Below are 54164 nucleotides of genomic sequence, written 5' to 3'. Positions count from 1 at the left end.
GGGGTCAGCCTGACGGGAAACAGCCAGGCTCTGCCCGGGCATGCCATCAACCCCTTCCCCCTCAGCCAAACTGGGAGCCTTGTGGCCTTGGCAGAGTCCTTTCCCTTCTCTGAGGCTCAGCCTTCTCATTTATAATATGTGGGGTTTTGGGGGGGGGGGTTTAGGCAATTGGGGTTAAGTGACTTGCCCAAGGCCATGCAGCTAGTAAGTATCAAGTGTTTGGTCTGAGGCTGGATTTGAACTCAGGTCCTCCTGACTTCAGGACCGGTGCTCTATCCACTGTGCCACCTAGCTGTCCCAAACAACTTGTTATCTTTCCCTGAAACACACTCCATTATATTTTATTTTATTGGGTTTTTTTTTCCGGTGTTTTTGGTGAGGCAATTGGGGTTAAGTGACTTGCCCAGAGCCACACAGCTAGTGAGTGTCATGTGTCTGACTCATGTATAATATGGGAACCATATTACTCATCTAGTTTCCCTCACCAAAGAGTTGTCCAAAAGACTGCTCGGTAAACCTACAGCCCTCCGGAACTACAAGCCACCACCATTTTTATCAGATGACCCCGCCCCATCTCACCGCTCTGCCTCTTTCCCCCAGTGTTCTCTCATTTCCTGCCCCCATTATTAAGAGGTAAGGGCATTATGTTCCGTGATGCCCAGCTCTTTGTGACCCCATGTGGGGTTTTCCTGGCAGAGATACTGGAGGGGTTGGCCATTTCCTTCTCCAGATCATTTACAGATGAGGAAACTGAAACAGACAGGGTGAAGTGACCTGCCCAGGGTCACACAGCTAGTAAGTATCTGAGGTCAGATTTGAACTCAGGAAGATGAGTTTCCTGACTCTGTGCTCCATGCTCTATGCACAATGGCACCACCTAGTGGTCCAAGGATGTCAAAACATCTAGGTTCAAGTCTGGGTCTACCCCTCAGTGGCATTGGGTTAGGGTTAGGTATTGGGCCAATGACTTTATGTCCCTGAGACTCAGTTTTCCTCTTCTGTGAAATGGAGGTAGGGATGCTGGTACCACTCACCTCAGTGGCTTGTGAGAGACAAGCTACAAAGAGCCCTGTAAAGACAGCACATTGTGAAGCGGGCCGCCAGGGCTCCCCATGAGCACAGCATCTACTGATTTTGTCTCCTCATATGTGCTTATGTTCTTTTATCTGTGCCTAAAGAACACAGACCTTTTGTGGGCAGGGACCGTCTCGGGGGGGTTTCTGTTTGTGTCCCCATTTGGCCTGGTATAGAATAGATATAAATGCCTGGGCTACTCACTCCCCTCCCCAGCCTCAGTTTCCCCTTCTGGAATTCAGGAGGAGTTTTGGACCATGGTATAATAACTCCCATTCCCATAGCTCCCTGCTCAGAGCCCCTCCCAGCCTTGACATCTCCTGTTCTAAGGTCCTTCCCAGCCCTGACATCCCCTGTTCCAAGGCCCCTCCCCCCAACTCTGACCTCCCCTGTCTAAGCCCCTTCCCAGGCCTTACATTCCCTGTTCTAAGGCTGGGTTAGGAAGGTCTTTAAATGTCAGAGGATTTTGTACTTAATCCTGGAGGTAATAGGGAGCCACTGGAGTTTCTTGAGGAGGAGGGCGACCTAAGAAAATCACATGGGCGGCTGAATGACCTGGAGTGGAGACAGACTTGAGGCAGCAGACCACCCCCCAGCAGAGGGTCTGCACTTGTAATGCAGAACATTATTTTGCCATTTAGGTAGTAGGGCCCTTTAAGCCATGGAAAGCAGAAATTACTGCTTAATCTTGCCCCAGACCTCTTTCCTCCTAAATAACAGTAGTGAAATGTTCTCTTGCATAGCTCAGCACAGCCCGTACCTCCAATGCAAATGGACAAGAAAGCTTGCGATATAATGGCTTTAGATAATTACATTTATACCAGAGACCAGGCCACCCGGTCTGGTTTGTGTGATCTCTGATCCGTAATAATGGGGTACTCGGGTGCTTGTGCTTGTACTTGTACCCCAATTTCTCCCGAGTCTCAGAAACACCGTCTCTGACAACCACTCCCCAGCCCAAGGACCCTGTGCCTAGCAGTCATCCATGCATGGGCCTCAGCAGGACCCTTATCTCTCTCCCTGGTACAGCTACACAGAGCTGGGCTGCTCAGGCCCCAGCCCTCAGATCATGTCTCTGGAAGCCTCCCAATTCCTCAGTAAGTTCCTGTGTTGTGAGAAAGCTTTCCCTTGTTGCAGAGCATTCTCTCATCAAGACAGAGGGAGAGGGGTGCCTCGCCCAGCCCAAGGAGTTTTGTCCTTGGCCAGCCCAAGGACTCTTCCTCCTGCCAGACTCCAAAGGTCCATCCCCCTCCCTCTCCGGTGTACTCCCTGTACTTTCCCATCCATAGCCCCCAAAGACACCTGCACCTTTGGATTACCTCATCAGTGTTCCTCGCATTTCTTTCCCATGCTCTTTTCTATATAAACCCTAGCTCAACCCCTGATGGCTGCTGCTTGATTTGGGTGTGCATGCCCCTTGCAGCCGTGCACTAAAAAATCCACATCTTAAATTACATCTGGGTCTCACTTGCTGATTTCTCGGTACAACACGCTTAGTGGTGGCAGGTCAGAGGAGAGAAGGGCACCGAGAAGAGGGATGGTGCAGAGGCCATATCCAGGAGAAATGTGGCAAAGGTGAAATCTACAAGAGACTTGGGAAATCGACAAGCCTTGGCAACCACTTGGATGGGGGAGGGGAAGAGGAGGGAGAGATAATGAGGAGTCCCGGGGCAGTGTTAGAGCTGGGGGCTGAAGGGAAGGAGGGGTGGGTGCAGGGGCCTGGGGCCTGGGGCCCAGGGAAAGGCCAGAGCAGCCAGCCTGAGAGTTCTCAGCTCCTGGGCCAGCCCTGGGCAGTGATGGGTCTGGACTGAGCTGGCAAGAGGCATTGGGGGCAATGAGGGGACTTGAGTCCAGGGGTTTGGGGACCTGGCTGAAGGGGCTGCTCTGACCAATTCAGAGCCCAGCCAGGCACAGCCTGGTGAATGGGCCTGGGCAGCCTGCTTCAGCAAGGCCTCAGCCCATCTCCTCTGGGCCTGAGGGGGCTTTACGGGCTGGGGGGCTGGGAGTGGCTGCCTGAGCTGTCCATCCTGGGGACCGGGCCCTGGCTTCACCCACAAATCCTCCTTCCCATCTGGGCCCTGCTGCTAAATGCCCTCCTCCCTCTGGGCTGCAAATGAGCTGCAGAAAATGGGGCCCACCTCAGCCAAGGCAGAGAGCGTGCCAGCTGGGCCTCCGCCCTCGGTCCCCCTCAGTCCCCGCAGGCCAAGCAGAGGGCCCTGCTCCAGCAGCTGGACAGCCTGGACCAAGAGCGGGAGGAGCTCCGGACCAGTTTGGAGGAGGCTGAGGTACAGCAAGCTAACCTCGAAAGCCAGCTGCAGGCCGCAGGTGGAGACAAGGAGCACATGGAGGTCCAGCTGAAGGCTCAGCAGGTGGGCAGGGGTAGAGCCACGGCCTGCCCCCTGCTGTGGAGGAGCCTGGATGCCATGGTGCTGGGTGCATTTCAGCAGTGAGGGGTGGATGCAGGAAGGCTGGGCTTGGAGGTTGGAGGCCCAGCAGGTAACCCTGGGCAAGGGACTGCCCACCTCTGGGCAGTTTATCCTTCTGCAGAAATGGGGCCAGTTCGATTCCAGCCCAAAACGAGGTAAGCTTCCAAAACCCTACAGTCTCCAATTGCCAACATAAGAGGCCCCATCACACAAAGCCAGTGACCAAGACCTAGGCTCCCAACACACGAAGCTTGGGTCAGTGCCCTCTGTTCCCCAGCAGGAGAGCTCAGTCTCTTTAAAGGCCAGGGAATAAAGAAACCATGAGTAAAAAGAAACGTACCACAGATTCATATTATGAGAAGAGTGAAGATCAAGACAGAAATTCTGAAGAGAACAACATTGTCAACAAACCCCCATCTGCAACATCAAAAGAAAATATGAACTGGTCTGAAGCCCAAAAATCCTTCTGAGCTCAAGAAGGATTTTAAAAGTCAAATGAGAGAGGTAGAAGAGTCCTTCAAAAATACAATTGGTCAATTGGAAAAAAATACACTGAAGAAAACAAGTCCCTAAAAAACACAATTGGCCAATTGGAGAAGGAAATACAAAAACTAACAGAAGAAAACAATCTGTTAAAAACTAGAATTGGACAAATGGAAACTAATGTCTATGAGAGAGCAAGAATCAGTCAAACAGAAACAAAAAAATGAAAAAATAGATGAAAATGTAAAATACCTCATCGTGTAAAACAACTGACCTGGAAAATCGATTCAGGAGAGACAATTTAAAAATTATTGGACTACCTGAAAATCATGATGAAAAAAAGAGCCTGGACAGTATCTTTCAAGAAATCATACAGGAAAACTGCCCGAAGTCCTAGAACCAGAAGGTAAAATAACCATAGAAAGAATACCTGCTCACCACCTGAAAGAGATCCCAAATTGACAACACCAAGGAATATAATAGCAAAATTCCAAAATTACCAGATGAAAGAGAAGGTGCTGCAAGCAGCCAGAAAGAAACAATTTAAATATCATGGAACCACAGTCAGGATTACACAGGACCTTGCAGCTTCTACATTAAAAGACCAGGGTGTGAACATGATATTCCATAAGGCAAAGGAGCTTGGATTGCAGCCAAGGATCAACTACCCTGCAAAAATGAGCATGATTTTTCAAGGGAGGAGATGGATATTCAGAAATAGGGACTTCCAAACCTTTCATAAAAAGACCAGAGCTCAACAAAAAATTTGATCTTCAAGTACAAGATTCAAGAAAAACATAAAAAGGTAAATGGTACAGAAAGATACAAAATGTTGTTAATAAGGGTGGACTGTTTACATCCCTACAAGGGAAGATGACGCTTGCAACTCTTGAGAACTGTATTGTTATTACACCATGTTAAAGGAGTATACATAAAGGGGGTGGGTATTAGTTGACTTTGATGCAACGATTAAAAAAAATCTAATCAAGTAGTCTGATCTTAAAAACTGTACTGAGAAAGGATGAGGCAGACAAGGGTAAATTACATTACAGGAAAAGACAGAAAATCCTGTTACAGCAGAGGGAAAGAAGGGAGGGGGGATAGAAGGGAGGGAAGAAGCAGTAAGGGAAAGGGGAAGAAAAGGGAAAGGGATAATAGAAGGGAGGAGAGACTGAAGGAGGTGGTGGTCAAAAGCAAAACACTAGTGAGGGGGAGAAAGAAGAAAGAAAAGCATAAATGGGGGGGAAGGATGGAGAAAAAGACACAGACAGAAATCATAACTGTGAATGTGAATGGGATGAACTCTCCCATAAAACGGAAGCAGGTAGCAGAACGGATTAAAAACCATAATCCTACAACATGTTGTTTACAGGAAACACATTTGAAAAAGAGTGACACATACAGGGTAAAGGTAAAAGGCTGAAGCAGAATATATTATGCTTCAGCTGAAGTAAAAAAAGCAGGGGTAGCAATGAATGTAATGGAATACTATTGCGCTATAAGAAATGATGAACAGGCTGACTTCAGAAAAACCTGGAAAGACTTGTATGGTCTGATGCTGAGTGAAGTGAGCAGAACCAAGAGAACTTTGTACACAATAACAGCCACATTGTGCGATGACTAATATTGATACACTTAACCCTTCTCAGCAATAGAAGGATCTAAGACATCTCCAGAGGCCTAGTGATGGAAAATGCTATCTTTGAATCGCTATCTTTTTTTTTCTCTTCTGTTGAGTTTTCTTTCCTCTTTCTGATGGTTCCTCTTATTGGTTTTAATTTTTACTTGCAACTTCACTAATGTGAAAATATGTTTAACAGGAATGTAAATGTAAAGCCTATATCAGATTGGGAGCTGTCTTGGGGAGGGTGGTAGGGAGGAAGGGGGAGAAAAATTTTAAACTCAAAAGCATATGGAAGTGATTATTGATAAATCAATACAAATTAATAAAATAATTTTTTTTTAAAATGGGGCCAGTTCCAGGGCAGCTCCCCTAAACGGCTGCTGTGAGGAGAGTCCTTTAAGCACATACACATGAGTAACTGCTCCTTCCCAGGGGACCCAGGGTGGGGCAGGGCAAGAATGAAGGCACAGGGCTTGCAGGTCAAGGACAAGGGAGCTGAAACCCAAGATGTGCTCCCCTTGGCAGGCCCCAGGCAGACTGCTGGGGTCAGCCTTATGTTGGCAGGGCTGAGAGAGGAGGATGGGATAGCCCTGGGGCAGAAAAATGGGGAATGTGGCCCAGGGGTCCTTGGTCTAAGGGACAGTGGCCTCCCCGGGACTTCACTGGCCAATGCCCATCAGCACCTGGGCGGCTCCCTGAAGCCCCAGCTCCATCCCCCTCCTGTCTTTGCAGGACCCGCCTTCCCTGTCAGGGAGCCCTAGACTCTCCCATCTGTCCCCAGTTGTGGGCAAGCTGTTTCTGCCATTAGACTGGAAACTCCTTGAGGGCAGGGACCATCTGTTGCCTTTCTTTCTTGTGTGGTTTGTCCTTCATTCTTGAAGAGGGCTGTGACATCAGGGAGGTGATGCCATGACATGCAAGTGAACTGGATTTAAGTGAGGGAGGGTGTGCAAGGTCACCAGCCTCACTCTCCTCCAGAGCCATCTGGGTCCAGTGGCCAGATCCAGATCAGGACGACTGGAGATGACCCAGGATGCAGTGGGAGACCCTGGCCCTTTTAAGCTAAGGTCTTTTCAGGTTCTCATTTTGAGTGAGGCAACACCCATTCAACGAATAGACCTCTTTAAGAAGTGAGTCAAGGGATGGCCCCTTTAATCCAAAAAGGAAAAAAAATCAGACTGGGAGGGGAAGACCCTCAGGGTTTCTGGCCAAAATTCACTGGAGCCATCAGGGCCCAACAAGTAAGTGAGTGCCCAGGGTCTGGCACACAGTAGGTGCTTAAGTGATTGTGGCTTGCCATACAAGAGGATTGTCAGGATTAGTAACTCTGAAAAACATGATTGCTCTGATTAAGGAGCGGTTACCGCCTTCTGATGGAGCAGGGGTGGACTCCTAGCGCCATGATTTTGGGCAAGGACAATGCAGGCCCTTGTTCTGTTTAATTACCCTTGTGGTATAAAGTGTTTCTCTCCCTCCCCACAGTGGGGGAGGAGCAGGGTTGGAGGAGGGAGAGAAAAATCCATTTTTGCTCATAAAAAAATGAAATTTAATTTTTTTAAAAATGAAAGAAACTTACAGCCTTTAGAGAGTTGCCTTGGGGCATAGAAGTGACAGTGGTCGAGGCCACCCCTCTCTCAGAGTGAAATAAGGGATGTTAAAATACGGTGTGAGGGGTCTGGAACCCTCAAGATGGCACCTGGTACTCCGTAAAGAAGGCCAGAGCTGGTAACAACCCCCCCCCCCAGCAGAGAAGCAGGTGCCTGGACCCAGATGTCTAGAATAATGATAACAGTTGATGCTTATAGAGAGCTTTACCATTATCACCTCATTTGATCCTCACAAAACCCCTAGGAGGCTCAGGTGCTATTTTTAACTCCATTTTACAGCAGAAGAAACAGAGTCAGACAGTGTTGAGGTGACTCACAGCTAATAAGTATCCGAGGCTGGATTTGAACTCAGATCTTCCTGACACCAGATCTCACACTCTATATGCTGTGGCACCCCCTATAACTACAAGGTCAGATGGCTCACACATATTCCTATTATTGACTGAGTAGTAGTTGACATCATGGCCTGCAGGCTGACCTGTCCTTGGTCACACAGCTAGTTCATTGAAGAATTTGAACCCAGGACCCTCCTTGCCCAAACCCAGTCCTTTTTGCCTCTAACCTAAAAGACATACAACATGCTGCCCTTCCCAGCTTTGGCAAGAGCCTTCTGGAGACAATACCTTAACCCACATCCCAGTAGAGATTTTGACGAGGGAACACTAGCCATCAGCCTGCTTTTCTTCCGTTCTCGGCACAGCGAGGTGAGCCAGGGTGGTAAGCCTAGAAGAGCCGGAGGCCAATCCTGCCTGACATTTCTTGGCCATGTAGCCTTCAGAGCCTCAGACGCTTCTGGTCTGTGTCATCTTGGACAGCTTACTCCTCCCTCCCTTCTCTGGACTTCAGTTTCCTCATCTCTAAAATGGAGGAGATGGCCTCTGGGGTCCCTCCCAGGTCTGGAGCTACGCCCCTAGGCAGTCTCTCTCCCAGATCCCAGGCATGGAAAAGACAAGGAGCTGGGCATACCATTCTAGGCCTTTACTGAGAAGTTCTCCATCAGCATTCTGGGGGGCAGAGGACAAAAAGCTCCCTATGGCAGACACCCAGCAGGCTCAGGGCTGAGACCTTTGCTGAACTCTGGTGTGGACGCAGAAGGCTGTGGCCAGGATGGCAAACAGCATTACCTCCAAAAGCAGAGAGCCCACGATCAGCAGCAGGAGGTCTAGGGACCCTTCTGGAAGGAGGGTGAGGGGAGAAGAAGAAGAAATGAGTCACAGGTGGACCCCCGAGGGTCAGAAATAGGACTGTGGACCTTTATGCTTCTTTGTGTAATCATAACCCGAGGCAGGGCAGGAATTATCCCCATTTCACAGATGCGGAAAGTGAAGCCCAGGGAAGGTCACCCACTGGCCCAAGGTCAGAGAGCAGGTATTTGACAGAGCTTTCTAGAGACAGCCATAGCCAGGGATTTTAGGGTTTTTTAAATTTTATTAATTTATTTTGATGTATCAACAATCACTTCCATATGCTTTTGAGTTGAAAATTTTTCTCCCCCTCCCTCCCCAAGACAGCGTGCAATCTCATATAGGCTACACATATACATTCCTATAAACATGTTTTCCATTAGTCATGTTGTAAGGAAGAATTAGAACCAATAGGAGGAACCACAACAAAGAGGAAACAAAACAAAACAGAAGGAAAAAAAGAGCCAATAGCATGCTTCGATCTGCCTTCAGCCTCCATAGTTCTTTCTCTGGATGTGGACAGCATTTTCCATCATGAGGCTTTTGGAGAGGTCTTAGATCCTTGTATTGCAGAGAAGAGACAAACCATTATTCTCAAGACTCCTGGTCACAGACTGGGTAACAGCCAGGGCCTCAGACCGAAGTCAGGCCCCTGGCCTTGGATGAACTGATCCAGAGGGAAATAAGAGAGTAATATACAGGGACCACAGCAACGCAAGTGAAAGGATTCCAAAAAGGAAAGCAATTTGGAGTAAATGGAAATAATAACAATAAAATAAAAGTGTTTTAAAGTAATAAATAAATAATAAAGATGGCCAACAGTATAAAAACATATTTCTTCTCAGAAGACAGGCGGAGAACAACTAGAACAGAATGGTGCATACAACAGATTTTTATGCCTTTTTTTGTTTCCTTCTCCCTACCCCCACCTTAGCATATAGTAGGCACTTAATTAATGCTTGTTTAGAGGTAGCTGGTTTGGACAGTAGATAGATTCTGGAGTTAGGAAGACAGTTCAAATCCAACCTCAGATGCTTACTTAGCTATATGAACCTGGGTAAGTCACTTAACCTCTGCCTCAGTTTCCTCAGTTGTAAAATGAGAATAATAATGATATAAAAATAAAAAGGCAAAAATAAAACTTGTTTTTAAGGGGAAAAAAAAACTATTCAGGTCACTTGCACACCAAGGAAAGGAAAGTCCAGGAGAGAATCCAGTTCCAGGCCAAGAAGAGTCCTCACTTACATCCAAATCTAGTCCAGTGAATGGGAAAGCCTGCAGACACAGCCGCAGAGTCTCCGGGGCTGCTCGAGGCAGGAATCGGGAGCTAGCTTCCCTGCCATCCACAAAACACCTAGATGGAAGAAACCAGAAGAAAAAAGGTGGCCCATCAGTGATGGATCCGTCGAGTCCATTAGGGAGAAGGCAGCAAGCCTAGGAGACGCAGGGAGAATAGGGAGCATCCCATTTTAAAGATGGGGGAAAGAAAAACAGAATGGGTAAGCGACTCCCATAATGTCATACAAGACCTGAACCCAAGTCTTCTGAACCAAGGCTAAAGGCACCATTAGAATTCATGCTGCCTCAGACACACAGACTGTTTCCTGGTAGGAGAAAAGTCCTAAGCTCCCTCCACAAAGGATGGTTACTCAAGAGCAAGGGACCTCCCTTCCCCACCCTGCCTACCCAGGCTGCCATATGAGACCCTCTAGCCACAAGAATATATGGACAGTCTAGAAGTAAGCTTCCTACTACCACCCCAACACCAGCCTCTCTAGCACAGGTCTGTCGAGGAAGAAATAGATCTGACAGGGAGCCAGATGGCACTGGTATAAAGTCTGGCTCTGCTACCAACTGACTGTGCGACCTTGGCCAAATTACTTCCCTTCCGTGTCTCAGTTTCCCCTGCTGTAAAATAAGGGGGTTAGGATAAGTGATCTTTAAAGCCCCTTCTGTCTCTGACATTCTAGGATAATCAGTCTTTAGGATGCAGATGCCCATAGGGATTTAGAACCTCTAGCCAACCTTTCCACCTGGACAATCGGACCTGGATATGTCCGGCTGGATTTTTCAGGGCATCTGTACCTTTGATCCCATACTATATATAGCCTGCTCAAGCATGTCTCCCTACATGTCAACAGCCTCCCTGGGGCCACTCTCTTGGTCAACCAGCAAGAGGAGAAATAATGAACCCCAAAGCAAAACGAGGGGGAGCATTATAGGCAACGGCCCCTCCTCCACATTTCTACTTCCTCTGCTCCAGGAAAGTAGGCTTGGTACTGCGGTAAGAGACTTTTTCTGTATTGGCTTTGTGACTGACATCAACTTACTGTAGAGATTACAGGATCAAAAGCTATGGCCCTGGTACCATCCATCAGTTCTTGCTCCGTCTGCAAAATTCCATCCTGAGAGCACCTTTGACCCTGGTATTTGCCATTCACATTATTATTTTACCTGATGTAGATTTCCCCTTCTATCGACAAATCCTTGAACTTTTTTTAATCAGTACTTTGCTCCCAGCCCCTAACACAGCCCACCCTGACGCCCACCCCTAGTTCTCAATAATGTTGTAACACAGGTGGGACCGACTCAAGGCTGGTCCAGGGTAAGCCACACAGGTGTCCACATAAAGCTGCAAGGGCTGCTGGGAGTCACTGGTGACTGAGAATTTGAGGTGGAGCCCAGGGTGACAGCGATAGAGTTAGCAGTGACCTTGACAGTGGGTGTACCCAAGCCTCCTGGAAGAGAGAGAGACAGAGAGAGAGAGAGAGACAGAGAGAGACACACACACACACAGTGAGAGAGAGAGAGAGAGAGAGAGAGAGAGAGAGAGAGACAGAGACAGAGAGAGACAGAGAGAGAGACACACACACAGAGAGAGACACACAGAGAGAGACACAGAGACAGAGAGACAGAGAGGCAGAGAGACAGAGAGGCAGAAAAGAAAGAGATCTATTATTTAAACTACCTCAAATGTATTCAGAAGCAGGCTGACAGAAGGCAGGAGAAGTAGCCCTGACCCTGCCCCTAATTTGCTGGGTGACCTTGGACACAGGGAACTCTGCTGGGCTTCTGATTCCCCCATCTGCATCATGATGACCCTAAACTAGCTGGCCTTTGATGCCCCTTTCCCTTCCGGACTTCTGTTCCCAAGGCCCTTCCTAGCTCTGACTTTGGCTGCTACATGACCTAGCAGACTTAGTGAAATCAGGAGGGGCTTAAGTAAAAATCTTTCCATAGACAGTACCAAGCTGTGTGACCCTGGGAAAATCATTCCAGGTCTCTCGGGATCAGTTTCCTCAACTGTAAAATGGGGACAATAATAGCACTTACCTCCCAGGCTTAAAGGGCTATAGATGTGAGCTATTAATATTATTATTATTATAGCACCTCCCCCTACCAACATACTCTGTTCTAAGGTCTCTTCTCTGTTTTAAGGTAAGAGATATTCACACATGCATGGGGGAGGCAGTAAGAACTCAGCTACCTGCCTACCCTCCCTAGGCAACTTTGAAAGGGATAGAAAAGGAAACCTAGCTCTTCATGCCCCCTCCAGATCTGGACCAGGGTAGCCCTTCCCTTCCACTCCCAGTTAGGACTCACCAGGCCAGAACCTCACTGAAGTCCAGGTGCCCCACGCCAGACCAGGGTCCAGTCACAGAAGAGACCTGGGAAGGGGTTGGGACTTCTAGCCTTGTAAGAGAAGCAGAGAGTTAAAGCTAGGAAAAGGGAAGGAAGCAGAGGATGTTAAAGCCACTGGACTTTATCCCTCCCTACAAACTAAGGGCAATTATAGAGGTCATGGGTGGGACATTAGGGTTCTCTTAGGTCAATACAATTGTGTTAGAAATGGCCTGGGCTTGACAAAAGAGCCCCGGATTCAAATCCTAGGTCTGCTATTTGTGTAATCTTGGGCAAGTCCCTTCCTCTGTCTCTGAATCTATTTCCTGCTCTATGTACTTTAAGGTACTCCTTTCAGACCTAGACAAATCTAACTGAAATAAGATAACAGGGAGAAGGTTGGACTAGGAGCTCTAAATCCCCAAATTCTTAAATCTGCAACTTCAGAAGGAAACCCAGAGGGGGTCAGTGCTAGGAGGTAACAGGAAAATGGAAGAGGTATCTCAAACTCAGACTCTGCCCCTCATCCCCAGGCTCCTAGCCAGCTACCTCCCAGAGGGGGCTCAAAGGGTACATCTATCGAATCTACTCTTGCTCAATCTACCCTTCCCCAACCACCCCTGGATGTCATGACAACTTACCCAGTGTAGGTACAATTCACTCAATGACTGAAAGCCTTAAGGTAGGGCTTTGCCAAGAGCCGGGGTGGGGGGGCTGTAGACCAGGTCAGCAGAGAACTCTACCATTCTCCCAGCAGTCTGGAAGAGATAGGCAGGTCTCTTCCTCTCCAAATCCCTCAGTCCTGGAGCCTACCCAGGACCCTCCTGGAAAATTCCTTGATTGTAGGGCGTCCATCAGGGCAGAGGCAAACACGGACAAATGTAGCTAAGATAATACAACTTGACATGATCTTATACATACACACAGGCTCAAACACCCACACCTAAGACCTCTTAAGAACAAGCAGCTTTGGGCAGCTAGGTGGCACAGTGGATAGCGCACCAGCCCTAAAGTCAGGAGGACCCGAGTTCAAATCTGGCCTCAGACCAAACACTTGACACTTACTAGCTGTATGACCCTGGGCAAGTCACTTAACCCCAATTGCCTTAAAAGAAAAAAAGGGAAAAAAAAAAAGAACAAGCAGCTTTATCCCAGATTGGGAAACCAAGTTGTGTGCCCCCAATTCAGGGCCTTTGACTTCATAGAACCCCAAGATCTGAGTTGGGACCTCAGCCCATCTAGTGCAATCCAGATTTAGATAGGAACCCCTTCTTATAAGATCTTCAGCAAGTGGTCATCCTACTCCTAGTTTAACAGCCTCCAGTGATAAAGAATTCACTGCCTGCAGAGGATGCTTCATTAAGAGGTTTTTCTGGACATCAAGCCTCCATCTGCTTTTGTACAACTTCCTAGGCTCTCCCACCCCAGAAGGTTCTGCCTTCTGGGAACAAAACAAGGCTAATCCCTCCTCCCCATGACTGCCCTTCAAACACTCGAAAACAGCCTCATCTAAACATCCCTAGTTCTTCTGGTCAGTGGCCTCCAATGGAGGCTTTTCATTTCTGTGGACCCTCCCAGTCACCCAGGCTCTTGACCTCATTCGGACTCACCCCTGGGATCCAATCAGTCGGCCAATTGTGTGTTTCTATCTCTACGACCCCTTGCTCTTCACTCAGGGGGCACCATCCTATCCAGACCCCTCATCACCTCTCACTTTTGGGTGACTATTGGGGCAGCCCCCTAATCAGTCTCCCTCCCCAATCCATCTTCCCCAAAAACGAGTATCCCCAAATCACAGGTCTGATCACCCTATTCCTTCTCAAAATATATAGATATATGTGTATAAATAAAACTGTGTGTGTGTGTGTGTGTGTGTGTGTGTTTCCAGTGGTTCCCTATTATCTCTGGAATAAAATACCCATTTTTCAGCCAGGCATTAAAGTCTTTCACCATCTGGCTCTCACTTGTCCCCTTTTTATATTACACCCCTAACAGCAGGCCCTTAATAAATACTCGCGGCCTTTCTTCTTACCCAACCTGCTCTAAAGTCTGGCCAAGCTGGCCTCTGCCATTTCTTTTACGCAACATTCCAGTTCCGTCCTTCATGCGTGGTACATACTCTTTCCTTACCACCATACCTTGGAATCCCTGGTTTCATTCATTCAAGGTTCAGCTTAATTGCCGCCTCCTCCATAAAGCTTTCACTCATGTTCCTAGTGAGTATTCTCTCTCCCTTATCTATGTACATGCTATTTTTCTTCCTACTAGCTGCTTACCCTGGACAAGTCACTTCACCCTGTTTGCCTCAGTTTCCTCCTCTGCAAAATGAGCTGGGGAAGGAAATGGCAAACCCCTCCAATACCTTTGCCAAGAAAACCTCAAATGGGGTCATGGAGAGTTGGACACGATTGAAAATGATTTAACAGAGGTTGAACTCGGGTCTTCCTGAAGCCACATCCAAGGAAAACAAAGTTATTTCCAGGTAGCAGGACATTCTGAGTGTCCACCATGGCCCATATTGATTTCAGCTTTCTCTGAAATTGTTGCCCTCATCTGAATTGGGTTTAAGTGAGGGAGGCTGTGCAAAGTCACCAGCCTCACTTTCACCTCCTGAGCCACCTACATCCAGTAACCAGATATGGATCAGGACAAGTGGAGAAGGCCCAGGATTCAGCGGGGGACCTTAGCCTTTTCAGGTCGATAACAGTTGTTATTTACATTCATTCTGAGCCAATCAGGGGTGCTCTGCCCAAAGGGAATGTACATTTTTAATCTGAAACCCTTTTTTCTCCTTTTCTCTTAAAGACCAGCCTTAAACCCAGATTACTCACGCTCTCCTTGATAGGTTCCTTGGTCATTGTTTGGGCCCCAAATGTAAATAACAATTGTTTCTGTTTTGGCCAGAAACCCTGAGGGTCTTCCCCTCCCAGATCTATTTTTTTTAATTAATTAATTTTTTAAGAGGCCATTCTTTGCTTCATTTCTCACCTAGCCTTAATCGCTGAATAGGATTTGCCTCAAACTGAGACTTGTTAAGAACCTTAGCTTGAAAGGGCCAAGGTCCCCACTGCATCCTGGGCCATCTCCAGTTATTCTGATCCACAGCTGGCCACTGGACCCAGATCCAATGAGGCTGGTGTCTTTGCACAGCCCTCCCTCACTTAAATCCAATTCACTTGCAGGTCATAGCATCAGCTCCCTGATGTCATGGTCCTCTTTGAGCATGAAAGACAAAAAAAAAAAAAAAAGAAAGAAACACAACCCAGCAGCCCTCATCTATTTGGGTACCAAACCATAAGATTTTGAGGAGTCCATGGACTCAGTGGACAAGGTTCTGGGTCAGGGGAGGTCACCCGAGAGCACCCACAAGACTCATTTTGGGGGAGATGGCAGGTTGGCCGCCTCAACTCCCCCTAAACACCCTACCACCCAACAGATCATCTCTGCCGTGCAGCCCGGGCTTACCAGCTGGGAGAAGCCACAAGCCTTCAGCGGGCTAGCAAAGACGACACAATCAGGCCAATACCTGTGCCTGGGCAGCTGCGCCCCTTCCCGCAGCTGCCCAGGCACAGGTATCAGCCATCCAGCGAGGCTGACTTCTTCAAGGCCAGGAGAACGTCTGTGCTGTTGTACTCCTGGAGGAGGGTATCGTCGGCCAGGAAGCTGGAGCTGACTTGGGGAAAACAAAGACCAGGCCTTTGGAACCTCTGCTGCCCTGATGGTCCCCCGGAGCCCAAGCAGTAGGCTGGGAAGCCAACTGCCCTTGGATGGGTGGGGTGAGGAGGCAAGGCGGCAGCTTTCACAGGACCCAGCCCAAGGTGGGCAGTTCTGCCCACAAGGCCATAGACACCACCCGCCTCACCCCAGGCTCTCCACTGGCCTAGTGAGTGTTCCATTATGGATGGAGCCTGGAGGGTTCAGTAGAGCCTTGCCCACATGCTCTTAAAAGGCAATTTCTCCCCCTACCTCACCCCCCCAGGAAGGAGGGGGCATGAAAGCAGGGGCTCTTAACCCTTTTTTAGTCCCTTTGGGCAGTCTGGGGAACCACATTTTTAAATAATTGAAGAAGGCCCTCCATTTCAGTTAGAGGTCAATGAAAAGAAAGCTGGTCATTTCCTCTCACCCACGTTCACAAACTCCCTGGAATCCATGGAGTCCAGGTTAAGAACCCCCATCTGCTCTCCAGTGATTGGGTTGGACAACCCTGTGTGTGTGTTTCTGTGTGTCCGTGTGTGTATCTCTGTGCGTCCATGTGTCCGTCTCTGTGTCCATGTTCGTACGCATGTCCGTGTCCCATCTTTCCAAGGATCCCACCCCCCAACCAGCAGGAAGGCCTCTGTCTTTGGACTCCAAGTTCTCCAAGGTACGGGGACCCTCCTCAGGCAGGCCAAAACCCCAGGTCCACATTATTGAATGACTGGGGAATACTGCAGAGACTCTTGGCCGATCCTTTTAACAGACCCCAAACCCTTGGTCCTGCATGGACTTCCCAACTCCAACATTCTTCCTTCGATGTTCTAAGGGTTTTCCCAAATGGGGGTCTCGGTTGCATTCTCTAAGAATCTACCCTTCCACCTTAGGGATTCCTGTATGGTCTAAGAGCCCCGAGTCTTGACAGGCTACGTTCTGACAGACTGCATCCAGAGCCTCATTCCCCACCTACAGAACCCTCCTGGACTCTAAGAGCCCTGATAGCTCACAAAGTCTCGACCTCAGCACTGTCTGCCGAGCTTTCCTCCAGCTGGGAGGGAGACGGAAGGGGCACATAAGCAGGAGACTGAGAGAGCTTCCTCCTTCCCTCCCTCATGCTCAGGGCCTGGGCCAGCCCCTCCCCCCAAACCCAGATGAAGGCCCCTCCATGCCCACGGGCTGCTGTGGGCTTCCCCACTCACCCAGAGGGTGAGAAGTGGGCAGAGATAAATGCAAGCCATTGGAGGGAGGACCAAGGAGATTTCACTCACCCTCCAAGGCAGGGCACCAGCAAAAGGCCATCAGTAGCTGCCCCCAGGCCTTGCTCTCAGCCCCAGGGAGGAACATGGCCACATTACAGTGCCCCAGTGGGGCCAGACTTTATAGCCTGCTGAATCATTCCCCCACCCTGGGCAAGGGCTGCTTCCAATCTCCCTACACCTGCTACTACCCCAGCCAGAGGTGGGGCTGGAGGCAAAGGTGGAAGGGGCTGGGATTCAAGGGACCTGGGGTCCTTCCAGTTCCATTTCATCTAATAATTCACTGTGTGACCTTGGGTGAGTCATTTCCCTTTGTCTAGGACTCAGTTTTCTCATCCGAAAAACAGAGACAATAACCCCTGCTGTCTCCCTATCAGGGGGCAGTCATAAGGGTCAGAAGACACAGAATCGGAAAGGGTTTGTCAGGCAGCAAGCATATCAAAAATCTAAGTGATTAATATAGAATGCCAGAGCTGGGAGAGCCTTAGAACAGGGCTGTCAGGGCTGAGACCACGATGATGTTCAGTCATGCCTAACTCTCCCTGACCCCACTTGGGGCTTTCTTGGCAGAGACACTGGAGGGGGTTTGCCATTTCCTTCTCCAGCTCATTTGACAGATAAGGAAACTGAAGCAGACAGAGTTAAGTGACTTGCTCAGGGTCACATAGCTAGCAAGTGTCTGAGGCCAGATTTGAACTCAGGGAGATGAGTCTTCCTGACTCCAAGCCCAGGGCTCTATCCACTGAGCCACCCAGTTCCTCTTCCTTTCCTTTCTTTGAATAAACTGAAAATCCCTCTGAGGTCTGCCAGCTTATATGCCCTCCCTATAACACGTGACAGGCTGCCCTGGCTCCCAGCCAGCTTCGGGTCACTGTCCCCTTTCCAGAAGTTTCTGGGCTCCTCAAATCCTGTAGTCAGGATTGTCCCCATCACCCTGCCCATCCCAAACCCATCTTAGGCAGAAGCTCCCCCAGTCAGAGAGCACCCCACAACATCTGGGGGTCCCACCGGAGCCAGGGCACTTCCCCGGCTGGCTTTGGCTGAGCCTGGAGGGCTCCAGTCCCCGGCTTCTGACCCAAATCCCTCCGGCCCCAGGTGAAGCCAACAGAACCTTTCTCAGAACAATGGCTTGAAATTACAATAAAATTTAAAAGAATAATCTGCATAATAAAACTTGAAATACACAAGATTACCAAAAAAGCAATTATCCTGGCAAAGTCAAAATAGTAAAAAACAAAAGGTCCCGGATGGCAGGGTAAGGGTCCCTGTCTAGTCAGAGTCTAAGATCAGTCTCCAGGACCTTTCGCGTCCTGACCTTTCCTTCTCGGACATTCCCTGTGCTAACGGCTCTCCAGCTGACCTGCTATACTCACACAGATAACGGTGAACTTTCAGGCAGCCAGAGGTGAGGGATCTCTGGGTGGGGCCCTCGGGCATCTGCCCTGCCCAGTGCTCCATAGGGTAGATTCGAAGGGTGAGGGAACAAGAAAGCTGGCCTGCCCACCCACTCCCATGAACAGAAGAGGCGAATTCTGCCGGACGTGGATGGTGTTTATTGAGCACCTTGAGAAGGCGGCCACCCCGAGTCCTGCATGGCCACTCCCCGGGCCCTCCTCTGGGCAGCCTCCCCCAGGACAGAGCCGCGGGAGGGAGGGGTCTTCCCAGCTCTCCACGATTAGGTCACAGTATCCTGGGCTTCCCTCCCTCCCGGCTTCCAGAGAGACCACCACCCGATCTGACCGGCATTGCACGCTCCCCAAATTCTCCCTGAGCAACTCTGGGCAAATCTTCCCTCCCTGAGCCTGTTTCCTCATCCATGAAATGGGGCTAATAACACTGGCCGCTAAGTCCCCTCAGAGTTGTTTCGGGGGAAAGCACTTCATAAATGCTAAAGAAATGGGGCAGGGTGTGGTGGGGGGAGGGTGATGCTTCTTACACAGTGTTAGTTGGGGGGGGGGGAGAAACCACAACCCAGCAGTCCCAGGAACTGGCTTGACCACTGACTTCACAGTAAAACCTAGGGAATGTGCTTCCCTCCACTCTGGCCATCAGTCTCCTCCTCTACTGAATGAGGGGTTGGACCAAATGATCTGAGCTCCAACGATTTCAGGTCCCCAGGCCCCCACTTTGGAGGTTCCCAGGAGGATGGGACATCAGTTGGCATGCGGGCAAAGCTGGGCCCAAGGCAGGGCTGGAGGCATCAAGAAGAGCTGGGCTTCTCATGAGAAGGGTAGAGTTTGCGGAGGCTGGAGTCCATCAGGAAATCCACTGACCTGTGGAGAGACACAGAGGCAGGGCTTGGGACGGCCAGTGCTGTGCGGCCAGCCTCCTTACAGGTCGCTTTGGGTGGGGAAAAAAAATCCAACCTCCCCATTTTACAGAGGAGGAAACTGAGGCCCAGGCTCACCCAGAGTCCCACAGCCACTGGGTATCTGAAGCAGAATTTGGAACCGAACTCAAGTTTCATGATTCTATCCACTGCACTACCCAGCTGGGCTGCTAGGTGGCGCCCTAAGGCATAGAGCTCCCAACTTGGAGTCAGGAAGACCCGAGTTCAATCCGGCCTCAGACACTTGGTAGCTGTGTGACCCTTCTTGCCTCAGTTTCCTCATCTGCAAAACAAGCTGGAGAAGGAAATGGCAAACCACTCCAGTATCTCTGCCGAGAAAACCCCAAATGGGGTCATGGAGAGTCAGACGCCCCTAGGTGCCTCATTCCAAGAGGCAGCACCTTCCACTTGGAAAGCATTAGGAAATTCGTCCTGACGTCGAGCCTAAATCGGCTTCTTTGCCACACGCACCCACGGTTCCTAGTTCTGCTCTCTGGGGCCATGCAGAGCCGTGCCCATCCTTCTTCCAAGTGACCATCCCTCGTGTCTCTTCTAAGCCTTCTCCTGGCTAACTCGGCCTATTCATTCACCCAAACCTCCTACACCATGAAACGCAAGGCCCTCCTCCCCCTGGCTGCCCTCCTCTGGCCCCTCTCCAGACTTTATCTTAAACCACAATGCTCGGAGATAAACCCAAGGAGGTCTGCCCAACGCACACAGCAGTGAGTAGCGCCTTCCTCCTCCAGGAAGCCTGGGAACCAAAAAGCTACCACTCTGCTGAGTTACTGAGCTGGAAATGTCCGTAAGAGAAGCCAGTGGTCATCAGAACTGGCGTGTAGCAAACACACACACATACACACACACACACACTCACACACACATACATACACACACTCATGCATATACATACATACACACCACACATATACACACATATATCCACATACACCCACACACATATACATACACACACATATCCACACACATGCACATATACACACTCATACACACACATATAAACACACTCATACATATACATACATATACACATACACACACACTTACATACACATACTCACATACATACACACATTCATGCATAGACATACACACTCACACACATACACACATATATCCACATACACGCACACTCACACACATATACATAGACACACATATATCCACACACATGCACACATACACACTCATACACACACTCACACATATATACACACACTCATACATACACACACACACACACACACACACTGGTTCCTTCCCTAGTGCCTTCAGCCACGCTCAGGTCCCCCTCATCCTTAGCCACACCAGACGTCCAAGCCCTGCCGCCATCATTCTGTATCTCAGCTCCCTTTCTCACACAAATTCGCTGCCTCCCCCTCCTCTCCTCCCCGTCACTCCTCAACTCTTGCAGTCTGACTTGCAAACCGCATGACTGCACAGAAATTGTCCTCTCCACAGCCATCTCTTCCCTGGCAGGTCTGATGGTTTTTTCTTCATCATTATCCTTCTCAGACTCTGGGCTGCCTCTGACCACCCACGCCTCCTTGGAGTCTGGGGCACTTGGCTTTCTCCCCGCTCTTCTCCGGCCTCTCTGCCTGCTCCTCCTCAGTCTCCTCTGCCGGCTCATCGTCCCTACAGGGACCACCAGCCGCAAACGGTTCCCAAAGCTCCATCCTACGCTAAGCCTGCTGGTCCTTTCCTTTGAGCTGCGCTGGTCACCTCAGCAGCTCCTGTGGGTTTCGCAGACGACTCAGATATACCCAGGTTTCCATCCAGCCTCAGTGTCTCCCCTGGGCCTCTGTCCTGCCCCACCAGCTGCCCATTGGACGTTTCTAAGTGGACATCCCACAGATAGCTGAAACTCACTAGGTCTCAAACCGAACACCCCCCATCCTCCCTTCTTCCAAACATCCCTCCCGATTCCCAGGTCTGTAGCCGTAGAGCATCCTGGACCCTTCCTTCTTCCTCAACCCACTTACCCAACCCTTCTGCTCATGTCCTCCTCCATCCCACTCCCACATCCATCCCTTCTCTGTACCCATCCCCTCCCCACATGGCTGCATCAGCCATGCATCTCCCTGCCTCCTGTCCCTCTACCCCAGTCTATCCCCCACGCTGCTCCCAGATTTTCCTCAAGCACAGATCTGACCATGGGATGCCCCTACCTGACCACCTTCAGTGGCTCCCTATAAACCTCCTCCTCCTGGCTGGGACTGTAACGCTCAGCGCCTGGCCACCGTGCCTCACCTGCCTCCTCCCTGGACCCTCCCTGTGCCACACTGGCCCTGCTCTCATGGGTGACACCCCTCCACTCAGAGGTGGACCGGCCGGCCAGGCTCCACTCCTCTCCTGGCTGGGATTCCGACGCTCGGCACTGAGCACAGGCCAAGCAGATCTCTAAAGATGGTGGGAAGAAGCCCAGTGATTCCCAGCAGTGCCACCCCTGGGTGAGGGCCCTATGAGCACCTGTCGATGGGGTGAATGATGACAGGTATGGCCATCAGCCCCAGGGCTGTGGTCGTCCACTTGCAGGCAGCCAGAGGCCAGCTGGTGGCTCTGCTGAGGACATAGAGAGAAGTGGCGCACAGACGGTTGATGGTGAAGCCCGGGATGGCCACAGAAGCCAGCGCCTGCCAGACAAATGTATCGACCACGGCCACCGCTATCTTGGTGGTCCTGCCCGACTCTGGGCTCAGGGCCTGTGGGGAGAACCAAACAGGAAAGCTGCCGGAGCATGTGAGGGGGCCCCCTCTGGGCAGGGGCTGTAGGGCTAAAAGGGGCGAGGGTCCACCAGCATCACTAAGAGGGACACTCCCAGGGCAGTGAGGAAGGAATAACGCAGTCCCCAGGAGCAGGGAGTACGTGGTTGGCGGGAGAAGTGTCCACAAAAACTGTACCACGTGTGAGGATGGGGTGGGGTGAAAATGGGTGGTACCACGTGGAGCAAACTGTCCCTGTACTCACAGCTCCGGTCTTCTTGCCCTTGTCCACAGCATCGGCCACCACATAGGAGCTGGCCACCCCGTAACTCAGCCACACCATGGAAGTGGGCACAATCGATCTGAAGGCCTCTCCCACTTCATTGGCATAACCTGGAAGGGACAGAGGCTTTGTTCATGAGCTGACTTGGGGCTTTCTTGGCAAAGATCCTGGAGTGGTTTACTATTTCCTTCTCCAGCTCATTTTACAGATGAGGAAACTGAGGCAAACAGAGCAAAGGGACTTGCCCAAGGTCACGCACCTAGTAAATGTCTGAGGCTGGATTTGAACTCAGGTCTTCCTGACTCCACTCTATCCAATCCTCTTTGAGAAGGGGCAGAAATAGGCAAAAGGTTGGAGGGAGCAGGAAGAAAGAACAGAATGAGGTCAAAAGTCATGGAGGAAGAAGCCTGGCTTGGCAAAAAGTGGTGAAAAGACTGGGGGAGACCTGTGTCTCCCTCCCCTCCATCTGCAGCTTGGGGACCTAGAGAAGGGGGGCTCCCAGAACCCCCCACGCTCTGGGCAAACCCCTTCGGTGGTCTGGAGAAGTCTCTGGGCCACTTCTCAGAACGTCTTTAAATGCATAAAATAAAATGCAGGGGCAGAGAGGTGGCACAGTGGATAGAGCACCGGCCCTGAAATCAGGAGGACCTGAGTTCAAATCAGGCCTCAGACCTGATACCAGCTGTGTGACCCTGGGCAAGTCACTGAACCCCAATTGCCTTAAAATAAAAATAATAAAATAAAACATACAGGATTCCAAAGGAAGCCACTCATTCTGAAACACAGTTGTTAAAAATTAAAAACCCAAAGCCATATGCCCCAGGTTCAGAGCCCCTGCTCCAGGCTCTGCCTCGAATGCGATGGGGGGGGGGAGGGGGCTGGGGAGAGCAGGCCCAGGTGACTCCTCCCCTGTGTCCTTCCAAAAGGGGAGATGGGTGTCAGGGAAAGGAGCCCCCAAGTCTGAGCTCTGCCACTAACTGGGGGGGGCACCTCCTCCTGGGGTGACCCGGCTGGTGGCTTTGTTTCTTTTGCGAGGGGGGGGCGTCCCTGGTCACCAGCCAAACCTGTTCCTGACCCTTACTTTGAGCCCTGGCCTGATTCACCATACCCCTCCTAACGGGAGTCCCCTCCCCCACCCCAGTCCTCCACTCACTCTCGGCTCCAGCCCCGGCCCCCTCGAGTTGTCTGCCCAACTGTACCAAGCTGGGGCGGGGGTAAGGGGGCTGGGGGGACTTCCATTTAGGAAAGGCAGGGTCCCCACTGCCTCCCGGCTTGGACTCAGAAGGTTAAGTGCCCCCCCCTACCCCCACCCCGGCTGCCGCAATTTGGCGACTGGAGAGGCATAATAAACAATGCACAGAAAAGTGAGAACAGGAAAGGATTAGGCCATGGAATGTCAGCGCTGGGAGAGACCCTGGGACACAGAACCCCAGAACCGGAGAGACCCTGGGGCACAGAACCTCAGAACGGGAGACCCTGGGGCACAGAACCCCAGAACCAGAGAGACCCTGGGGCACAGAACCCCAGAACCAGAGAGACCCTGGGGCACAGAACCCCAGAACCGGAGAGACTCTGGGGCACAGAACCTCAGAACGGAAGACCCTGGGGCACAGAACCTCAGAACAGGAGACCCTGGGGCACAGAACCCCAGAACCGGAGAGATCCTGGGACACAGAACCTCAGAATGGGAGACCCTGGGGCACAGAACCCCAGAACCGGAGAAACCCTGGGGCACAGCACCCCAGAACCAGAGAGATCCTGGGACACAGAACCTCAGAACGGGAGACCCTGGGGCGCAGAACCTCAGAATGGGAGAGACCCTGGGGCACAGAACCTGAGAACTGGAGAGACCTTAGGTCACACAAGGGACCTTAGAACAGGGAATGTCAGAGCGCAGACGGACCTCGGGATGTCCAACCGCCAATGTCAGCGGTGGAGGAATGTCAGACCTAGAGGTCACCGGCCGCAGAGAGGGGGGCAGTGACTAGTCCAAGGTCACCAGCAGCCCGGGCCGGTGCCCTGCCTCCCAGTCCGCATTCCCGGCGCCGCAGGGCTCCCCGGGCTAAGCTCGATCGCCCGGTGGGCTGGCGGGCGGGGCGCCCCTCCGGCCCCTCCCACGACCCCCGCCCGGCCCGGGCCGGCCCCCAGCGGCGCGCTCACCCAGGTAGCGCACCCACGTGTCGCGGTAGAGGTCGGGCTGGGCATCTCGACAAGAGTCCGGCATGGTGCGCACCGGGATGGGGCGGCCGCCGCGCAGGCCACTGCACCGGACGTTCTCTCCGGCCACGCCGGCCGGGGAGCGTCTGCAAATTACGCGCCGGCCACACGCGCGCGCAAGCACAGATGCACACACGTGGGGGACCCAGGCCCAGACCCGGACACGCGGAAGGAGGTTGGGAAGCCGAGGCCCCGCCTCCGGGGCGGTCGGAACGCAGAGCCCGCCACCACTCCCCATGCTCCCCCTGGTCTTCCGAGCTCGATCCCTTCCATGTGTTTTTGCTCCATGCTGGAGGAGGGACTTGCCCAAGGTCACACAGCTAGGAAATTGCGAGGTCAGAATTTGGCTTTTACGATGAAAAGGTGCCCCAGAGGTCATCTGGTCGAGTCCAACCTCCTCATTTTACAGAGGGGGAAACTGAGGCCTAGGGAAGTTAAGTGGAACTTGGGAGTCAGGAAGACCATCTTCAAATCAGGTCTCATACCGTGTGGCCCTCGTACCTCTCCGAGCCTCAGTTTCCCCATTTGTAAAATGGGGGTGGTAGACTGGAGGACCCCTAAGGTCCTTCCGGCTCTAAACCTATGGTCCTGCGATGCATGCAGGCTGTCACAGAGGCCGCATTTGAACCCAAGCCCCGTGAGGCCACGGCCAGCACCTTCTGCGGACAAGGAGGCCGAGCCCGTCACGCTGTGTCCCCAGAGCCCAGCAGAGCTTCTTGGCGGCTAATCTGGGCACCCTGCCTCAGTCTACCTCCTGCACCCTGGGGACCTTCCAGCCTCAGGTGCGGGGCCTCAAGAGATGCAGGGAGGCTGGGGGGACATCGGAAGACTGAAGGGCGTAGAGATGGGGGGCTGGGCAGCTCCCAGGGCGCTGAGGAGGGGACCCCCAGCCTGGGGGCGCCTGCATGGCACCGGCCCCCCCCTGAAGAGTTAGCGTCTGCAGGAGGCCTCTCCTGACCCCCCCCATTACAGGTTCATGATTGCCGCTGCACGCACCCACCCCCCAGCTCCTCCAGCGCGCCCGATCTTTATTTTTTAGCCTGTGTCCACAGTGCCTGGCGTTTACACAGAAAGCCCGGGGAGGGGAATCAGGATCCTGGTGGGTCTGGAGAAATGAGACGCTTGAACTAGGCCCCTCCCACGAGGCTGGGGGCGGGGGAGGGGGTCCTGCGGGACCCAGAAGGGCACTGGGGAATCCCGGGGAACTTTGTGGGTCCGAGGGACTCAGGCGGTCTGAATTGCGGGGCCTGGGCGGGACTTGGGGACGACAGGCAGAGGGGTTCCCGAACCCCCAAAATGGAATTCGGAGACAGTCCCTAGAGCCACCTAGCTACCTTCAGCTAGGTTCCCCCTCTCCCCACCCCTCAGCCCCGAGTCCCGCAGAGCCTGCCGCAGCTGCACGTCCCTAGGTCCTCCCAGACCACGTGGGGCCACCTCTACGCACAGCCAGGCTCTAGTGGTCCGGGGGCGGGACTTCCGCCCTCACTTGGAAGCCCACACTTGTTGCTCTCAGTAAATATGGTGAGATCACACGCCCACCAGCCCATCCAATGACAAGAGCTCCAGCGCGCAACCGCACCCACTCATTTCCCGTAGAACCGCGGAAGGCTCTGTCCTTCGGTCGGTGATCTCAGCGTTTGGAATTCTCTGGCGCCCCCCAGAGGGAGGTGGTAAAGACAACACGGCAGAGAAAAAAGGCTGGAGAGCCAGAATCACATAGATTTCTTTATTTGTTGGTTAATTTTCCTAACAGAGCATCTGTAAACCGAGACACCCTCCAACCCAGAGCCCCCCAACTCTGAGGGCAGCCAGCTCTGAGAGTATCTAGCTCACCCAATACCTCAGCAAGAATCTCCTCTACAGCATCCCTGACCAAGTGGGTATCCTGCCTCCACTTGAATAGTTCCAGTGACAGGGAGCTCATTACCTGTCACAAGCCACCCCATTCCTCAAAGAATCACAGACTCTCCAGAGCTGGGAAGGTTCCAAGGGGTCTAAGTATCCTCCCTAAGGAATCCCTAACAAATAGCCACTGAGCCTCCCTTTGAGCATTTCCAGGGACGGGGAGCTCACTACCTATCCAGGCTACCCGTTGCACTTCTGAATAGCTCACATGGTTAGAAAAGTTGGGGGTTTTCTGCCTCCTTCCTACTCACTACTCCTGGTGCTGCCCAGCAGGGCCGGGCCCTCAGAGGGTTTGAAGGGGAACACGGGCAGGCAGCCCTGGATCCCCTCTCTCATGGAAGACACACGGGAGGCCCTGGTCCCTACTCCGCAGCCCCCTGACTCCCTTGGTAGTGCTGGGTGACACACCTCTGGTGCCTTGAATCCGATACCTGAAGGAAAATGGATTTCTTTGAATTGGGGGAGTGGCCTCGCCTCCCTCCCCAGGGAGCTTAAGCATCCCGCCAGTGGCTCCGTATGCAAGGGCTTGCCCCAGCCCCAGCCAGGCACCTACCAGCCCTGTGTCCCCCCCTTTAGTTAAGAAGGAACGGGAGGGCGGAAGGAAGGCTGAGGCCGCTGGAGGCCGGTTCTGGTCTGGACCCTGTCGTTAACTCAGCAGGGGCGGACCTTGGTAACTTCCTTCACCTTTCCAGGTCTCCGCTCCCCGCTCCTTAAAGTGAAAGGGCTGCCAGAGACGCGTTCTACAGCCCGCATGCTCTGCTCTTCTCTTCCCTTTGTGCCAGTTTGGGGGCTGGGTTAGAGGTGGTGAGTTGATCTTACTGGGAGCTACAAGACTATAGGCCCCCTGAGGGCAGGGGACAGTGTCTCCCTCTGTACTGCCCACAGAACAGAGGCCAGCAGTGCTGGGCAGGGGCTAGGCCTTGGGTATAGGTAGCTCTCAGTACTAATTATCAGTATTCATTAGTGATTAAGCCAGTCTGGCCACAGGAAGCCCTGAATCTCTTAAAGCAGGGAACAGTCTGCAGAGACCTGTGCCTGACCTTCTGTCCAGGAGGATCCCTCCCTTTCTGACCTAATGTGGGGACAAAGCACCCCCATGCCCGGCCCGGCCCCCTGATATCAGCTACCTCTAGGAATGGGCTTCTCAGGGCCCACGCCCAGAATCCGGATGTCAAATGCCAACCATCCCCTAACCCTTCTTCCCTCACCCATATCTGGCTCCCTTTCCCCCAGCCTGGGGGACAGAAACTGAGGTTGGCACGAGTCAAAGGATGGACGGATCCCATCAGTGCCCAGCACCCACGGAACCCCGAGTTCCGTGAGAGAGGAGAGGATGGGGGAAGGGACTTCTCCTGGGCCACCCAGCCTCTGTCCACCCCCCAAGCTCTCCCCTCTCACCCCGTCTTCAGGCTGGGCTGAGTGCGCCCCAGAGGTGAGGCAGGGACGGGCACTGTCTTGACCTCTGCCCAGGTTCCCTAATACAGAGATGCAGGGGGTGGGGTCTGGACAGGGGCTGAGGCTGGGCGTCTGTGGCCTTCACTGCCGAGAAGGAGCCATTCCCTTCTCTCCTAGCTGCTGCAGCCTCTCCTCTGAGGCCTTGTCCGGAAGCAGCACCTCCACAGTGAAGCTGACCTTCTTGGCATGGATGAAGCTGTAGGTATTGTCAAACCTCAGGACATCTGCAAGGAGACAGGGATGGGGAGGAAGGTTCTCAGGTCAGAGGAGAGTCCCTGGGAAGGCACAGAGCAGGTGTTGATGCGTGACTGTCGATTGACTTGGGGACTCAGCCGGGTGGCAGTGAGGATGCCAGACCTGAGAATGGGCCCAAACCCAGCAACAGAAACCATTTTTAAAGCATTCTCCAGTCGTCTAGGTGTTTACTAAGCCCTTTCCTTGAAACAACCCTGGAAAGCAATTGTCTCCATTCTAGAGATGAAGAAACTGAGGCTAGTAACTGAATGGGGAGGGGGGTGGGCCTTGGAATCTCAGGGCTGGAGGGTCCTCCAAGTGAGGCATCCATACCTAGGCAAACATCCCCACAACAGTGCCGATAATGATGCCAGTTAGCATGGAATTGGTACCTTCAAGGCAGCAAAGCTCTGCATCACATATGAGACAACTGGGCTTCACCAGCTTGGGTTTTAAATACAGGCATTTTGATAACTGCATTTCCCTATGATCGGTTCCCTTGCAATCCCAGAGTGTGGTGTTATCATTCACCGTTACTCTGCGCAGGGCTTCAGCAGACAGCCTGGGGCACGTCGCCCACGAGGGTGAGAACCCTCAATCTGGAACATCCCCTAACACGGGGCACAGTGCTCCCTAAGAGACCTGGCAGCGGTTCCCCAGCCTCCATCAGCCCCAACTCAAAGGAGCACGGTATTCTGGAGGTAGGGCCGGACAGGCTCTGAAGGTCAGGGAATCTGAGAAAAGTGAGTCTGAGAGAATCCACAGCTAGTCAGAGTCAGCAGCAGGACTGGCACTCGGGTCTTCCCAGCCCATTCCTCTATCCTCTATCCTCACTACCCACTGCCTCAAAAAGAGGCAAAGAGAATATTGAAGCTGGTAGGGATTTCCAGGGCATCTGGATAATCACTCTCCAAAGGGCCTGACAAGTGGTCTTCCTCCCACCCGGGCTTAAAGAGCTCATGGAAGGGGGAGCTCACCACATCCTGAAACAGGCCATTTCTGCTTTGGGGAGGGAGGGAGGAAGAGAGAGAGGGAAGGAGGGAGGGAGGGAGGGAGAAAGAGAGAGGGAGGGAGGAAGGGAGGGAGAAAGAGAGAGGAAGGGAGAAAGAGGGAGGAAGGGAGGGAGAAAGAGAGTCAGCTCCACAGAGAGCTAGCATACACAAGTGCATTGGGATGAATGAAGGAGTGAAGTGGAATGGATGAATGGAGTGAATGAATGATGTGGCATAAGTGAAGTATTAAGAACAAATGAAGTTATTTAATGAAGTAGAATGAATGAGTGAAGTGAATGAATGAAGCGGCATGGGTGAATGAGTTAAAGTGGAAATTGATGAATGAAGTAGTTAATGAATGAGTGGAATGAGTGAAGCTGAGTGAATGAATGAAGAGAATGAATGAGTAACACGGAATAGATGAATGAGTGAAGTGGGAGAGTGAAATAGATGAAGGAAAGACTTGGGGGGAGTGAATGAATGATTTGAGCGAATCATGAACTAAGTGGAATGAATGAGACCCCCTGGAGAATCAGGCCAAGTCTCCGGTTTCCTAGTTTCTCCCCCATGCCAAGCCCAGGTCCAGCCAGGACAGGCCAGGTGGTGCAGTGGACAGGGCCAGACAGAGCTGGCCCATGCTGGCTTCCAGACAGACTGTGGCCAAGTCACTTGGGTAACTCCCCTCGGGAGGCTCCCCTGCACCCATCGAGGGATCTTCCTCTGCTAATGAAATCCCAGACCAGTCCCTGGCCCCTGGCTCCCCTCAGGTGCGCCTGAGCCTTGGCGTCCAGCCTGACCAGGGAGGGGCTCTCAGGCCCCTGGCGGCCCGTGCAGGGCCCTCCCACTGCAGTTGATGCTGCCATAGAATCCTCCCTTCCTGCCAGGCGCCTGCCCCAGGTGGGAACCTCGGCCAGCCCAACCCTCTGTCCGGCCCCTGAGGTGCTGCGGCTCAGCTGCCCGGCTGTCTCTGTATGTGGCCGGACCTGGGGTTGAGTTTACAGGAATGTTTGTGCACCCAGAACTTAGCCCGGTGCCTGGCACACAGTAGGTGCTTAATGAATGTGTACTGACTGATTCCTAGGGATGCCGCATACCCCTAGAGGGGTTAAACCAAGCAATCTGTATCCCGGAGAGTGAGGAGGCCAGGCCAAGGATGGGGTTAGGGGCCTCTCTACCCTATTCTGCCCCAGGATGACGTCTCTGGGCCTATACCTTCCTCCCCTCAGTTTCCCTTCTGGGAGGAATCATAGGCTTTGCAAGGTAGTACAATGGAAAGAGTGACAATCTTGGAGTCACAAAGTCCTGGGTTCAAATCTCTCCTTTTAAAATGTATTAGCTGTGTGACCCTGGGACAGTTACCCGGCCTCTCTGGGCCACTCTTTCCACATCTGTAAATCAAGGGGTTGGGCTACTCATCGTCCTCTAAGGTCAATACTGGCTCTCAACCTCCCACCCCAAGTCTCCTGACTTCTCAGCCTCAGTTTGCTCATCTACAAAATGGGGCTGAGAAAAACGCCTCTCTCCCAGGGTCACTCCAAGGCTCCAGTATGATAATTAATGGCGGTAAAGCCGACCTGACGGTCTAGGAACACCAGTGTAATGATTAACATCTTCCCTACCACCAAGATACTGCAGCTCCTCTCCTCAGGACCAGTTCTGACAGCCGCCTTTGCAGAAGAGTCTCTGCAGAGAGGCCCCCTATCTTAGGGCTTCCTGGTCCCAAGGCTGGCACTCCAGGCCTAAAACTGTGCTGGTAACACGAGAGACCGTGGACCAGTCCTTGTTATCATTAAACCCCAGGCCGGGCTGTCTAGCGCTAGTGGGGATGGGAGCAGGCTGGAGGTGGTGTGTGAGTGTGGGGGTGAGGTATGAGTGTAGGGCGGTGGAGGTGAGTGTGAGGGGTATATGGGAGTGAGTGTGGGGAGTGTGTGTGTGTGTGTGTATGTACATATGTGTGGGGGGAGTGTGGGTATATGTGTGTATGAATGTAGGTGGGTGTGTGAGTGTTGGGGGGGAGTCTGTATGTGAATGTGTGGGTAGGTGTGTGGGTGTGGAGGGATGAGTGTGAGTGAGTGTGGGGTGTATGGGTGGGAAGGTGAGTGGGGGTGGATGTATGTGGGGGGTGAATGTATGAGTTGGGGAGTGAGGGTAGGTATGGAGGGGTGAGTGTGTGAGTAGCTGTGGGTAGGGATGTATGTGTGTGAGTGTGGGTGGGTATATGGAACGTGTGTGAGTGTGTGGGAATGTGTGGGGGTATGTGTGGGGTGAGTGTGGGTAGGTGTGGGTGTTGTGTGGGGTATGGGGGGTGAGTGTGAGTAGGTATGTGAGTGGGTGTGAGTGGGTAGGTGTGGGGAGGTGAGTGTATGCATGAGGTGGGTGTGGGGAGGTGTGTGTGTGAGTGGGTAGGTGTGGGGGGGGAGTGTGGGTATGGGGGGTGAGTGTGTGGGTAGCTGTGGGTGGGGGTGTAGGTGTGTGAGTGTGGGTGGGTATATGGAACGTGTGTGAGTGTGTGGGAATGTGTGGGGGTATGTGTGGGGTGAGTGTGGGTAGGTGTGGGTGTTGTGTGGGGTATGGGGGGGTGAGTGTGAGTAGGTATGTGAGTAGCTGTGAGTGGGTAGGTGTGGGGAGGTGAGTGTATGCATGAGGTGGGTGTGGGGAGGTGTGTGTGTGAGTGGGTACATGGGTGTGTGGGGTGAGGAGGGCATGGGAGCCTGGGGTATGCACACAAGTCCCCAGCATGGAGGCCTGGGAGTTGGGAGGGGCGGGTCCAGGAGGGCTGAGGAGACGCTCATCACACACAGACTTCAGCTGTGGGAGTCCTGGCCCACCCCTGTCTGAGCTGCCATGGAGATGAGCCGTAGGGCTCCTCTGGGCTACCACCATTTCCCCTGTGGCCCATCACTGCTCCTTCTGTCACCACCCCCTCCCCATGGGCCTGGCCCTGACAAGGTGGGAGGGGGAGCTGAGCGACCTGGAGCTCCCCATCTCCCCTAATTGGGCTCCTGGGGCTTCTCAGAGCTCAGTGATCACCATGAGCCTGACATCTGCCCAGCAGCCAATGCTCTGAATGATCTGACTGTTAGCCAGCAGAAGCCCATGGAGAGGTCTAGCCTTGGGTTCTAGCCACCAAGTTCTGGGTCTGGAACCCTAGTAATCTTGACTTCCAGGAGGGGGCAGGTGAGAAGGTCTCCTAAACTTTATGATTTAATATTTATAAAATGAGGAATCTATGCCCCATCTATCCATATCTCTGACATCCCCTGTTCTAAGGCCCCTCCCAGCTCTGACATCCCCTGTTCTAAGGCCCCCTCCCAGCTCTGGCCTTTTCTGTTCTAAGGCCCCTCCTAGCTCTTATATTCTGTCATTCTGTGCTAAGTCCAAGGCTCTCCTGGGGGAGAAGGTGTCTTAAGTCAAGACAGAGGAGTACTTACAGATCCCAGGCTCGCTGCAGGTGAGCGTCCCATCCTCAGGGACCAGGTGGGCGTTGTACCTCTGGCTGGGAAGGACCTCGGTCATCTCACCCGCTCTCTGCCGCTCACCAGCCTTTGTCTTCAGGAACACCCCAAAGCCCACGTCTGCCCCATCTGACATGAACTGCCACCTGCAAGCAGGCACAGACCTTAATCACAAGCATCCCTCCCAGGCTTGGGCCTTTTTTGGGGCCAAGGAATCTGGAATCTGGGGCCAAAGCTAATCAGATGACATGTAATAGCAATAAATGCAAACTCCTGCACTTGGGTCCAAAATGTCAATTGCACTAGTCAAAAATGGAAGCCATATAGCTGGCTAGACCACAGTTGGATAGAAAGAGACCTGGAGATTTTGTGGGACCCCAAGTCCAAAGACTCAACTTTGTGACAAGGTCATCCAAAAAGTTAACACGATCCTAATCTACACTAAGACGGACATTTGCGGGGGTCTCCTCCCCTCCCTCCCCAATTATTATTCATTGATTTTGTACAAGGCATTGTGGCTAGAGGGTTGTAGCCAGCAAGTTCCGGGTTCAAGTCCTGCCTTGGACCCATGTCAGAGCATGACCCTGGTGAATCCTTGAACCTCTCAATGTTCTGACCAACTCGCTGAAACTACTAAATGTCAGAGGAGGCACTGGCCAGCCCCTCCACTCATGAAATCACAGGTCTAGCCCTAGTCCTTAATTTGCATATATTTGTATCTAATTATATGTGTCCATGTCTCCCCCTCCCCAATAGAATGTAAGGTCCTTGGAGGCAGGGACTGTTGTGTTTTTAAAATGTTTGTTCTGTAGCACCTAGCACATTACCTGGGACATAGTAGGTGCCTAATAAATGCTGGTGGATTGATTGGTATATCGAGAACACAGAAGGCTCTGGTCAAACACCATGTGAAATAAGGTTTTCAAGCCTGGGTTCTACAGTCCACCATAGAGGAAGGCCATTGGTGGAGAGCAAACAAGATGGGAAGGGGCTTTGAGATCATGCCACAGGAGGTGGGAAACTGGGAAAAAAAGAATCAGTGGGACATGATCACTCAATCAATAAACATCTATGAAGCGCCTGCTGTGTGCCAGGCATTGTGCTACGTGCTGGTGGCTGTCGTCAAGCGTTTGAAGGACGATTGTGTGGAAAAGGGTCTTGGCAAAGCACTTGGCACATAGTAAATACTTAATAAATGCTGTTGCCCACATGCCCAGACGTGGTCTGCAGAAACAGATACAATGGGCAGGAACCACAAAAAAAGACTCGAGCTTGGCAGAAGGAAGAGCTGAACTGAAGCTCTCCCAAAGGGCTGCCTTGGGAGGGAGTGAGCTCCCCGTCGCCGAAGGTCTCCGGGCCTATCAGGGCTGGACTAAAGGACCAAGGAGACTTCTCTGAAGAAGTCAGCTCCTGTCCGTCCCTGATCAGCTCCTGCTAATTCTAGGGAAGGTGGGTAGGGCACCTGGAGGGCCTGGGCCCTCCCTTACCTGAGGACACAACCCGGGAAGAGGATCTCGTACTCCACCTGATGGGAGGAGCCCCTGCTGATCTGGACCGTGTGCTCATACTGCTGCTTTACCTGGTCCCGGATGTAATACTTCTTGGGGATTTCACCCCCGTAGTTGATCTGCAGGGAGCCCAGGGGGTGAGTGGGGGGTGGGAGGGGGAAGAGAAGTCCTGCCCCAGTTCTACCCCTCCCCCTCCCCTCTGGTCCCTGGAGGCCCATACCTTGGATGTGCACTTGGGGTCTCCGTTGGGATCTGTCATGGTGCCCCCATAATCCATGGGCAGCTGGTCTGGGCTGATATGCTTCAGTAAAATCTCCTTCCAATTGGCTGGTGGAAAGAGGAGTCAGTGGGATCACCCAGGGGTGATTATGATTATGATGATGACTATGATTTTGGCTAGACAATGGGGTTAAGTGCCTTGCCCAGGGTCACACAGCTAGTGAGTGTTATATATCTGAGGTTGGATTTGAACTCAGGTCCTCCTGACTCCAGGGCCAGTGTTCTATCCACTGCGCTGCCCAGCTGCCCCTAGAGATGCCGTTATTTCCAGCAGAGCCTGTATTTAGCTTATTTGTTCATAGATGGCTCACCCCCTCACCTGTGAGCTCACAGGAACTGTCTTTTGCCTGTCTGGCATGTGCCCGGCATGTAATAGGTGCTTAATAAATATTTATTCAAATCCAACATGAAAAAACGGAAGGTTCTCTGAATCTCCAGGTGGGAGTAATCGGAGCCTGGTGCTGGAAAGGTTGGCTGGCCCTATCCTCATCCCATTAGCCAGCCTCCCCGAGGCCTCTGTTTTCTACCCAGCTCCAGCCTCAGGCTAACAGTATCTTAGACTGAGAAACCACAGACGCTCAGAAATATAGGCCTCAGAGATGGAAGGGGCTTCAGGGGTTTTCTGGTCCAACCCTCTGCTAGATACAGGGATTCTCTTCAGGCTTATTCCCGATAGGTAACTTTTGCTGAGGACCCTTGAAGGCCCCACAATGCTAGGTAGTACAGTAGAGAGAGAGCTGGTCAGGGAAACCCTAATTCACTTAGTTACTGTGTGACCCTGGACAATCCATTTCACTTCTCCCTGCCTCAGTTTCCCTGTTTATAAAATGGGGATCACAATAGCACCTACCTCACCTAGTTGTAAGGATCAAATGGGATACTATATGGAAACTGCTTTGTAGGCCTTAAAGTGCCAAATAATCGTTAGATATTATTATTTGCCCGCATTTGGAGATCCCTTCATCTCTGGATTGTAGCCATCTTTCACTCTCAGCCTCATCCTGACTCAGAAGTGACCCAGACTCTGTCAGAAACTCCCAAGCTCAGGGCAGCTCCTTCTGATCTTGGAAGGCTTTGAATCTAGGCCTGGCAATGGACTGAGTGTGCGTCTGTCCCCTAAGGCCCTGCCTGGTCACCAGCAGAAGATGAGTTCAGCTGGGGCAGCCCAGGAAACCAGCCACTACAGGCTGGAAAATCCATGAGGTCTGGGAGAATGAGGAAGCCTGAGCTCGACCCTGGTCACTGACTAGCTAGTGAACTTCCTTGACCTTCGATGTCCTTTCCCTTCCCCTAGAGCTGGAAGGGATCCCAGGGGCCAATTTATATAAACCCTTCATCTTCCAGAGAAGGAGCCTGAGGTTCAGGGTGCTAGTGACTTGCCCAAGGTCACACGGGTTTCTTAAGCATCAGAGACAAGATTTGAACCCAGATACTCAGACCCCAGAGCCAGTGTTCTTTTGCCTTTGCCATGCAGTCCCCTAACCCCCATTTTACAGAAAGGGAAAGGGAGGTCAAGACTTGTCCAAGGTCACACAAGTAGTAAGAGCCAGGGTTCAAATCTCTGACACCAAACCAGCTCTTTCTACCACATTGTACGACCCTGTCCAGTATTTACTTGTCTACGGCCATGTTGTCCCCACCCACTCCCAGTAGAATGTAAACTCCCTGAGGGTAGGGCCTGTTTGCCTTTTGTCTTTGCCCACACCCATTGCCAGGTAGAGGGCCAGGCACATAGGAGGCATTTAATAAATGCTGCTCAGATGAAATGGTTGAATCACCGCTGGAGTGGGAGGAGAGGGAAGGGGTTGGGACAGAGAGGCTCAAAACACCTGCTTGCCTCACCTTGGCAGGAGGGCCAATTCCAGATAGAAAAGGATTCTGCCATGATTTCTTCCTGATCAAGGCCAGAATCATTAGACTTTCAGGGAAACCCAGAAAGAAGCAAAGGTTTCCAAGACCATTTTCTGAAGCCAATTCAGCCCTGGCCGGTTCCAGCTCTGGGCCTTGCAAGGCCAGGTGCTTGTCATTCAGTTATGTCTGACTCTTCGTGACCTGGTGGACCATAATGTCCATGGGGTTTTCCTAGCAAAGATACTGGAGTGATTCACCATTTCCTTCTCCAATAGATTAAGGCAAACAGAAGTTAGGTGATTTGCCTGTGGTCACACAGCTAGTATTTGAGGCCGGATTCAAACTCAGGTCTTTCTGACACCAGGCCCAGGGCTCTATCCAGCCACCTAGCTGCCTCTTTCAAGGCCAAGAGAGGGCAAGAATTGAGGCAGAGGGATGTAGGGGCTACTCACCTCCCAGAACCATGATCTTCTTCCTCGTGTCCTCACTCAGGAAGGGTTTGATGAGGTTGTAGGCCACCGGGAATATCTTGGGAGCTAGAACAGACACAGGGAGAAATCACAAGGCAGCCAGGTCAGGAGAGGGGCACTTGCCTACCTGCACACCTTCTGCCTGACTCCTTCACCCTCTTTCCCATTGCAGAGTGGCCCCCCAGAAGCCAGGCAGAAAGCCTTGGTTTCCCCCAGTGCCTGGCTACTGAGCCCTTGTGTTCTCTTCCCACCACCCTGAAAGCCCAAGGCCCATGTCAAGGCCTCCAGACTCACCTCTCCTGTCCTACCCCTCCCCCCCAGAAGGAGGCAATCTCCTCCCCCACCCTTGAAGGCCCAGGGCCAGCGTCACCTCCTCCAGGGAACCTTCCTGGCTCCCCCCTCTTCCCTCATCATTGATCCCAGCACCCTGTCCTCTCAGGCAGTGACTGGGAGCAGTCACTATCCCTCTCTCAGCCTGCAAGGTTCTGGGGTAAATGTTCACCTAACCACTAAAGCAAACACTTATTTAACCTGACTTAGGCAAGACACCTCGATTGAGGTTAGGAAACAAAAATTTAACAAAGATCCCCGTGCCCCGCCCTTCCCTGCACCTCGGTTTCTTCATCTGCAAAAAGTTAAGAAAGTTGGACTAGGTGACCTCCAGGTCCCTTCTAAGCCCTAGATCTGAGAGCCCAGGACATAAGGCACAGTCCCTGCCTTCAGTAAAGACAGCCGACCAATCCCACACAACTCCCCCGCATGCTCTCTGCGTTCCAACCAAACCAGCCCCCTTAACCGTTGCTGGGCATGACATTCCACCTTCCCATCTCCCCCCATTCCCTCCCTCCTCCCTTCTGCCCCATGGAAACCCTAGGTCCCTTCAAGGACCAGCTCCAGTGCTCCCCAGTCCCACAAAAAGCCTTTCCTGACCCTTCTCTCTCACTGACACCAGCCTTCCCCCTCCCCAATTATTAACTTGTCCATGATTACATCGTTTTCTGACCCGCCCCCACCCCAACTGTGAGCTCCTTCAGGGAAGGACTGTTTCCTGTTTTCTTTGAATCTCCAGAACCTAGCACAGTGTCTGGCACACAGCAGGTTCTTAATAAATGCTGGTTTCATTAATTGACTGTTATCCCCTTTATTGAGAGGGCTCACAGAATGGAAGCTTGTGGAGGGCAGGCACTGTTTCATCATCTGGTACATAGTAGGTGCTTAATATATGCTTGCTGGTTGGTTGATCTCTCCCTACTGTTGAGAGGGTTTATAGAATGCAAGCTCCTTAGAGACAGAGCTGATTTCATTTTTCTCTGCATCCCTAGCACCTAATATGGTGCTTAAAGCACTTTCAAGATTTACCAATTACTTTGTAATCATCATATAATTTGAGCCTCACACCCACACAGCTGAACCCAGGAAGGCAGATTCAAAGTACAAAGATTATCCCCATTTTGCAGAGTACAAAATTGAGGCTCAGAGAGGTAAAGGGATTTGATTTGCCTCACACAGCTAGTATATGGCAGAAGTGGTATTTGAACCCAGATCTTTTCAAACATGAGAGTGTTTACAATCTGATGATCATCTCCCTCTGGGCCCAGCACAGTGCTTTATATACTACAGGCACAGGTTTTGAATGACCAAAGGAAGCCTTCAGCACTGGGGGCGTGAATATGAAGAGCCCCTGAGTGATCGCCCTAATGGCCGTGCTCACCACCCTCCGGTAGTCAAGGTTTAACTCCAGGCCCATCCCCTGGGCCTCCTCTTCACTGACCTCCACATGTCAGATGTGCCCACAGCCTCTTCCCACTTGCCTCACCATTCAAGGCCCCCTACTTACCTTTCACAACAAAGAGGCGTCCAAGGGTCTCTGGGTAATTCTCCTCAAACATGCAGAGGAACTGGGGGAAGTGGGTTGGAGGTAGAATGAAGAGACCTGTTACACTCTTAGCCTCTTTCTCTCCCTAGGCAGGGCCGCACCAAGCCCCCACTCCAGCCCCACCTAGAGTCTTCCTGATCCTTCTCTGATGGGGCTGGCTGAGGGTGACTCGACCCTACTTTACCACCCTCCCCAGCACTGGCCGAGGCCAGGCATCACCTTCGACCAAAGGAAAGAAGGACAAACAATTCTAGGCCTGGTAAGCCGACGTTGTGGGAGAGCCTGGGACTCTCTGCCCCAGGACCCCAGAGCTAGCGGGCCAGGCCAGTGCAGCTCCCCAGGCCAACTGGCCGGCCCCCTCCCATCTCCCTCAACCACAGATCATGACTGTAAGAAACAAGCCAAATTTCCATATCAGAGGCACAGATCTAGAGAGCAGAAACCTCAGATACTATTAGATCCAACCCCATTTTAGAGATGAGGAAACTGAGTCCCAAGGAAGCTAACTGACTTGCCCAGGGTCATTAGGCCCTAGATCTAGAGTTGGGAGGAGAGGCAGCTAGGCAGCACAGTGGATAGAGCACCGGCCCTGGATTCTGGAGGACCTGAGTTCAAATCCGGCCTCAGACACATAACACTTACTAGCTGTGTGACCCTGGGCAAGTCACTTAACCCCATTACCTAACTAAAAAAAAAAAAGTTGGGAGGGACCTAAGAGGTCCCATCTCGGCCCAGCCTGTACCTGAACAAGAATTGCCTGCATCATATCCCCAGCGAGTGGTTATATAGCCCCGACTTGAAGCCCCCAGTGATGGAGAACTCACTGCCTAAAGGTGGCCCAGTGGATAGAGCATAGAGCCTGGAGTCAAGAAGAGCCGAGTGTAAATCCAGCCTCAGACATTTACTGGGCAAGTCCCTGCAATTCTATCTGCCTCAGTTTCCTCTGCTGTAAAAATTGGGATCGTGACAGCACCTACCTCACAGGGTTGTCGTGAGGATCCAACGGGATGATATTTATAAAGCACTTAGCACTGTGCCTGGCACACAGCAGGAGCTTAATAAATGTTCCTTCTCTTCCCCACTACAGCCTGCCCTGCCAGAAGCTGGAAGTCCTGGTCCTCTTACCTCCCCATAGAGCTCCACAGCCGGCTTCCAGAGATGCTTGAGGCCCAGCCCCTCACAGTCGTACACCATGGTCAGGGTTTCGATCTTCTTCCCCAGCTGTGGGAGAAAAAAGGAGCTGTGAAGCCACTCACATACGCCTCCCTCTCCTCCTTTCCCTGCCTTCTCAGGGTCGTGCCATGTCAGGGCTGGGAGGGGCCTCAGAACAGGGGATGTCAGAGAGGTGAACGGCCTGAGAACAGGGGATGTCAGGGCTGGGAGGGCACTTAGAACAGAGGGCATTTAGAATAGGGGGTGTCAGGGCTGGGAAGGGCCTTAGAACAGGGGATGTCAGGGCTGGGTGGGCACTTAGAACAGGAGATGTCAGGGCTAGGAGGGCACTTAGAACAGAGGATGTCAGGGCTGGGAGGGCACTTAGAACTGGGGATGTCAGGGCTGGGAGGGGCCTTAGAACAGGGGATGTCAGAGGTGAGAGAGGCCTTAGAACAGAGGGCACTTAGAACAGGGGATGTCAGGGCTGGGAGGGGCCTTAGAAATCATTTAGTTGATTCCCTCATTTCCCAGAGACGGAAGAGGCAATTTGCCAAGGCTTTGTGACCAGTTACTTCAGGAGCAGAGTCTAGCCTTTCTGATGCCCCACACACAGATTACATAGAACATCCTCCGCCTGACATTTAAAGCCCTTCCCAACGTGGCCCCTTCCTCTCTCTTCCGTCTTCTCACACATACCCTCCCTCCATGACCTGCAGATCCCATGAACTGGCCTTTTGCCATTTCTCCAACATGACTTTCCGTCTCCCAACTCCAAGCCTTTGTACTGGCAGTGCCCCCTGCCAGAAATGCTCTAGCCCTTCACCTCACCGTCTGAGTTTCCTAGGCTTCCTTCAGCTCCAAGCCCACCTTCTGCAGGCCTTTCCAGGTCCCCCCAGCTATGTCTTCCCCTTCAGAATTACCTTCTCTATTTCCCCGTCTTGTTTGTACATAGCGACATACAACCTCTCTCTCCCATTAGCTTGTAAGCTCTTTGAGGGCAGGGGCTGTGTTTTCACCTTTCTTTTTATCCTGGCACGCAGGAAGCGCTTAATAAATGCTTGTGGCTGACTGGCCCTTTCTACCACGCCACCGCCTCCTTTGTCCTCTCATCGATGAACAGGGCTCCAGAGGGGCTGACGCCAGGCTTCTCCCCCAAGCAGGCCGTATCTCAGGGGACGGAGGGAGAGCGATGCCCTGGGTCCCGTCCACCTCCACCCACCTTTTCTGACTGCTGGGCACACACCAGCTGGATCATCTCACAGTCTCTCATCTTGGTCCTGAGCAGATCCTGCTTGGAGGCAGACAGCAGCAGCCCCTTGACGTCCAGCGGCCCAATGACATCGTACCAGACGGGACAGCCATGGAGGTCGAAGCCGCACATCCCCCCAGACAGGTACTGCTGGACCACCTGTGTGGAGACAGGGGCAGCAGGCCACCCTGCCTATCCTCTCAATGCCCGGCCAGAGGAAGGGTGGGAAGGTCCAGGACGGAGGAGCCCTCAGGGAATGTGGGTCCATCCCAGGTCCCCAGAGACTTTGCTGTTTCAAAGAGGAGTCTAGCATCCCAGCCCCTTTGGGGGTTGGCAGAACTGGAACTGGGTAGGCATGCGGGGCTGGTGGTAGTAGGTACTTTGTCCTCACCTCTGGGGGCTGCCAACTCAAAATATTTTCAAGATCCTTCTGTTTCCGGAACTCCACGTGCTGTGAAAAACACACACACACACACACACACACACACACACACACACAGAGGCAGCATGTTCTGAAAGCGTTCATTCCCACAAGGACAGCCTTCCAGACAACTCAGCCAGGAGTCACAAGAACCAGATTGAAATCCTTATTCCACCCTATCCTGACTGTGTGACTAGCTCGGGTTCCCCTCATGCCCCCTCCCTCACCGGGACACTTATCTCACAGGACAGAACTTTGTACAAGAGAAAACGCTCAAAAACGTGGCGTTGATTACTAATCTTACCAGGCCAGATACAGGCCTCCCTATCGATGCCTTCCTTCTCCCCCAAGACAGAAATTTCTAGTGACCCTGAAAATGCTCAGTGTCCTTGCTATCAATGACAATAGAAAAAGTCTACAAGAAGAGCCAGGTGATGAGATCAAGGGATAACCCACGGCCAGGCCTCCTCCTCCAATGATATCCTTGCAATGCCTCTAATTGGCTACTCTTTCCTCAGTATTCAGCAAGGTCAAGAGAGCTGGAGTTAGGTCCCCAGACTGCTCATGAGGACTTCCTAAGAAAGTGGACAAGGGTCACCAAGGAGGAGAATGTCTGGGTGGGCTGCAATCTGCAATAGTGGAGGGTATACCCACACAGATAATACACAACCTCCATAATAATCATAATTCCATAATGGTTCCTTTTAACATATGTCCTCCACCAACCTCTTCCACCACTGCCTCACTGTGGGCTGGAGGTGACCCTAGACTCTCAAGGGGACATAAGCTGAGGCAATTTCCAATCTCAAGAGGGAGCTTGTCACTTTGAATAAGAGCACTTAGTCAAGAAGACCCAAGTTCAAATCCCACCCACTCGCCAACACTTAATGGCCATGGGTAAGTCACTTAGCCACTTAAGGCTCAGTTTCCCATTTGTAAAATGGGGATAATAACCTGACACTCCCTACCTCACAGAGTCGCCTAAGTGCTATTCCTAGCATGGAAATGGAAGTTGTTTTTATTTTTATTATGACCACCAAGCCAGGAAGGAGTCAACGAGAGGCCAGGGGACAGGCTCCACAAGTGGTCTGAGGCCCAGCCTAGCCAAGGGAGCCTCATTGCCAGGAGGCCCACAGGTGGATGAATTTGGGGGGCTGTGGCAGCCCCAGAAGAGCATCTCCTAAGGAACAGAGCCATCCGGGCCCGGGTTGGTGGAGGGCGTGAGGACCCCCTCCAGCAGAATCACAGACCCCGGGAGGCTTGATTCCAATTCAGCTCAATGAGCAGTCATTGAATCTTGTTACATCTGGTCAAGGACGCCATCAAGTGCCTTTAACAGAGCAATTTCACCAGAACCACCCTTTTGGGATGGAGTGAAGAGACATGAGAGGAGAGGAGGAAGGGTGGAGGCGGAGGGCTGGCAGAGGAGCTGAAGGAGCCTCACCTTCCTCAGCATGGCCTCGGACTTCTGCAGGTCGAAGCTTCGAGCTGCAATGAGAAAAGACTGGGTCATGGCGAGGTCGCTGGACCGAGGCCTTCCTTTGAACCTTATCCATCCTCCCTCCTCGGCCATCAGCCCCAGCCATCCTGCACTCATGGGGGCCTGGGTTTAGGGGATTCTAAGGTTCTGTCCTTAGAAGGAGGCTTGGGGTTGGGTGGAGAGAGCAAGGTTGGGGAAGTAGGCCTCGGTTTCCTCTACTGTAAAATACGGGGAGTGACTTGTCCAAGGTCACACAGGCAGTGGTGATAATAAAAGGATGAGATGGGTGGAGGGTCAGTCTGGGGTCCTGATCATCTCTCAGGTGTCCTGCAGCCTCAAGCCCATGGTGCTATAACAATCCCGCCTGGGGCACCAGGTCCACCAGGAGGGGTTGGAGCTGCAGGGTCAGGAAAGGGCCTGGCTTCATTCATCTTTCTCTGTCCCCGACATGGGTGAACCCTGAGCTCCTTTATCAGCCAGCCCTCCCCCTGCTCCAGGCTTATCTTCCTTCTTGGAGGACTCCGGCCCACACACCCAGGTGCTCAAAGGTGACCATGGCAGCTAGAGTGAGGAAAGGCTAGGCCCGGGAAGGGAGCATCCCCAGGGATGGAGGGGCAGTGGAGCCTCACAAATCCTTGGATCTGTCTCCCAGAGATAACTAAACCAGGGAAAGTTAACATGCAGAAAGTAAACTACGAGCCAATATCATTAATAAACGTTGCCTCGAAAATTTTAAACAAAATCACACACCGGAGTGAATTATCCAAGAAAACACTCATTATGATTAAGTGACTTAATCAGACTCACTCTGATCCCAGCTCTGTCATTTCTGTAAAATGGAGAGGTCTGAGAGCATGCCTTGTATGGCCCCTTCCAGCACTTGAGCCTCTGAGGACCCGGGCTCAACACCCCTGAGGCTTCCTGAAGGTCTGTGTGACCTTGGGCAAGTCATTTCCTTTGTAAAATGAGGGAGTAGATGATATGGGCCCGGAGGTCCTTTGCAGGTCTGGCTAGGTTCCTACTAGCCTAATTCAATGGGACCTCCTCAGCCTCAGCTTCCTTTTCTTTAAGACAGAAATGTCAGCCCCTACACTACCCACCTGCCAGTTTGGGGAAGGAGGCAAAGAGCGTAGCAGGCTGAAACCCAAGGGGTCCCTACCGCTTACAGGCCCCTGGCAGTTTTCTTCCTGTGAGTTACATGATCCCACAGGGAGAGGAGGGGTGAATGGCACCTCAGGCCTGGGAAGGCCCCTGGTAATGACCACATCGATTTCTGAAACCTCAGAATCTGCCAAGCCCCTTCATGGCAAGAAGCAGGCGCAACATGATTCCAATCTGACAGGAGAGGAAACTGAGGCCCAGAGAAAGAACACCGCTTTAGACCTGGTTAGGCACTCAGGGCCCGGAGTCAGGAAGACCTGAGTCCATCCAGCCTCAGGCACTAGCTGAGTGACCCTGGGCAAGTGGCCTCACCCTCTCTGCCTCAGTTTCCTCATCTGTCGAACGAGCCAGAGAAGGAAATGGCCTAGAAAACCCCCCATGGGGTCACCAAGAGTGGGACACGGATGAAAAACAACCAAACAACAGAAAGGACGTCAGGGGACCGCGGGCCAACCGTCTCGTTTTACAGAGGAGGAAACTGAGGTCCAGAGAGCTACGTCCAAGAGACTTGCCCCAGGGCCCATAGTCAGTGCCAGGGGTAGGTTTTGAACTCGTGTCCTCTGCCCCCAGAGACATAGAGACCTTTCCATCGTACTCTGTCTTGGCCCAAGATCATCCAGCCAGCCGGCGGTAGCAGGAATGATAATAACCATCATAAAAAGCCCGAGAGTCAGCCCGACAGAGGGGGCGGATGGCAGCCTCAGAGTCAGGAAGGCCTGGGTTCAAATCCTTCCTCCCATGCTTCCTGGCTACCTGACCCTCGGCCAGGGCGTGGCCAGCTGAGGCCTGCAAAGCACTTTACAAGTAGGATTTCATTTGGTCCCCACAACAACCTGGAGAGTTAGGGGCTTCGTGGATATACGATCATATCCATTTTATGGATGAAGAGACTGAGACAGGCTGAGCAGTCACACGAGGTCTGAGACAAGATTCAAATCCAGGTCTCCCTGGCACTCAGTGGAGGCCTCAGGCTTTCTTCCTCAAAGCTAAGAGGAAGGTTGAGGCTTGGGCAGGAGGGGAGCCCAGCTGAGCTCTAGGTAAACTCCCTTATCTCAGGTCACCTCTTATCAAGCAGGGTCCAACCACCAGGGTCTTCTGCCTGACCTTTGTCCCCCAGCCTAGCACCACCCAGGATCCCGAACCTTCTCCCTTGGCCCTTCAGCTCAGGCCCACAGCCAGTCCCAGGGGACCGCCCTGGCTCATCTTGGCCCCATGCCACACCATAAAGGCAGCTCCACGTTCAATCCCAACCCCACGGCCCTCACAACAAGCCTTCCAGGGAGGGAGAGCCATCCGGACCCTCCCCGAGTCCCCGAGGAGGTCCAGAGAGAGAAGTCATCCAACCTGGACTAGGCCTTCAAGTACAGGGTTGGTGCAGAAGCACGTGCCAGGTGCCTGCCTAAAGGTCTGCCTCCTTGCTTCCTCCTTCCTGCCTGGCCCAGCCAGGCCTCCCAGCTAAGGCCCGGGACACTGGGCTCATCCACGCCTGGAGGCCTCTCCGGCCAGGCCAGGACAAGCCCGAGACCTGACTGACCAGAGGGGCTTCCAAGCCCAAGCCCCCAGCCAGGAGAAACATCCTGTCTCCCTCAGATCAAGAGAGGGGCAGCCCAGAAGGTGGAAATGCGTTTTACATGACTGCACACAGAGAGCCTATATAAAACTGCTTGCCTTCTCAAGGAGGAGAGAATTTGGAACTCAGACTTTTTAAAAACAAATGTCAAAAGCTTTTTTTAACATGGAGTTGAAAAAAAAATAGTCACAAAAAATAATTTTTTAAAAAGCTGTGTCCCCTTGGTCAGGGCACGTAGCCCCTTCCAGGCCTCATTTTCCACATCTGTAAAAAGCCAGGGGCAGGCGACTCCATGATTTCTCAAGTGTTTTCCAGTTCTGACGGTCTAAACACACGTGGTCCTGCAGGAGCTGAGCCTGGGCTTGGCCCTGGGACCTTCCCCTCTGAGACGTGATCCAAAAGAAAACTCCTGAAGCCACGAGAAAGACACTCAGCCATTCCCTGGGTGACCCTCATGGAGCCACCATGACCCTTTAACTGGGCCTGGGCTCCTCACGTCCCTGGCCTCATGCTGGCGGCTGAGGCTGCTGGTAACTCTCTCTCCTTCTCTCTGGACAAGGTTCGTGTAGGAGCTGGGATCCAGAAGACCCTCCCTGTCCCCCCCAGGCTCTGGCCCTCCCCCATCCTCTAGCCTCCATCCCCTGGACCGCTTCAGCCACAGCTCAGGCCAGAGGGTGATGGGAACACAGCCCCCTCCCTTCCCACTTCACCGTGCCAAGTATCTCCGGGGCAAGCAGCCAACTGCTTTCGTCTAAGAGACGGAAGACACCGAGTCCAAGGGTGGGAAACAGAAGACGCGGCCAGAGAAGCATTCGACTGAGGCTCCTGGGGGGCCTCGGTGGGTCCTGACTGCAGCACCCACAGCCCCGGGCCCAGGCAGGTCCCCCGCCCCCTCGGATCCAGGCCAGGCTGGGCTCTCTGACCCCGGGAGCACTTACATCCCTCCCCCACCATCTACAACTGTGTCACCAGAAGCATCCCTCCCCCAGAGACCAGCCTCCTGCTTTCTCATCCCCCTCTCTGCCCTTGACTGATGGGGCCCCAGATTCTCCTCCCCCTCCTCCTCAGATACATCTGACAGCAGGAAGGGCACAGCCCCAGATTCAACGAATCCAATCCTGATCCTCTCACTACCTGTGTGACCTTGGGCAAGTCATTTCCTTTATGAGCCTCCATTTCCTCATCTGTAAAATGAGACTGGTCAAAATTCCCTCCAAGGGCCCTCCAGGTTCTAACATTCTGGGTTCTAACGTCTTTCCCAGCCAAGGCATTCCAGATTCTGGGTTCTAAGGACCCTTCTGGCCCCGGCACTCTAAAGGTCCTTCTAGCTTGGGCAAGTCCAGGTTCTATGGGCTCTGACACTCCAGGTTCTAGGTTCTAAACTCCTCCCAGGTATAGCATTCTAGCTTCTGGGTTCTAAGGACCCTTCTGGCCCTGGCCCTCTAAAGGCCCTTCTAGCTTGGGCAAGTCCAGGTTCTAAGGTTCTAAGGGCCCTCCTGGCTCTGTCATCCAAAGGATGCTGAAGATTCAGATCTCAGAACATCAGACACTACAGGGGTTTCTGTGGATGCCATTTCAGTGTTAGCCTGATGAAAAGTTCCTGGCCCCAACGGGTTCCCCTCCCCAGTCCCAGCTCACCTCGGAGCCAGCGCAGAAGGAAATAGTCATCTGAGGTAGGCAACAGGGGCAGCACATCCTGAATGTTCTGTCGGAACTGGGAGAGAGGTAGGAAAGAGGTAAGGCCCCCAGCAGCCAGCCCCCTCCTCCCGACCCACAGCCCTTCTTTGGGGCCTCCTGAGATGATGGCCTTCAGAGATCACAAGGATTCATCAGCTGTCGGTCCAGCTTCCTGTGTCAAGCATGCAGCCCGGCTTGCATACTTCCAGTGACAGGGAGCTCATTAGCCCAGGACCAGCCCACTCCATCGCCAATGCTTCTAGTGGTTATAATGAACTAAAAATCCCCCTCCCACACTGCTCCCAGTCTCACCTCCCACAGGCCCAGCTTCACAAGGTAAGCCTCCCTCCCTCATGACCCTGCACACGTAATAAATGCTGATGAATCAATTGATTAGCTGCCCTTCTCCATGCTAAACACCCCCAGCTTCTCCAACAGGGGTCCCTGGACTTGAGTCAGGATGCGTTGGGGTTCCCCCCAACTCTCACACGAGCCAAACACTGGGCTTCGTCTGTAAAATGGGGAGAAGGCGTCCTTCCTCCCTCAGTGCTGTGCCAGCCAGGTTCCAGCGAGCTGTGGAGGCAGCTACTTGGCAGAGATGCTGGAGTCTGGAACACAGCCCCTCCTCTGCCACACACAATCTAAGTGCCCTGAGTGCTTCTGGGACTCCAGACAGTCTGGAGGTGTCAGGGGCTGAACTTGAACCCAGGCCTTCTGGGCTTTGAGGCTAGCCACAACAGCACACTGCCTCTTCCCCCGTAAAAAGGGGGTGAGAATAGCACCTTGCCTCCATGAGCCAGGGTGAGGTTCAACGAGACAGTGTGCAAAGAGCTCCAGTAGCCAGCCAGCCCAGCCAGGATTGGGCCCCGGGGCTCAAAAACTGCCTTCACTAAAATCGTATTCTAATCCCCAGAGGCCAAAGCAGTTTCCAGGGCTCTGATAAAACCGCTCAAGAAAATTTAAAAAGAAGGGGAAGCTAGGAGGTGCAGTGGATAGAGCTCCGGCCCTGGAGTCAGGAAGACCTGAGTTCAAATCTTGCCTCAGACACATAACACTCACAAGTCACTGAACCCCAATTGCCTGACCAAAAAAAAAAAAAAGCCGTCAGCAAAGAGGTTAAAAACCATAGGCAGGGAGGCTCCCGGAAGTCTCATGGGCTTTCCTCCCAAAGACTGCTTTTCTATTCTTCTGGCTCCCAGGGCTCCCAGCTGGGTCCCACAGAGGGTCAAAGTCAACCCCAACTGCTCCAGGTCTGGACCTCTTTTTCCAGCACCAGAAGCCCAGCTGGGAGAAAGGGTGAGAGAGAAAGAAGGAAAAAAGGAGGGAAGGAAGGAAAGAAGGGAGGGAGGGGAGGGAAAGAGGAAGGGAGGGAGGGAGAGAGGAAGGAAGGGAGGGAGGGAGAGAGGAAGGAAGGGAGGGAGGAAGGAAAGAAGGGAGGGAGGAAGGGAAAGAGGAAGGCAGGGAGGGAGAGAGGAAGGAAGGAAAAATAGAGGGAAGGAAGGGAGAGAGGGAGGAAAAATGGAGGGAGGAAGGAAAGAAGGAAGGGAGGAAATGAGTATTTATTAAGCACCTACTGTGTGCCAGTCACTGTGCTTAGCCCTTTACAACTCCAATCTCATTTGGCCCTCATAACAACCCTGAGAGAGAGGTGCTATTATTATCCCCATTTTACAAATGAGGAAACTGAGGCAGACTGTGATTCAGTGACTTGCCCAGGGACACACAGCTAATAAAGGTCTAAGGCTGGGGAAGAAACTCTCTCTAAAAATGGTATCTGCTCATCAGCTCAAGAGTCCCAAAGGCCTGGGCCCCTGAGTCACTTGGCCAGAGTCACCCCCAAGGGCCTGGCCACCCTGACTCAAGTCTACTTGTCTCTCTGCTACGGCATCCCCCTTTCCCAGTGTGCCGATATGCTGTCCTAAGATGGACACACACACACGTGCACGCACGCGCACACACACACACACACACACACACACACACACACACACACGACAGACCCAGACTCCAGAAGGGCTTGGCTGGGGCAGAGAACAGGGGGGCAGCAGGCCTGTCCCAGGGTCAGAAGGCCTGGTCCAAATCCCAGCTGCCACATTCTCTGGCTCGGTGGCCTTGGGCAAATCACTAAATCTCTGTTGGTCTCAGCTTCTTTGTCTGAAAACGGGGACCAGAAAGACCTAACTCGAGGATCCCCTCCCTGGGGTCGGAGAGCCTGGACGAGCCGTGTGTGCTGAGGGAAGTCTTGGGTCCTCCTCAGGACCTTATGAGAGGTCTGGACTGCTTCTTATGCCTCTATGTTCAGAACGTGTCATCGATACCCAGCTCCTGGTCCCCCAAGCCTCACTCGGTCTTTCACACTTCTGGCTCAAAGAGGTATCAAGGTGCCAGGCATGTAGTAGGTACTTAATAAAGGCTTGTTGACTTGCCTCCCTTGACACATTCCCACCCATCCCCCAACCTCCACCCTGCCAGATACGGATGCCATTTTGGGGCATAGATGGCAGCTGGCCTTCCTCACCTGACCCTCTGGTCGTTCACCTTTCAGGGCAGCAACCACAGGAAACCAATAGGAGATGGCCACCTTCACCCTATGGTGCCTGAGGCCCACTGCCTGCCCCCTCACCACCCCAGGCCCTCAATCAGAGGGGGAGGGCAAGCTCCCAGCCCGGCCCTAATCTCAGGCTAATCCCATCCTCCATGTGACCCTAGCAGGTCAGTGGGACAGCCTAAGGAGATTCGATCCAGCTCCACCTTCCTGAGTGGCATCCAGGACCAAGGCTCCCTGGGCACTGCCAACCCAGAGCGCAAGGGCTAAGGAACCAATCAGGCCCTGTCAGACTGCCGAGCCCCAGGGGCCCGGTGACTAGGAGACAGAAACCAGAAGGGACAGCTTTTGGGGACCCAAGACAACTTCCAAAAGAAAGTCTCAGCTGGGGTAGAACTGGGGACCAGGAAGCGGGCTGTAGACTGCCCAGAGGAAGGCACAGGGGCCCTCCCTCAACCAGAGGCAGCCCCAGGAGGAACCTGACAAATAATATCTTAGATCTGGGAGGGGCCTTTCACCCTGACACGGCCTTTAGAACACAGACTGGCTGACTGGAGGAGACTGATCTTAGCGATGAAGTCCTGGAGGGGAGGCCCTTCCAGAGCATCTTCCCACCCCTTCCTAAACTGATGCTTGGAATGGAGCCAGTTTTCAGCGGGAGGAGGGGGAGGGGAGAGGAAGGGAACAAGTCCGCGTGCAACTGTCCTTCGACTGGCTCTGACCCCGGACCCAGGGCTGGGCCAGCCTGGTCCTCTACCCACCCTGTGGCCCGAGGCTTCCCGCTCCCGGCCCAGGAACTCGGAGCAGCACCTAACTCTCTTCTCGGATCCTCCTCCCCTCACTAGGAGACAGAGAGCACGTTTTCATCGGGCTCTGGGGGTCTCGGGACCAGAAGCTGAACTCTTCCCCTCCCCTCTGCTTCCCTCCCACTGCAAGGGCCCCGGCTTCTGGGAGAACCTCCTTTACCCCCACACCTTCAAGAAGGGATGAGCAGCCCCAGTGCCAGGAGATGCCCCCGCCCCTCCTCCCCGGGCTCCTGCTTCCTTGCTCCCTCCCTCTTTGCCCCCTTTCTCTTCTCCATCGGGAGGTGACCCCCTGGAAACTCGAGTAAGAGGAACCCTTCCCCCTTCTCCTCAACCTCTAGGAAGTGGGGGGGGGGGGAGGACGGCAAAGCACCTTCTCTGCCCAGCCCTGAATGCCTCCTTTGTGCCGGGGAAGGCTTCCTGTGCCCCCGGGCAACACTTTTCTCCTGGGGAGAGGGAGAGGGACAGAGAGACGGGGAGGGGGAGAAGGAAAGGGGGAACGAGAGAAGCTGGGAAAGGAGAGGAGGGAACTTCCCAGACTGCCTTCCCCATCCCACCTCTGCCTGCCCTCCGCAACCTCCCCGCATCCCTGGCTGCCCTCCCCAGCCCAGCCCGGGCCGGGCCGGGCCGGGCTGTCCCCTCCATCCCAAGCTGCCCTCCCCAGCCCCGCCCAGCCCGGCCCAGCCCGGGTTGTCCCCTCCATCCCAGGCTGCCCTCCGCAACTCAGCCCTGCTCGGCCCGGGTTGTCCCCCGCAGCCCAGCCCGGCTCGGACTGTCCTCCCCAGGCCAGCCCGGCCCAGCTGCCGGCCAGCCATAGCATGCGCGGGGGAAGGGACGCCGCCTGTGCTTGCTGCCAGTGCCAGCCGCCTGACCGGCTGGGGTGCCGGGCACGGGCAGGGCGCGCAGGTGGGCGGCGCACCATCCACACTCGCCAGGACCCCCGGGGGTTGCCCGGGCCGCCCGCAGAGACAGCTCACCTTGGCCAGAGACTCCTCCTGCCGCGGGCTCAGGTCCCCGACCCGACCGCTCATGGTGCCTTCGGAGCCCGAGCCTGGAGAGCGCTCAAGGGGTGTCCGGACCCACTCTCCCGCCGCCCCCGGCGGCCCAGTTCCCAGGCTTTTTGCCCGGGCCGCGGGGGCCCGGTGCCAAGCGCCGCCCCTTAAAGGGGCCGGACAGCTGCGAGAGGGAGAGGGGGACGGGCACGGGGGAGCGGAGCAGGCTCCGCTCCCCAAACCGTAGGACGTCACGCTGGAAGGAGCGTGGGGGATCAGCTAGCCCGGCCTTCTCATCTTGCAGGAGGAAACCCGAGAAGCCCAGAGACAGGCAGCGGCTTGCCGGAAGTCACAGAGCCAGGACCGGAGAGCGTTCCCGGGGCCCTCAGGCCCCTAGCCTGGGAGCTGCTCCTGATGCTGCTGCCGCCGTCCCTGCCCCAGTCTTAGAGCCAGAGGGACCCTCGGAAGCCATCAACCCCCGCTCCCCCTCACACACACATTCTACAGAGGAGGAAACTGAGACGTCTTCCAACTTCTGCTACTGCCAGGCTGGGTGACTTGGGGAGAGTCAAGTCACTTCTCAGGCCAAAGGTCCCACTTCTGAATAACTGGGGAGGGGGATGGGAGCACAGCCTCGGTGGGAGGCAATGGGAGGGGAGCTCAGGATAGTCAGGATAGACAGATCCTGAGCCTGGAATCAGGAAACCCTTGCCTCAAGCTTCCTCATCCGTAAAATGGGGATAATAACAGCACCTACCTAACAGGGTTGTAAAGTGGCTGTCGTTTTTCAGTCATGTCCAATTCTTTGTGACCCCGCTGGGGTTTTCCTGGCAAAGACACTGGAGTGGTTTTACCATTTCCTGCTCCAGCTCATTTTACAGATGAGGAAACTGAGGCAAACTGGGTGAAGTGACTTGCCCAGCGAGTAAGTACGACTGAACTGAGGACTTCCTGACTCCATGACCATCGATCTCCCCTGCACCACTTAGGTGCTTAATAAATGTTTAGAGTCCTGAGGAATTGGGTTGGAAACCTGGTCCTACCTGTGTTGCCTAACCTAGGAAGAAGTCACCTAACCTCCGTGGGCCTCAGTTTCCTCATCTGTAAAATGGGCCTGTCAGACCACTTCCACCTCTAAATTCTATGGATTCTACCATGGCTTGGTTTGGGCTTTAGCTTCCTCTGCCCCAGGATTTTCTATCTCTTTTTTTTTCTTCTCATCCTCTTAAGGTTGTCCAGGTCCTTAACCCTGCCCCTCCTTCCCTTCCCAACCACTCCCTAGATCCCATAAACCACAGACTGGGCTGGGAAGGATCTATAGGCCATCTCATCCCACCTTCATTCTACAGAGAAAGAATCTGAGGCCCAGCGAAAGGGATTGAGGCTCCCTGGCAAACTGGTGACAGAGGCAGAGGGGACTTCCTTCCACAGCCTCAGTTTCTCGGCTAGCCCAGGCCCCACCCCCACTCCCCTGAATCTGGACTGTGATGTGGAAAGGGAGGAAGGGTGGAGGGTTGAATGAGTCCAGTGAAAGTCCCTGTCTTATCAGTGGCATCTGCTTCCCTGACCAGAAGCCAGAGCCGGCTCTGTCCTCCAACCTGCAGGACAGGAAAGACACTCCCTGCCCCACCCCTGCCCCACCCCCGCCCCACTCCAGGGGCCCTCTGGCCCCGGGCTGCCAAGGCCTGACCTCCAGGTGGAATGTCGGGGGCTGCAGGTCCATGGGGAGATATACTCTGGTCCTGGGCAATGCAGGACACAGCCCGGACCCTCCTGGCCCCTCTAGGAATGAGAGCTAACCAGCTGACCCCCAGCGTCACCCAGATGAGAAAGAATGGTGGGCGCAAAGGAACCCCGTCCTCGAGACCAAACACAGAGGGTGCCAATCTCAGAACAATGGAGTCTCCAGGCTTGCTAGCGCTCCAGCCTGGGGAATGGTAGTTACACATCTGACCAGAATGAAAGAGAATCAATTAGCACCACCCTCTTCATTTTCATAATAATCATAATAATTATCATTTCTTTAGCACAGGAAGGTTTGCAAAAACACTTTACCTACATTAACTTCTTTGGACCTCACAGAAACCCTGGGAGGCAAGTGCTATTATTAGCTCCATTTCACAGATGAGGAAACTGAGGGAAGCAGAGGCTAAGTGAGACCAGTTAAGTATTTGAGGTAGAATTAGAACTCGGGTCTTCCAGCTTTCAGGTCTGTGAAGCAGAGGCCTGGATTGGGAAGGATTTCAGAGTCCAGCCCCAACCAAGTCTGGGGCATCTCGGAGAAATGCTAGAGAGTTCAGGAAAACCTAGCTTATTTGGCAGTGGAAGGGACCTTAAGAGGCCCCCGCCCTGGTCACACAGCAAGTATTGGACAGAGTCACAAGCCAAGCATCCTCTGGGCCACAAGCTGCCTCAGAAAGCTCAGGGCTCAAACAGAAGAGCTCAAAGCTGACACGACCCAGTCCCAACTTTTATGGCTGGGATAGAGCACCCAGGCTGTCCCTTCCGTGCAGCAAAGAAGAGCAGGGACTGGCTGATCCAAAATAGGGTCTGAAACTCAAGTGGACAG

At 53.1% G+C, this 54164-nt stretch overlaps 2 protein-coding genes across 2 annotated transcripts; both read right to left on the bottom strand.

Annotated features, from left to right (window-relative positions):
• Positions 1-18498: 18498 nt before the first annotated feature.
• Positions 18499-24755, bottom strand: MTFP1 (mitochondrial fission process 1). The gene is made up of 4 exons (XM_020996713.2): positions 24461-24755; positions 22283-22410; positions 21785-22017; positions 18499-19241 (listed from the first exon to the last, which is right to left on the bottom strand). The coding sequence occupies exons 1-4, from the start codon at positions 24753-24755 to the stop codon at positions 19169-19171; spliced, it is 729 nt and encodes a 242-aa protein (XP_020852372.1). The 3' UTR covers positions 18499-19168.
• A 1474-nt stretch (positions 24756-26229) lies between these two features.
• LOC110215275 (SEC14-like protein 2) lies at positions 26230-51887 on the bottom strand. Its single transcript, XM_020996628.2, has 12 exons — positions 51581-51887; positions 47217-47292; positions 42812-42855; positions 41338-41397; positions 40917-41105; positions 39668-39763; positions 38504-38564; positions 36649-36732; positions 34287-34393; positions 34046-34185; positions 32535-32704; positions 26230-28101 (listed from the first exon to the last, which is right to left on the bottom strand). The coding sequence occupies exons 1-12, from the start codon at positions 51632-51634 to the stop codon at positions 27959-27961; spliced, it is 1224 nt and encodes a 407-aa protein (XP_020852287.1). The 5' UTR covers positions 51635-51887; the 3' UTR covers positions 26230-27958.
• Positions 51888-54164: the final 2277 nt, after the last annotated feature.

Source organism: Phascolarctos cinereus, unplaced genomic scaffold, assembly GCF_003287225.1.
Source record: "Phascolarctos cinereus isolate Bilbo 61053 unplaced genomic scaffold, phaCin_HiC Scaffold_4;HRSCAF=312, whole genome shotgun sequence".
NCBI lineage: Eukaryota > Metazoa > Chordata > Mammalia > Diprotodontia > Phascolarctidae > Phascolarctos > Phascolarctos cinereus.
Note: the sequence above shows the minus strand (reverse complement) of the source record. Positions and strands in the feature narration are given on the sequence as shown.

Excerpts from the sequence above, each read along its gene's own strand:
- MTFP1 (XM_020996713.2), bottom strand. The coding sequence starts at position 24,755 with ATGGGGAGTGGTGGCGGGCTCTGCGTTCCGACCGCCCCGGAGGCGGGG. Across the intron at positions 22,411-24,460 it reads CACGTGGGTGCGCTACCTGG|GTTATGCCAATGAAGTGGGA; the intron begins GTGAGCGCGCCG and ends TGTCCCTTCCAG. Across the intron at positions 19,242-21,784 it reads ATCATTCACCCCATCGACAG|GTCAGTGGATTTCCTGATGG; the intron begins GTGCTCATAGGG and ends GTCTCTCCACAG.
- LOC110215275 (XM_020996628.2), bottom strand. The coding sequence starts at position 51,634 with ATGAGCGGTCGGGTCGGGGACCTGAGCCCGCGGCAGGAGGAGTCTCTG. Across the intron at positions 47,293-51,580 it reads AGGAGGAGTCTCTGGCCAAG|TTCCGACAGAACATTCAGGA; the intron begins GTGAGCTGTCTC and ends CCTCTCTCCCAG. Across the intron at positions 36,733-38,503 it reads ACGCCTCTTTGTTGTGAAAG|CTCCCAAGATATTCCCGGTG; the intron begins GTAAGTAGGGGG and ends TGTCTGTTCTAG.